At 39.6% G+C, this 61166-nt stretch overlaps 2 protein-coding genes and 2 long non-coding RNA genes across 4 annotated transcripts; 2 read left to right on the top strand and 2 right to left on the bottom strand.

Moving 5' to 3' along the window:
* Positions 1-3137: 3137 nt before the first annotated feature.
* LOC134225824 (peroxisomal N(1)-acetyl-spermine/spermidine oxidase-like) lies at positions 3138-20933 on the bottom strand. The gene is made up of 3 exons (XM_062706196.1): positions 20382-20933; positions 18838-20133; positions 3138-3362 (listed from the first exon to the last, which is right to left on the bottom strand). The coding sequence occupies exons 1-3, from the start codon at positions 20628-20630 to the stop codon at positions 3180-3182; spliced, it is 1728 nt and encodes a 575-aa protein (XP_062562180.1). The 5' UTR covers positions 20631-20933; the 3' UTR covers positions 3138-3179.
* Positions 20934-22813: 1880 nt separating this feature from the next.
* LOC134222076 (uncharacterized) lies at positions 22814-23860 on the top strand. The gene is made up of 3 exons (XR_009982397.1): positions 22814-23216; positions 23300-23546; positions 23614-23860. It is a non-coding gene; the product is annotated as an uncharacterized LOC134222076 (long non-coding RNA).
* A 13055-nt stretch (positions 23861-36915) lies between these two features.
* On the bottom strand, positions 36916-38394 carry LOC134220790 (uncharacterized). The gene is made up of 3 exons (XR_009982056.1): positions 38070-38394; positions 37897-38005; positions 36916-37833 (listed from the first exon to the last, which is right to left on the bottom strand). It is a non-coding gene; the product is annotated as an uncharacterized LOC134220790 (long non-coding RNA).
* Positions 38395-39188: 794 nt separating this feature from the next.
* LOC134226027 (protein TAPT1 homolog) lies at positions 39189-42110 on the top strand. The gene is made up of 2 exons (XM_062706537.1): positions 39189-39626; positions 40094-42110. Exons 1-2 carry the CDS (start codon positions 39404-39406, stop codon positions 41839-41841), a joined length of 1971 nt encoding a protein of 656 aa, XP_062562521.1. The 5' UTR covers positions 39189-39403; the 3' UTR covers positions 41842-42110.
* The last annotated feature ends 19056 nt before the right edge of the window (positions 42111-61166 follow it).

Below are 61166 nucleotides of genomic sequence, written 5' to 3'. Positions count from 1 at the left end.
GTGTCAATGTTTAGGGCTCTGCTTACCTGACGGACTACTGGTACGTGTTGATCCCGCGCCCGCGAAATCGCCTCCTCGATGGAAAGTAGTTGCCGGTCAATATCCTCAAGCTGTTGCCCCAGGCTCGATGCATTGCATTAATATCGCCGGCGATGATATACCGTCCATGCCGTCGGGTTAGTTTGATGATGTCTTGCTTCAGGGCCACAGCCGATCCACCCCGCATGTTTGCTTGTCTCGGGTAGTACGCCGCGATTATGGTGATGGGGCGGTGTTGGTTACCTCAACCCCTATGGCATCAATTATTTCAAGCTGAAAACTTGGCAGCAATCGGCAATCGATGTTTCGTCGTAAGGCGATGGCCACTCGAAAGTCGGGAATGTAGACGTTCACTTCAGGCTTCAGGTGTGTCTCGGAAATGGTTGCAATGCCGATGTCTCGTTGGTTGAGGAAATCGGTCAGCTCAGCTCAGGAGTTTTTGTTCTGAATACAACAAGCGTTCCAGTTAAGGATTTTGATGGAATCTTCAGGGCCCATATTTAGTCAGAAAATTCATGATTACCGAGGTAGCAGCTTTGATTTCCTGTTCCTTCGTTCGGCAGCTTCGCAGCCGGCGGAACAGATTCAGCGAGCTCTGTGATTTCCTCCGACAGTAGAGGTTTTCAGACTGCTGTTCAGTAGGAGAATCAAGTCCCACATTCCCCGGGGGCGGGAGCGGATTTCGCAACGGCGGAGAAATGGCGTCTGCTGCGAGGCGTTGCTGTACAGATGAGGCCGGTGCACGGCTTGTCCTCTGCTGGTTTGTCTGGAGTAGTGGAAGGTTCGGCACGTTGTATCGCAGAGGCTGTTGAGTGAAGTTTGATGTTTTGTGAAACTGGCAACACTGGTTATTGAATGTATGCACATACTTCCATACAGAGGCAATATGATTAAATTAGAATAGTTTAGAGTGGCGACGGAGAATGTAGCTCGTGGATTGAACTGAAACTAGTTTGTAAATTATTTCATATAGATAATGAGTTCATGATTACATAATAAATTTCAGCTTTGGGGCTGTGTGAAATGGACACTGCTGCCAAACTGTTTCTTTCGAGCCAGAAAAAATCCGTCGCAACAGAGGCGGGAACTGCTTGTCGTTCAACGACGGTCTCGTCGTCTTCCTGGCTGGTTCTTGCTTGAGGTTTTTTTGCGGATGGCGATAAACTCCGCACGCTTAGGGCAGGCTCGATTGCTGCCCTCGTGATTCGCACCGCAATTGGCGCACTTGACTTCGGCAGCTTCCTCCATCGGTTGACACGAAGATGTTTGGTGCGCTCCAGCGCACTTGCCACAGCGGGGCTTCATGTGGCAGTTTCTTGTTCCGTGGCCGAACGCGAGACAGTTCCCACACTGCGTCACGTCGCGTTTCTCCACAATTATGTGGAAGAAAGCCCTTACCTTCCGAAGTTCCGCCATTGTGACGGAGTCCTTCTCAAAATGCGCCAGATACATAGCATCTCGGTGGTTGTTTCCATCGGCTCGCTTGATGGGGAACACCTTGATTGGCTTCAGCTTGTTGGCTTGCAATTCTTTGATGATTGCTTCCGGGGTGTATTCCGGAAGCCCACGAATAACAACCTTCAGAGGCTTCGTTCCGGGAACATCGTGCGAGTAAAACTCACACTTTTGGGGCAACAAGTGCTTACCGACATCCTGATAGTCGGCTGCAGTGGTACAGATAATCTTCGTGCCGACGCAGCACAGCTTGAACAGAGGGTGAATCTGTTTTTTTGGCAAGCTCAGTGCGAAGTAAGGCGACGTATCCTTCGAAGAGGTGACGAGGAGTGGAATCTCCACTTTGGTAGTTACTTGCTGGTCCGACAATTGTAACAATCGACAATCTTAAGACAGCATACATATTGTTTGCTAGCAGTCTAGGGAACGGTTTAAGATAGACGAAGATTACAGGTAAATAATCAATTGATTCCTTCTAGGGTGTAATTTCGGCATAAATCATTTTTAGGCTGCACACACTACTTTATGCTTTCGACTTTACGTGTTATTTTCAAATTTATTACTTTTAGCAAAATACTTTTGTTGCCTGATAAGGACTTTTTCTTATTCCCAATCGTTTTTTTTTGCAAACTATTTTAGCGTCGAACCAACTATGTATTCAAATCGTTCCAATAGTGTCTTATTTTTCTGCTATCAAGAATCAATATGAACGTTCTTCGAGCATAAAAAGAAATTCTCGGATTTGAACACCAAACTTGTCTATCGAAAACAATCCATATCCAAACATACTATTTTCCTATTTCAACTCTCCTTTGCTGATATAATGCTTATTGTGAATGCATTTGTGGCTCATTATTCACATTGTGTGTGTAAATGTGGGGCGAGTGTGTTTGTGGGAATTTCATTGGTACCTACATATTGAAAGCTTCGCGCTTATCATAGAGTACAACTGATCGTTAGTCAGTACACAACTTGCATTTTGGGCTGCCGTAATAAAAAGCGTCTATTTTATTTGGTATCGCTATACAAATGCAGAATAACAGTTTTCATTGTTTAACAACATAGACAGGTAAAACTAGATAACTTAGTCAAAGTATATTGGTTGGGATTTTGCAGGTTTAGGTACAGTTTCGATAATGTAGTGGACTAGACTGAGCAAATAAAAATCTGCAGGAATACATGACAGTACATAATTTATATTCTGAATATTATAATGTGACAGATAATTATATTCAGAAATTACGTCTTTAATATTGCAAATAGCACTACTAACATCATGTATGGTGTGTTGATAAGGGAGAACAATCTGGGTTCTTTGAATTATTACGATTAATCTTGTGTACTGCAGATATTGTCGATGGAATTTAAACAAACTGTAGGAGTTGTGCGCTACCAACATTGATAATCAAAATGCCTATAATATGAAATATGCTGATGCAATCTTCAAGACTACTTAAAACATCAGTCTAGTACATAATTCCGCTTAAAAAAATTGAGTGCTGAAATTTGAAAACAAAACCAAAAACTAGATGATTGGTGTCGTGCACAGAACTTGTATAGTACGAAACAAAGAATACAACATAAATGACCGCGCCAATAATGGAAGTATAAAGGCAAACTGCAAATGCTAAAACTACAATAAATTACAGAGAAATCACTGGGAGCTTTCGTCGTCATCCATTTTATTACTCTAAAGCGATGCCTTGGATCCAGGAGCTAAGATCGCTGGTATCCGATTCCATCACTATTTCCTGCGGTGAGTCAGGCGTTAGGAGGATCTGCGCGGCTGTTCGGCCACTAAGGTAAGCACCGTGCACCGTTGAGTAGAAGTTGGAGTGAGTATGCTCTCCGGCAAATAGCACCGACGGCTGGAAAGTTGAAGATAAAAAGAAATACATATTAATCGAAGAAAAAACGAGCAAAGGGTAATGTTTTAAAAATAGCCTCGAGGAGACGTACATTTGGACATTTGCCCTCTCTTTAAGAAAGGGCAAAGACTGGAGCGCGAATAACCGAGGAATAACCCTTCTTAATTCGGGGTACAAAATGATGTCCCGTATTCTGTTCAACAGATTGAGACCGCTTGAAGAGTCCTTCGTCGGCGAATACCAAGCAGGTTTTCGTGAGGGCCGATCAACGACGGATCAAATGTTTACCCTGAGACAAATCCTTGATAAATTCCGGGAGTACAACTTGCAGACACATCATCTGTTTATTGATTTCAAGGCGGCGTACGATTCAGTGAAACGGAATGAATTATGGCAAATTATGCTTGAACATGGTTTTCCGGCTAAACTGATACGGCTGATTCGTATAACGTTGGACGGATCGAAATCAAGTGTAAGGGTTGCGGATGAAATATCGACGTCATTTGTTACCTTAGATGGATTAAAGCAGGGTGATGCACTCTCGAATCTACTGCTCAATATAGCGCTCGAGGGAGCGATTAGGAGAGCTGGTGTGCAAAGAAGCGGTACCATTATCACAAAATCGCATATGCTCCTGGGATTTGCGGACGATATCGATATTATCGGAATTGATCGCCATGCCGTGGAAGAGGCTTTTGTGTGTTTTAAGAGGGAGACAGCGAGGATTGGACTCACGATCAATACCAGCAAAACGAAGTACATGGTCGCTGGCAATCAACGTGGGTTCATTAGTGATGGTGGTAGCGAAATGGTGCTGGATGGTGAAAATGGTTGGTTGAAGTGGTAGAAGAATTTGTGTATCTAGTGACGTGCGATAATGATGTTACCCGCGAGGTGAAAAGGCGTATTGCAGCTGCAAATAGGGCTTATTACGGACTTCGTAACCAGCTTAAGTCCCGTAGTCTGCAAACGAAAACAAAACTCGCGCTGTATCCAGTATTTTGCGTTCCATAATGGCGGCGTGAGTTCCATCAATATTGACATTCAAGAGGTAGAAAACATTGGAACTCATCTAAGTATGCTGCGGCTCAATGCAAAATAAATAGTAAACAAATTAATGTCATCTGTTTGCTTTCGATTTATTTCATTATTTTCTGATCATAATTTAAAATAATTAAAATTCTCTACATTTTAGGTTGAAGATATTACACATTCAATTCTTCCTGGTGAACCATCATTCATTCATTTCATTTATTAGGTTTACATCTAAACAGATAACACTGAATCAACAATTTGACGCCACAATACACGGTTCGAGGCCGCATCTCTCCATCCTCGGATACGCCCCACGTTCGCCAAGTCGTTTTGCACCTGGTCTGCCCATTTCGCTCGCTGCGCTCCACGCCGTCTCGTACCTGCCGGATCGGAAGCGAACACCATCTTTGCAGGGTTGCTGTCCGGCATTCTTGCAACATGTCCCGCCCATCGTACCCTTCCGGCTTTAGCTACCTTCTGGATACTGGGTTCGCCGTAGAGTTGGGCGAGCTCATGGTTCATTCTTCGCCGCCATACACCGTCTTCTTGCACACCGCCAAAGATGGCCCTAAGCACCTGTTCCGGACGCCAGTGACTATGTGGATGGTGACCCTACACGATCTTTAAACTCGTAATATTTTCTATGGGTCGTCTAAATCAGACAGAAACGTAGTTGATACCTATACCTAAACAGTTAGTAACAGAACACGAAACCTTCAGGTGTAATTGAAATAATAACTAAATAAATGCTAATGTTAAAATTCTGTTGGACGGTGGATAAAAACATTAAAACGGACTTTAAATGTAAGTTGCAAATATTGTTCACTAAAATCTAAACTTATGCTAATGAAATATTTACTAAACCAATGAATTACAGCTCAAAGCAAGCTCTACTGGAAGGATTGAGTTTCGCTGGGGGAATCCGAAAATCTACCACCCATCCAACAATCTTTGAGATTTAAATCGCGGATTTATTTGGATCTCATCGAATTAGCTAATTCGAACTGGCATAATGTCGCAATCCAGACGAGACATGGCCAAATCGTTGGAGAATAAATGCCCATGTGGTTTGCCAGATGTGGGCAAGATGGTGGAGTGCGAGCGATGTCTTATTTATCATCACTATAAATGTGCTGGTGTGAATGACAGTATAGCGGCCGACGATCGTCATTTCGTCTGCAGAATATGTACACAGCTCACGATTGCTTCACACGGCAGCAGATCGGGCAAATCATCAACTGCCAGTGCTCGAGCAGCTAGAAATGCTCTAGAGCTACAACGTTTAGAGGAAGAAAAACAATTACATGCGCAGCAGCTTGCTGATGAAGAGCAAAGGGCAAAGTCACAGAGGGAGAAGGCTTTCCAATTGGAACAACAATTTCTAGCAAAAAAATATAATTTGTTGTTCTCGCAGTTGGATGAACAAGAAGAGGGAGGAAGTGTAAGAAGTCAACGATCGAGCCGCGACGCACGGAGAATATCAGATTGGGTACAATGTCAATCAGTTACGACTACAACAGCTAGTACAGGTGTCAAGTTCATCACTACTGGCCAGCAGTCTCGAACTGGTACCATACCAAAATCGTTCATCCCAGTGTCAACAAGTGGCAACAATCGCTTCACAGGAATGTGTTCTTCAACGGCAGATGCATCAACGATACCTGTACTAGTTCCCCTTCCGGAGACGGTTTCAACGGAACAAGCTAGAATCGTAGTTTCACCGACACCATCAGCAGACGATCTGACGCAAGAATTCACGGAGCTTCAAGAGAGAATGGAACATCTCCAACTACAGCTGAGAAGATCATCGGGTCGAGCAGACTCACGTGATGTAACCATACGACCGCAGGCCAATATACCGAACTATCTACAGGATCCATTAGCTTCGCATCCGGTCTCCGAAACATTGGTGTCCCACCATCCCCAAGCACCATCATGGTGCCAGCCAGCATGTAGCCAACCGGCTACTACGTGGACTCCAACAATGTCAACAATGCTTCCAGAGAGTAGGTTTATACCCCTAACAAGTGCGGTAAGTCAGGCATGTTTTGATATTGTCAGAACTGAACAAGGAAACGATACGGGTTTGTCTACTTTCAATGCGTCCCCAAATACACAAACACATAGTGTACCGCAACCCATACCTCCGACCGAACCATGTACAACCCCTCCACGCCCACCAGTTCAATCGAGTGAATTCCTACCTCCGAGTGTGAGCACCCCTTTATTTCCTCTCAACGCGAGTCGCTCCGCCGTGCAAACAGTGTCCAGTTTCCGTTCGCCAGTCGTTTCTCCAATTGTTCAATCGTCGGTGCCAGTTCAACGACAGCTGTTCAACACGCCCAGTTCTCAACAGCTAGCAGCTAGACACGTCGTCCCCAAGGAGCTCCCTATATTTTCGGGCGACCCTGTCGAGTGGCCGCTATTTTTGAGCAGCTATAGGAATTCTACGGAAATGTGTGGCTATTCGGACGGAGAAAATCTGTTGCGTTTACAGCGCTGTTTAAGAGGAAGTGCTTTGGAAGCTGTTAGGAGTTTCTTGTTAAATCCATCATCAGTGCCATCTGTTATGGATACACTGCGAATCTTGTACGGTAGACCGGAGCTGATCATCAATTCGCTGTTACACAAAGTTCGTGGTATGCCTGCACCTAAAGCCGATAAGCTGGAGACCTTAATTCATTTCGGATTAGCTTGTCAAAACTTGTGTGCACACTTGCAGGCAGCGGGTCAACTTTCTCACCTTGCTAACCCATCCCTCCTTCAAGAACTTATTGAAAAGCTTCCTTCTAATTTGAGATTGGAGTGGGCAATTTATAAACGCAGGTTTACAGTTGCTGATTTAACAACGTTTGGTAGCTACATAGCAAATCTCGTATCGGCTGCCAGTGATGTTACCTATTCGCATGTGACAGAAAGTGTATCAAAGCACGATAAGAAGCAGCAAAGAGAGAAACTTTTCGTGAGTACCCATACGATGGATGGTTCGGAACACAAAAAGGAACAGTTCCGGGATGCAAAGCCAACTGAACAAAGAGACTCAACTGTAAAGCCATGCACAGTATGCCAGAAGACGGACGGGTCACAAATCTAGGGATTGTTACACGTTTCGTGGAATGAGCTTACCTGAGCGATGGAAGTGTGTGGAGGAACGTCGTCTTTGTCGCAGATGTCTCATGAGTCATGGTAAATTTCCCTGCAAGGGATCTTTGTGTGGAGCGAATGGTTGCGAAGAAAAACATCACAAGCTTTTACATCCTGGGAAACCAAAAGCAACATCTACAGACGATAATGGGATGAAAACGTCAATAGCCGCTCATTTTCAGTCGGGCCACACAGTTTTATTTCGAATAGTTCCTGTTACACTTTTCGGCAAAGGAAAATCTCTGCACACTTACGCCTTTCTTGACGACGGTTCATCATCAACTCTAATGGACATGGACGTAGCCAGAGAATTGGGATTAGATGGAGATGTGCATCCTTTATGTCTACAGTGGACAAGTGACATCGAAAGAGTAGAACAGAATTCTCGTATCGTCAGCCTGAATATCGCTGGTGCTGGAACATCGAAACAATTCGCTTTGAAAGAAGTACATACAGTTAAAAACCTCAGTCTCCCAGTTCAATCCCTGTCATTCGAGGACATTAGTGCAAAGTACGTGCATCTCCGTGGTCTGCCAATTAGAAGCTATGTAAATGTGCGTCCACGGATACTTATCGGCTAGGACAACAGTTTTTTGAAGGCCGTGCTAAAACTACGAGAAGGCGGAAAAGAGGCTCCAATTGCAACCAAAACGAGACTTGGATGGACAGTTTACGGGAAGATTCATGGCCCAACCGGTGCATTTCATCGTCAGTTACACATCTGCGCTCGTACCCCAGACCAACAACTTCATGACTTAGTGAATCAGTTTTTTTCGTTAGAAAGTGTTGGTGCTTCTGTAGTGCCACTTTTGGAATGCGATGAAGATAAGCGGGCACGCAATATTCTGGAACAGATTCGTACACCATCGGGACGCTTTCAATCTGGGCTACTATGGAAATACGATTGTATCGAGTTCAGCAACAGCCGTCCAATGGCTGAAAGAAGATTGCAGTGTCTCGAACGTCGATTACAATCTAATCCCGAATTATACGCAGCAGTTAAAAAAATGCTGAATGAATACCTGTCTAAAGGGTACGCCCATAAAGCGTCTGCTGAAGAACTCCGGAACGCTGACCCCAAGCGGGTATGGTATTTACCACTGGGCGTCGTAGTTAATCCTCGCAAACCAGGGAAGGTACGATTAATTTGGGATGCAGCCGCTAAAGTTGGGAATCAATCGTTTAATTCCATGCTTTTATCCGGTCCTGATCTTCTGACATCGCTTCCCGCTGTATTGTGCCGATTTAGGCAACGACAAGTGGCAGTTAGTGCCGACATCCGGGAAATGTTCCATCAGGTGGAGATTCGCCCTGCGGATCGGCAAGCCCAACGATTTCTTTGGAGAGATGATGCTAGCAAGCCACCAGAGATCTTCATCATGGACGTGGCCACCTTCGGGTCAACGTGTTCGCCGTGCACATCACAATTTGTGAAAAACAAAAATGCTGTCGAGTATGCAGATCAGTATCCACAGGCTGTGGAAGCAATCATCGAGGACACATACGTAGACGATGTATTGTTTAGTGTGGATACCGTAGAGCAGGCGGCCGCGTTAGCTGAGCAGGTCCGGTTCATCAACTCGAAGGCCGGATTCGATACCAGAAACTGGTTGTCAAACTACAGTGACGTTCTGGAACGGGTCGGAGGCAAAAGCGAAGAAAAGGTAAAGAGCTTGACGGAGAAATTAGATAACTACGAACGTGTGCTTGGCATGATCTGGGTTCCGAATAAGGATATTATCGTTTTCGATGGGCTCTTCAAGCAGACAGTGCAGCTATTGCTAGATGGTGACGCAATTCCAACAAAAAGGGAACTACTTCGTGTTGTCATGAGTGTATTTGATCCACTTGGGTTAGTTTCAGTGATTGTCATTCACGGCAAAATACTAATACAAAATGTATGGCGCTCAGGCACATCATGGGATCAACCGATCTCAACCGAACTGCGGGACCAATGGATTCGGTGGACGGGGCTACTGAAACAACTTGAATATGTTCGTATACCTAGATGCCACTTTCCGGGGTACGACCCCGAAAGCTTCAATCATTTGGAGCTTCACCTATTTGTAGACGCCAGTGAAGAAGCTTACGCGTGTGCAGCATATTTTCGGATCATTGACCGTGGAGTTATTCGATGTTCTCTCGTTTCGGCCAGGACCAAAGTCGCTCCATTGAAACCCTTGTCAATTCCTAAGTTGGAGCTACAGGCGGCAGTTATTGGAGCCAGGTTATCGAGTACTATACTGAAGAATCACACGCTCAATATTACCCGGAGAATTATGTGGAGTGACTCCACCACTGTGCTTTCTTGGCTGCGATCGGATGTGAGAAAATACAGACAATTCGTGGCACACAGGGTTTCAGAAATTCTGGATATGACCTCCGTCGAGGAATGGCGCTGGGTTCCCAGCCGACTGAATGTTGCCGATGATGCAACGAAATGGAAAGCACTTCACCTCGATGAAAGCAGTCGTTGGTTTAAGGCACCAGATTTCTTGTACGGTCATCCAGATTCCTGGCCTCAACAAAAGTTGCCTTCTGCAGACACGCCGGAAGAAATACGTCAGATTCATGTTCATCGTACAGTGACCAAGCGAGAATTGGTAGCATTAGACAGGTTTTCCAAATGGGAAAGATTGCTACGAACAATTGCATACGTTCATAGATTCATCAATATACTAAATTATCGAGTAAGAGGTGAGTCGTCGGTGTTGCCCACATGTTTGAACCAGAACGAACTGGAGAAAGCGGAGAGAACAATTTGGAAGCAAATCCAATTCGATGAGTACGCTACGGAGATAAGCAGGATGAACAGGAGCCACGAACTTCCACCAAATCAACGTGTTCAGTTAGATCGTGATAGCAAACTTCGCCATGTATCACCGTTTTTAGATGAGAATGGAGTAATCAGAATGGAATCACGAATAGCAAATGCAGACAACTTTGCTCAAGACTTCATATTTCCAGTTATTCTTCCCAAAGATCACTATGGTACGCTGCTAATAATGGACTGGTATCATCGGCAATATCACCACCACAGTAGCGAAACGGTTGTCAACGAGATGAAGCAAAAGTATCACGTGTCAAGATTGCGAGAGGCGTTGAAGAAAACCAGGAAAAAATGTATGTGGTGCAAAGTTTATAACGCGAAACCGAACAACCCGAGGATGGCACCATTACCGATTGCAAGAACCACGCCAAATATTCGAGCTTTCACTTATACTGGGCTCGATTACTTCGGACCACTACTCATCAAACAAGGGCGAAGTGAAGTGAAACGATGGGTAGCACTCTTTACCTGCCTGACAATTCGGGCGGTGCACCTGGAGCCTGTGACAAGTTTGTCTACTGAATCTTGCAAGATGGCCATACGAAGGTTCATAGCAAGACGGGGCTCTCCAAAAGAAATCTATAGTGACCAAGGAACGAACTTCGTCGGCGCGAGTCGTGAATTAGACCAGCAGTGTCGAGAGATAAATGAAAGTCTGGCAGAAACCTTCACCAATACGGTTACGCAGTGGCGTTTTAACCCTCCATCAACGCCACATATGGGGGGTGCGTGGGAGCGAATGGTTCGCTCTGTGAAATGTGCACTAGCTTCGCTGTCAACGATTCGCAAACCAAACGATGAAGTATTCCTCACTCTACTGGCTGAAGCGGAGTCGATGGTGAATTCGAGGCCTTTGACATACATGCCGGTGGATTCAGAAGATCAAACCGCTCTTACACCAAACTGTTTTCTGATGTTAAGTACCAGCGGAGTGAACCAACCTGCAAAGTCCATGAGTAATAAGGGTCTATCATGTACATCAAGCTGGAACCTTCTGCAGAGCATACTGGACCAATTCTGGCGACGTTGGGTCCGGGAGTACCTTCCTGTAATATCAAAGAGGACCAAGTGGTTCGTCGATTGCAAGCCTATAGAAGTTTGTGATTTGGTTATATTGTAGATGGAACAACGAAACGGATGGACTAGGGGAAAAGTGCTTCAAGTTTGCCCAGGACGTGATGGACGAATCAGGAGTGCCATAGTGAGAACGGCGACAACAGTTCTAAGACGCCCAGTAGTTAAACTGGCAGTCCTGGAAGTTAAGGGTACAGCTGAAGAGAACTCCGAGCAATACGGGTCGGGGAGTGTTCCGGACGCCAGTGACTATGTGGATGGTGACCCTACACGATCTTTAAACTCGTAATATTTTCTATGGGTCGTCTAAATCAGACAGAAACGTAGTTGATACCTATACCTTAGTTGGCAGCATAAGTACAATTAAAAATCACATCACCACGATGTTTGATATAGCGATGAAGGCTGCTAAGGAAAATATGGAAGCAACTATGAAATCGATGTCAGCAGTTTTATCAACTGACCTGCGCAACATAAATAATGATATAAATCAGCTCAATCAGCTGTCCATTGACACAGCAGCAAGTTTCACAATGAACTCCAATCCAATGCTGGGACTGGATATACTTGATGAATTAAAGTCTTCAGCAGAGAACATTATTTCTAACCAACATGCCGCAACAGAATCAATAACTAGTGCAATTAGTTCATTGGACAGCCGTTTAAGTGATGTTCCTATTTCATCAGAGCCACCGTCGGATCCTAGCTCAAATTCTGAGCCATTAATTAACATTGAGAACCTTAAACCACCGTCCGATCCCAACACTGATTCAGAAGCAGTGAATCATAACTCAACCTTAACCTGCCGTATGTTAGGATCAAAAAAAGTTTGGCGAGCGGATTGGACGGAGTACGATCTACGCGAATATCGCCGCACTCAGCAAATAAAAGCGAGAGACAAAGCTATTAAGCGGAAAAAGCAACTGAAAAACAGTGCAACAGATACAATATTCAAAATAACCGACGAGTCGAAAAATGCCATGAAGTGAAATCCAACAACAACATCTATCCGTTCCCGAGAAATTCGACGGAGCGCAATGTGTTCATTAACCAGGGAGATATTTATGACAAGAGGAATCATACAGCGAGCCTCCCTTTGGACAGAGAGTTATTAGCTGCAGCCAAACTTCAATTTTCGGGACCACCGCTATCAACGAATGGATCGTATGGACCTCATGGGCCATACATTAATTTTCAGAGAGGTGAAGTATTGAACCCCTACCCTACTGATGAACGGCCAACATATTTAAACCGAACAAATGCAACTGAAAGACGCCGATCCTGCCAGTGTTTTTGCCGGAACTGACGCACTCCATAGAGGAAGCAGATAGGACTAATTCTATATGTGATTGTATTATTATTAATGACGATGGCGAAAATCACACTAATAATTTAATAAATGAAAACAGTGCTACAAATAGCAATATTCAGGAGATATCGGTATATTGTCAAAATTTCAATAGGATGAGAAGCGCTGCTAAAATGACTGAAATCCAAAATAATGTTTTAAGTACATCTTTCAAAGTGATTTTAGCGACTGAAACAAGTTGGGACGATAGTGTTAAAAATGAAGAAGTTTTTGGTAATAGTTACAACGTTTACAGAGATGACCGAGACTACGAACGGTCTGGAAAAAGGAGGAGGTGTTTTGGTTGCAGTATCCACAATTTTCAATTCAGAAATAATTAAAACGGATAAAATCAATGATTTTGAACAAGTGTGGGCCAAGGTACAAATTTCAGGTGAAACTCATGTTTTTGCTTCAGTTTATATTCCTCCAAATAATGCTCGCAGAGATATTTATGATAAATTTTTGGTATCGCCGAGAATGTTTTATCTGGCTTGCCTCCTGAAGTAAAAGTGCTTATATATGGTGATTTTAACCAAAGAAATGTAGATTTCATACCGGACTGTGACAATGAGAGCATTTTACTTCCAGTCAAAATGAGCTATTGCATTTTGTATTCGATAAAATTGCTAACTTAGGATTAAATCAAATCAATCATGTGAAGAATATCCAAAAGTGTTATCTAGATCTACTGCTGACTAACTGTTATGAAGATTTTTGTGTAAATGAATCACTAGCTCCTCTTTGGCGAAATGAAGTATTCCACACAGCAATTGAATTCTCTTTGTTTGTACACGTTAATGATATACCAATCGAATGTGAGTTTGAAGAAATCTTCGATTATCAATCAGCCAACTACGGAAATATAAAGCATAAACTGAAGAATATAGATTGGCAAACTGCTATAAGGAACGAACAAAATGTTGATAAAGCGACAGAAAAGTTTTATAACACATTGCACAATATAATAACGGAAGAAGTGCCGGTTAAAAGACGGAGAAGTCATGCTGTATCGATAAATCCAATTTGGTTTACAAGAGATATTAGAAATCTTAAAAATCGCAAGCAGAAAGCACATAAAAACTACAAGAAGCATAATCTTCAACATTATTTAGAGGAGTATCTTAATATTTGTGATCAACTGAACTGTGCTATAAATATCGCATACAATGAATATAATTTAAAAACTGAACGTGAAATCAAGACAAGTCCAAAACATTTTTTCAGTTATGTGAACACTAAATTAAAATCAGCCAATTTTCCATCGAAACTTTATTTAGATGGTAGAACAGGTAATGGTCCAGAGGAAATATGTAATTTGTTTGCCGATTTCTTTAAAGAAGTATACACTACCCACTCAGAAGATGATCGAGATCGCGACTTTTTCGATTTTTATCCTGAGTTTTCAAATGACGTTTGCGTCAACCATCTGAATGTACACGAAATTTGTGATGCCCTGAAACATCTAGATGGGCCTAAGAGCTCCGGACCCGATGGAATACCTCCAGTGTTTATTAAGACTCTAGCAATTGAACTTACTGCTCCATTATTCTGGATTTTCAACATGTCACTGGAATCAGGATGTTTTCCGTTAATATGGAAAAAATCATTTTTAGTTCCAATTTTTAAATCTGGTATAAAATCCAATGTTCGTAACTATCGTGGTATTGCTCTTATATCTTGCATACCGAAATTGTTCGAAGCAATTGTTAATGAAAAAAATATTGTTCAAATTAAAAATCGAATCACATCTAAGCAACACGGTTTCTTTAAAGGTCGTTCGACAGCCACAAATCTAACAGAATTCGTTAATTATTCTTTGGATGCAATGGATAGTGGTCACCATGTAGAAGCCTTGTACACAGATTTTAGCAAAGCTTTTGATCGCGTTGATTTGCCCATGCTTTTGTTCAAACTGCAGAAGATGGGAATTCAACCAAAACTTCTTCATTGGCTTGAATCGTATCTAACAAGTCGGGTTCAAATTGTAAGATTCAAAGGAAAATTATCAACCCCAATACAAGCCTCTTCTGGAGTTCCTCAAGGATCTCATTTAGGTCCGTTACTTTTTATTTTATTTGTAAATGACCTCCCTCTTGTGCTTCATAAATTGAATGTCTTAATGTATGCAGATGACATGAAACTTTTCCTAAAAATCAAAACTGTCGAGGATATCGATACATTCAAAGATGAAATATTGGTATTCCATACATGGTGTAAAAAAAGTCTTCTACAGTTGAATATAAAAAAATGCAACTCAATAACCTTCAGCAGAAAACGAAACATACTCAGAGCAAATATTAGTTTTGATGATCAGAACGTAGTAAGAAGCAATAGAGTAAGAGATTTGGGAGTAATATTGGATTCAAAACTAACTTTCATCGATCATTATAACTTAATTGTAAGCAAATCCAACAACATGTTAGGTTTTATAAAACGATTCTGTTACAATTTCCAGGACCCATACACTATATACAGCTTATGTAAGGCCAATCTTAGAATATTGCAGCATAGTTTGGTCCCCATTTTCAGCTATTCATGCCAACAGAATTGAGTCAGTTCAAAAACAATTTTTATTATATGCACTACGAAAGTTAGGGTGGACCGAATTTCCATTGCCACCATATGTAGCTCGTTGTAAGCTCATCAATATTCATTCACTGAAAGTGCGTCGAGATTTAGCAATGGTAACTTTTATAAACAATATTGTTTCAAACAGAATTGACTCAACGGAGCTATTATGAAAACTTAATTTTTATGTTCCATTACGATCTTTACGACATCGTCAAATATTCTCCGTAAATTATCATCGAACAAACTATGCAAAAAATGGCCCAATGAATCAAATGATGATCACTTATAATAAACATTATGACACTATTGACTTATCGATGTCCAAAACACAGCTGAAACAGATCTTCTCTTGTATTATAAGCTAATGACACTTTACAATAAGTTTAAACAGTATCAACATTATTTAATGTTATTTAGAATAGTTAAGAATACAAATGTAAATAGGTCTACAATTATGATTGACGACAATAAATAAATAAATAAATACCAAACAGTTAGTAACAGAACACGAAACCTTCAGGTGTAATTGAAATAATAACTAAATAAATGCTAATGTTAAAATTCTGTTGGACGGTGGATAAAAACATTAAAACGGACTTTAAATGTAAGTTGCAAATATTGTTCACTAAAATCTAAACTTATGCTAATGAAATATTTACTAAACCAATGAATTACAGCTCAAAGCAAGCTCTACTGGAAGGATTGAGTTTCGCTGGGGGAATCCGAAAATCTACCACCCATCCAACAGCACCCGTCTCTCGAATACTCCGAGTGCTTGCAAGTCCTCCTCGAGCATTGTCCATGTTTCATGTCCGTAGAGGACAACCGGTCTTATAAGCGTCTTGTACATGACACATTTGGTGCGGTGGCGAATCTTTTTCGACCGCAGTTTCTTCTGGAGCCCGTAGTAGGCCCGACTTCCACAGATGATGCGCCTTCGTATTTCACGACTAACGTTGTTGTCAGCCGTTGGCAAGGATCCGAGGTAGACGAATTCCTCGACCACCTCGAAGGTATCCCCGTCTATCGTAACACTGCTTCCCAGGCGGGCCCTGTCGCGCTCGGTTCCGTCCACAAGCATGTACTTTGTCTTTGACGCATTCACCACCAGTCCAACTTTTGTTGCTTTACGTTTCAGGCGGGTGTACAGTTCTGCCACCTTTGCAAATGTTCGGCCGACAATGTCCATGTCATCCGCGAAACAAATAAATTGACTGGATCTGTTGAAAATCGTACCCCGGCTGTTACACCCGGCTCTCCGCGCAATGTTGTCACCTTCTAGCGCAATGTTGAACAACAGGCACGAAAGTCCATCACCTTGTCTTAGTCCCCGGCGCGATTCGAACGAACTGGAGTGTTCGCCCGAAATCTTCACACAGTTTTGCACACCATCCACCGTTGCTTTGATCAGTCTGGTAAGCTTCCCAGGAAAGCTGTTCTCGTCCATAATTTTCCATAGCTCTTCTACGCGGTCTATACTGTCGTATGCCGCCTTGAAATCAACGAACAGATGGTGCGTTGGGACCTGGTATTCACGGCATTTTTGAAGGATTTGCCGTACAGTAAAGATCTGGTCCGTTGTCGAACGGCCGTCAACTGGTGAACCATCAATTGAACTGTAAAACGTGCTCGTACATAAGTAATGCAATGCGGCGTAGGAGCACAATTAATATATGAATAAATATTTCAAGAGCATATTTCAATCCCTCAGTTTTGCAGTTCAAAAGAAGACAATTTTCAATATCATTTATCGAAATCCAAAAATGTTAAATAGATACTTAAACTCAATTATTGTACCGAAACAGTATATGTTTGAGAAATGAGTTTACGTGATTCGTTCAATTGCTTTAACAGTTTTTCATCCAATTCATTAAGTAGAAGATCGATTGAACAGTTATCAGCTACTATTATACTCTTTTAATTTAAACTTTTCCTCTGTTTATATTTATTTACTTACATACACACCGGAAAGCATTTTGGCTTGGTATCCAGTTTTCCGCGAGCGGTAATGGCCGCCAGCTTGCCTGCAGGTTAGTCTCTGATTTGAAATTTCTGGAGGTCAACTGCACCCACCGCTCCGAGCATTCTGACCTAGTCTAAAGGCTATTTGGCATAAAGACCATTTGGCATAACGACCATTTGGTATAATTTGTTGGGTACCTCGAGGCCATTTGGCATAACGACCATTTGGCATAATGACCATTTGGCATAATCCTCGAAAAATGTATTAAATACAACGGGCAGTTTAGCAAAACTACCATTTGGCACAAAACAGGTTAATCGTAGGAATATATCGACATTTTTGTTTCATAAGAGCGAAGGTCGCAAACGTAAACATTGACTTCTTCTGCTGATTTCAGAAAAATTAAAGACTTCTGGCGATATTTTCCACTTCCTTTTGATAGAAGGCGCGGAGCGCCAACAGTTCCAAGTGGTTGTTAGCTGGGAGCGGTTCCAGTTGTTGAGAAATTTGCAGGAAAAGGCATTGTTTACGTTTGCGAGTATGCATTTGTCCGGGATAAAGCAAAAAAGAAGATGACTCCTTCTTTAAAAGTACGCATTTGCCCGGGATGAAGCAAAAGAGTAGATGACTTCTTCTTTAAAAGTACGTATTTACCCGGAATAAGGCAAAAGAAATATGACTTTAAGAATTGTCACACACACACTTCCACTCCAACATTGCTCACAACATACCGTAGGAACAAAAAAAAACTGCGACGCGCTTTGTAAATTTTTCAAGCGAACAAAGATCATGGGTACGCCTCGAGCGATCGAAAATTTCAAACGTGAAAATAAAACTAACCTAGTGATTCGTTTATCCGGAGTGAAAAAAAAAATCGATACTCCGGATAATCGAGTCCGACATGTACTGGTAACATTAGTAAATTCAATTCTGCGAAATGGTAATTCACCGTCAAATAATACAAACCGCAATGGAACACAAGCCCGGGCCCGTATTCTGGATTCATCGACCCCATCTCCTTACTGAGGATAACGTTACCGAGTTCCAATATGAGTGGCAATACTTGACTTGTTATCGCAGAAACTGCGGGACATGGATGGATAAGTGGTTGTCGTATGCCTAAAAACAAATGTCGGTGCGGCAATGGGACCTTTTTTCAATGCACGTCTTTGTACTGTATCTCCATCCACTGATGACATCAGCGTCGTCTTCAGTACACAGACACATATACGTGATGTGATGCGTGAAATATTCAGCCGTTTTGGTGATGTTGACGGCGCAAAATTGAATTTACGCAAAACCGTTTCAATTAATGTTGTTTATTGCGAAGGAAATAATTGATATTCAATGGCTTCTAGGTATCACCATCGCGAATTCGATACGATTGATGGCGAGGTTGAATCTGAATCTCATTAGATTATGATAAGAGCTGTGTACATACTCAAAAATAAATGGTTCATTGGTATCTTAAACATATATGATCTGAATTATTGCCATCTATACATACCTTTGACTGATGCGGACTAGAATAGAGTGGCTGTGCGATATTGTCTATATCGTCCTGAGAGGCACCAACTGCAATGGCGGTGTAAGATCCGCAACTGTAAGGCTGCTTGCTCCAACTGGTGCACACGCACCGCTTTGGCTTAGGAATGAACGGGTCCTTGAGGAACTTTCGAAGGATTTCCGTGCACTTTTCCGCAACCACTTCGTGCGAAATGCGTTCCATGTATTCCGCTTCCCGGCCAGAGATCCATCCCAGCAGCAGGGTGTCCGATACTTTGGAGAATGAGTAAATTTTTTTGTACCAGTTCGATTTCAGGTACTCTTCCTCATCAACGTTAGGTTCTGGGTCGATGTGCTCCCACAGGAACATTATTTCGCTAACCTTAGCGTTGAGAAAAGGCCGATCATATTCTAGGAAGATTTTATCTACAGTTCCGTACAATAGAGAATCAATCGATTCGAGTTTGTATTGCGGTAAGCTCGGTACAAACATTGTTTGTCCATGCTTTTTAAGCACACCAAGCGGGATAGAGCAGATTACATGATCTGCTTCGAAAATAGTACCGTTTTCGCATTCTATTTGAACGTTCGACGTGCAATGCTTAAAGCTATCATCAACGTTATCACTAGTGGTGGGATTGTCGCCGATCGGCACTTCCGTCACTGTTTTGTCGGAATCATCCGAGTCGATGTCATCTTCATCCTCCTCTAGGATGGTGTCTGAACTGTTATTGCCTGAAGAAACCCGGCCTTTTCGTTTCCAGTGGATTGTTCGTACTGGACACGAAAGGATTATGTTTTCTTTGGGAAGTGTATCACATAGCGGCTTCAGAATAGAGCTATACCCAGAAGGCAACACAATGTTTCCTCCTTGTAGCTCGGTATAACTTCCCAATTCCAGTAAGTCAATTTCATCCATACTGTGACAGCCGGTGATGCACGTTTCTCGCTTTAGCAAGCATTCAAATATCAATTTCTTAAGATGTTTATCTTTGTAGTCGTCAACATTATTTAAATACAATTCTGCTTCCAAATTAATATGCTCCCCAACACTGTGAATATCCGGGGGAGGAAGATACTGACAAAGGAAATATTCCTCACATCGTCGCAGAAAGCAAACGTAGGCTTCGTAGATTTCTTGTAGGACCTGAAAAGGCACTTGTTTGCCGTCCTCAGTAGCTGCGACCACTTTGTGCGGTTTCGGAATATTGATGATACTGATAAGACCGTGCTGCATTGCAAGTTCAAACATAGGATTGCCAAGAACGCCATGAATCCAATTTGCACCCAGCTCCACCTGCAAATAAAATTTTAAAACGATTATAATTCTGAGTCACCGATACTTTTGCAATATGTGTGTTTTGCCAATTTTAATCTTATCAACAGCCTAAAACAATTCTACAAGATAATCGATACCGTTCCATGCAATAAGTTCTCTCCTTACATAAGGCACCGAAATTATTGCAAAAAATGTCTCGTCACAACACAATCTCCCTCTACGTGCATCACTCCTCTAGCATCGAGATCCACTATGTCGATATTTACCTTCTGTGACCCCATATCAATGCCGATGATCCTTCCGCCAACCCGGCCTCGCGCTTCCAAAATAGCAAAATCTGAACATCCATTCTTAATCAAATGATTCGCCGAGGATAATCCAGCCATACCAGCACCGATTATGATAACTTTGTATTTTCTCTTCTTCCCTGTTGCTGCCGCTGCTGCAGCAGGATCCGACGAAGATGACGATGATGCACTCGTCGCCGTAGATTTTCCATTTTCATCACTACTCATGCCGAGTTGGGTGCTGGCTTCTTTAGTTCCGCCTGCACTGTCGGACCACAAACATTAGGCGATGTAACCAATCTCGATCAGACACAACCGATTTCCAAAAGGTCTTCCAGCCGGGTCAAATGAACGTAAACTGAAACTGCAATTTTTCAATTTTCACCACTTTTCTTCGCACTGCCAATGCCAAGGAAAACGGGAAAAACTCCTCGGTGTTGAGTTGCTTGAGCACGGATTGAAAATAATAAAAATTGACGTTTTGACGATTTTGCAATGATGCCGTGTTTCACTTGCTGTTTACTGTTCGGTTCCAAGTTTTGTCCTGAAACACAATAAGCCATTTTATAGAAAGCTCAAATGACAGGAGACCAAATACTAATATTTACATTTTACAAGGAACATTTGCGAAAATGAAATGAAATGATGATGATGATGACGAAATGATGATGGTTTACATGCAAATTTACCAAAACAAAGATCGAGCCGTCCACTCAAAATTTCGATCAGCTGTTCGAATCTGTCTCATAAAATGGCTTAAGCCATTTTATAGAAAGCTCAAATGATACACCGAGAAAAATTCCATGGTAACGGTTACTATTTTGTAGACTACGCCATGTTTTTAAAACAACCACAAATTTTCAGTTAAATTAACCACGCATTCGTACAAATTCACCACTGATTCAGTTCATGCAACAACATTCCACCAGGACCACAGTTGATTTTTACTGCGCGCATGGTAAAATCAAACGGGTTTGTTGTCTGCTGAAAATCGTCGGTGCGTATTCTTAAATTAACCCTCGGAATGGTAGTTTCGACCGCAACATTTTTTTGTGTGTAGGAGACCAAATACTAATAGACTAAAGAGCTGAGCAGAATGGATACGTTTGCGTGCGTTTTGACAGTTTTGCCATGAGAAAACTGTCAAAACGCACGCAAACGTATCCATTCTGCTCCGCTCTTAACGCAAAATGAACTCCCCCAAGAAATTATGACGTTTGAGCGGGTCGCATAATGAACGCAAAATGAACTTTTGTTCGAGAAGACGACCCGCTCAAATGTCAAAATCCATCGGGTGAGTGAATTTCATGAACTCCTGCACAGGCTGATATTTACATTTTACAAGGAACATTTGCGAAAATGAAATGAAATGATGATGATGATGACGAAATGATGATGGTTTACATGCAAATTTACCAAAACAAAGACCGAGCCGTCCACTCAAAATTTCGATCAGCTGTTCGAATCTGTCTCATAAAATGGCTTAAGCCATTTTATAGAAAGCTCAAATGACAGGAGACCAAATACTAATAGACTAACGCAAAATGAACTCCCCCAAGAAATTATGACGTTTGAGCGGGTCGCATAATGAACGCAAAATGAACTTTTGTTCGAGAAGACGACCCGCTCAAATGTCAAAATCCATCGGGTGAGTGAATTTCATGAACTCCTGCACAGGCTGATATTTACATTTTACAAGGAACATTTGCGAAAATGAAATGAAATGATGATGATGATGACGAAATGATGATGGTTTACATGCAAATTTACCAAAACAAAGACCGAGCCGTCCACTCAAAATTTCGATCAGCTGTTCGAATCTGTCTCATAAAATGGCTTATAGACGATGCATGGACTTAGAGCATCATTATCGGTCGCGAGCATTTTAATCACCCGCGCAGCGCTTTCATTTTATGTCGTTTTCGGTTATTGCTGGGTCGAACCTAGTTCTGCACCGGATCCGCTCTAACAGCTGTCAAAACGTTCGGTTATTCGTTCAGGTTGGATCGCGATCCGCACCAGATCCGACCCAAAATGAATGAGGTTCGCTCTGCCGATTTCTCGAGATCCAACCTAGGTTCACCAATACAGTGAACGTTCGCTAATTGGGGTTTTTCTAGTTGGGGCGCTTTTTAGTTGGGGGTTCGCTAATTGGGGCGAAACCCAATTAAAAAGCAGCTAAACGTCAGAATGTGATGTCAAAAACGCGTTGACGTTTTGTTTCCGTGTTTGGCGGGATCGATATTTTCTGGCGCGTAAAATTTTCTTTTGTTCAATGCAAAAAGTAAACAACATTGACGCTTGTCAAACCGCCCCAATTAGCGAACGGCATTCGCTAGTTGGGGTGAGGTCGTGCCCCAACCCTCTCAAAGTCGCCCTCGATGATCAAGCCAGGGGCGAAATGAAGCTTCTTCTTCTTTATCGAAAAACAGTTTGACGTTTACTTTTTGCAGAAGGAGTAAAAGAAACAAAGCAACATTATTTCAAAACAAGCTTATTCGAAATTTTTCATCTCGCTCTAGCTCATTGGCTTTATTTCGAAAACTTCGACAAGTCGATGCGAGTTCGGTCGGTTCGGTCGTGAAACAAAAAAAACGCGAAAATCGGAAAATTACAAATGGTGCTTCCGTCGTGATAGCTTCAAGTTTATTGCGTGCTAATAACACCGATCGTCGTTGCTTATATCCTGAGCTTGGCATCAATACAAGCCCTTGAAAAGACCAGCGCCACGGGATGCCCGCGTAAAAAATATTGGTCCGGAGAGTATGTTCTGGGCACCGACTATTGCTATAGTCTGATCCTGCCTTGATACAGGTATGTACCTTTGAATGGCTGATCCCGTGTTCCTATGCTGTTCATCAAAGAGCCATTTCAAACCATCAATTTTACGATTTCAGCTCGCACCAGGTAATGAGAAGATCTGCGCTAATAACTTCGAGCTCAAGAAATGCGTTGCTTTAAGGATGACATTGAAGGCGGAACTGGGCACTTTCACACGTCAGGTTAAAGTTGGTGGTGCTTTCTTTCGGAAAGGACAGTTCACTCAGCGAGATGGAAGTTGCTCAGATTTGCAGGAGTCGGGAAAGTGGATTGAAAACGAGATCGACATGTACCCAAGCATGCACCAGTTAAGACGTTTCCGGGGTAAATTTATTGATTATTTGTATTCCTAATGAGAAATAGTCAATGATGAGATTTGGTTTTTTTTCAGATCTGCATGGTGGAAGAACATTATTCTGTTCCCATAGGTCATTCCAGCTGGCTGCTTCTGCTTATTTAGGATTATGGCGGCATGGAACTTTCACTACACTGCCTCGTTAACTGCTATGATTCCACTGGATTCCATTGATTGATCTGATCGATTTTATTGGATTATATGATAGCTTTGAATAGATTGGTCTGATTGGTTGAATTGCTTGTGTTGAATGAGTTGAATGTGTTGGTTTGGAAAATTAGATTGCTTCGATCAAATTAAATTATTGGATTATTTTGCTTGATTGGACTATATATATATATATATATATATATATATATATATGTATTAATTGAATGGATTGATTTGATTTTTCTGCTTGAATGGATTGTTACGATAGAATGGATTGCATTGATTGAAGAGATTACTCCAATTGATTGGATCGCTTCGATTGAATGAACTGCTTTGATTGAATGAAATGTTTTCATTAGAATGGATTGTCTTGATTGATTGGATTGAGTTGGTCGAAAGGATTGTTTTGTTTTTACTGCATGAATGAATTGATCTGATTACTTGAGATTTTAATTTAATTTTAATTTAATTTTAATTTAATTTTAATTTAATTTTAATTTAATTTTAATTTAATTTTAATTTAATTTTAATTTAATTTTAATTTAATTTTAATTTAATTTTAATTTAATTTTAATTTAATTTTAATTTAATTTTAATTTAATTTTAATTTAATTTTAATTTAATTTTAATTTAATTTTAATTTAATTTTAATTTAATTTAATTTTAATTTAATTTTAATTTAATTTTAATTTAATTTTAATTTAATTTTAATTTAATTTTAATTTAATTTTAATTTAATTTAATTTTAATTTAATTTTAATTTAATTTTAATTTAATTTTAATTTAATTTTAATTTAATTTTAATTTAATTTTAATTTAATTTTAATTTATTTTAATTTAATTTAATTTTAATTTAATTTTAATTTAATTTTAATTTAATTTTAATTTAATTTTAATTTAATTTTAATTTAATTTTAATTTAATTTTAATTTAATTTTAATTTAATTTTAATTTAATTTTAATTTAATTTTAATTTAATTTTAATTTAATTTTAATTTAATTTTAATTTAATTTTAATTTAATTTTAATTTAATTTAATTTAATTTTAATTTAATTTTAATTTAATTTTAATTTAATTTTAATTTAATTTTAATTTAATTTTAATTTAATTTTAATTTAATTTTAATTTAATTTAATTTAATTTTAATTTAATTTTAATTTAATTTTAATTTAATTTTAATTTAATTTTAATTTAATTTTAATTTAATTTTAATTTAATTTTAATTTAATTTAATTTAATTTTAATTTAATTTTAATTTAATTTTAATTTAATTTTAATTTAATTTTAATTTAATTTTAATTTAATTTTAATTTAATTTTAATTTAATTTTAATTTAATTTTAATTTAATTTTAATTTAATTTTAATTTAATTTTAATTTAATTTTAATTTAATTTTAATTTAATTTTAATTTAATTTTAATTTAATTTTAATTTAATTTTAATTTAATTTTAATTTAATTTTAATTTAATTTTAATTTAATTTTAATTTAATTTTAATTTAATTTTAATTTAATTTTAATTTAATTTTAATTTAATTTTAATTTAATTTTAATTTAATTTTAATTTAATTTTAATTTTAATTTTAATTTAATTTTAATTTAATTTTAATTTAATTTTAATTTAATTTTAATTTAATTTTAATTTAATTTTAATTTAATTTTAATTTAATTTTAATTTAATTTTAATTTAATTTTAATTTAATTTTAATTTAATTTTAATTTAATTTTAATTTAATTTTAATTTAATTTTAATTTAATTTTAATTTAATTTTAATTTAATTTTAATTTAATTTTAATTTAATTTTAATTTAATTTTAATTTAATTTTAATTTAATTTTAATTTAATTTTAATTTAATTTTAATTTAATTTTAATTTAATTTTAATTTAATTTTAATTTAATTTTAATTTAATTTTAATTTAATTTTAATTTAATTTTAATTTAATTTAATTTAATTTTAATTTAATTTTAATTTAGATTTAATTTAATTTTAATTTAATTTTAATTTAATTTTAATTTAATTTTAATTTAATTTTAATTTAATTTTAATTTAATTTTAATTTAATTTTAATTTAATTTTAATTTAATTTTAATTTAATTTTAATTTAATTTTAATTTAATTTTAATTTAATTTTAATTTAATTTTAATTTAATTTTAATTTAATTTTAATTTAATTTTAATTTAATTTTAATTTAATTTTAATTTAATTTTAATTTAATTTTAATTTAATTTAATTTTAATTTAATTTTAATTTAATTTTAATTTAATTTTAATTTAATTTTAATTTAATTTTAATTTAATTTTAATTTAATTTTAATTTAATTTTAATTTAATTTTAATTTAATTTTAATTTAATTTTAATTTAATTTTAATTTAATTTTAATTTAATTTTAATTTAATTTTAATTTAATTTTAATTTAATTTTAATTTAATTTTAATTTAATTTTAATTTAATTTTAATTTAATTTTAATTTAATTTTAATTTAATTTTAATTTAATTTTAATTTAATTTTAATTTAATTTTAATTTAATTTTAATTTAATTTTAATTTAATTTTAATTTAATTTAATTTTAATTTAATTTTAATTTAATTTTAATTTAATTTTAATTTAATTTTAATTTAATTTTAATTTAATTTTAATTTAATTTTAATTTAATTTTAATTTAATTTTAATTTAATTTTAATTTAATTTAATTTAATTTTAATTTAATTTTAATTTAATTTTAATTTAATTTTAATTTAATTTTAATTTAATTTTAATTTAATTTTAATTTAATTTTAATTTAATTTTAATTTAATTTTAATTTAATTTTAATTTAATTTTAATTTAATTTTAATTTAATTTTAATTTAATTTTAATTTAATTTTAATTTAATTTTAATTTAATTTTAATTTAATTTTAATTTAATTTTAATTTAATTTTAATTTAATTTTAATTTAATTTTAATTTAATTTTAATTTAATTTTAATTTAATTTTAATTTAATTTTAATTTAATTTTAATTTATTTCTAATTTAATTTTAATTACCGAACGAATTTATTGTCAAATACCCAGAAAAGTCTTCGAATGAATTCCCGGAGAAATTTCCGAAGGAATTTCCTGAGAAATGCCCGAAGAAGTACCTGAAGAAATTTCCGAATAAATTACCGGAGGAATTATCGAAGGATTTTTCTAGAGAATTCCATTATAGAATTTCCGGAAGGAAGTCTAAACCCGGAATGATTTCCCCGTAAGAATTTCAGGAGAAATTCCGAAGGATTTTCCAGCGGTATTCCCGGAGGAGTTCTTGAAGGAATATTTGGTGGAATTCCCAAACGAATTTATTGTCATATACCTGGAGGAATCTTCGAATAAATTCCCAAAGGAAGTCCATAAGGAATTCACTGAGAAATGCCCGAAGAAGTACCTGAAGAAATTTCCGAATAGATTACCGTAGGAATTATCGAAGGATTTTTGTAGAGAAATTCCGAAGGATTTCCCAGCGGTATTCCCGGAGGAGTTCTTGAAGGAATTTTTGGTGGAATTCCCAAACGAATTTATTGTCATATACCTGGAGGAATCTTCGAATAAATTCCCAGAGAAATTCCCAAAGGAAGTCCATAAAGAATTCACTGAGAAATGCCCGAAGAAGTACCTGAAGAAATTTCCGAATAGATTACCGTAGGAATTATCGAAGGATTTTTGTAGAGAAATTCCGAAGGATTTCCCAGCGGTATTCCCGGAGGAGTTCTTGAAGGAATTTTTGGTGGAATTCCCAAACGAATTTATTGTCATGTACCTGGAGGAATCTTCGAAAAAAATCCCAGAGAAATTCCCAAAGGAAGTCCATAAGGAATTCACTGAGAAATGCCCGAAGAAGTACCTGAAGAAATTTCCGAATAAATTACCGTAGGAATTATCGAAGGATTTTTGTAGAGAATTCCATAATAGAATTTCCGGAAGGAAGTCTAAAACCGGAGTGATTCCCGTGAGAAATTCAGGAGAAATTCTTAACGAAATACCCGGAGAAATTCGTTCGGTAAATCCAATTTTTTTTTAATATTCCTACGAGAATCTTTCTAAGATTCTTGAAGAAGTCGTAATGGGATTCCGAAGACAATCGTTTTGGAATTCCGCAGAGAATCCTTCTTATTGCAATTGAAATTATTCTAGAATTCCCCAAAATCTCAAAAAAAAAATAAATCCCTTCATAATCTCATAAGGATTTTCTTCCGGGAATTCTTTCGTTAATTTGTCCGGGAGTTCCTCCGGGGATTCCTTCGGCAGTACAACCGGGAATTCTTTCAGTTGTTTCTCCGGGAACTCTATCGAAAATCCTTCGGGGGTTATTAAGGAAATTCATTAGGGTATTCCTTCAGGAGCTCCTTTGGGAATTCCATCAAAAATTCCTCCGGGAATTCCTTCAGGAGTTCCTCCGAGAACTTCTTCCGGAATTCCTTCGAAAAATGCTTCGGGGATTTCTCAGGCAATTCTTTCGTTAATTTGTCCGGGAATTCCTCCGGAGATTCCTTTGGTAGTTCTTCCGGGAACTCATTTGGGAATTCCTTCGGAAATGAATTCCCGGACAAATAAACGAAAGAATTCCCGGAGAAATCCCCGAAGGAATAGCAAGAAGAATCACTTGAAGAATTCCCGGAGGGATCGCCGAAGCAATTCCCGGAGGAATCCTCGAAGGAATTTTTGAATGAATTGCCCGAGGAGTTTCCGAAGGAATGCTCGGAGGAACTCCTGAAAGAATTCCCGGGGGAATTTTCGATGGAATTCCCGGGAGAACTGACGAAGGAATCCTCGGAGGATTTTATTAACGAAAGAATTCCCGAAGGAATTCCCGGAGAAATTCTTCCCGAAGGAATACCCGGAGAAATTCTTCCCGAAGGAATTCCCGGAGCAATCCTTCCGGAAGGAATTCCTGGAGGAATCCTTTCCTAAGGAATTCCCGGAGGAATCCTTCCCGAAAGAATCCTCGGAGGAATCCTTCCCGAAGGAATTGCCGGAGGAATCCTTCCCGAAGGAATTACCGGAGGATTCGTTCCCGAAGGAATTCTCGGAGGTTTCCTTTCCGAAGTAATTCCCGGAGGTTTCTTTCCCAAAGGAATTCTTGTCCTTCCCAAGTCCTTCCCGGAGGAATCTTTCCCGAAGGAATTTCCGGAGGTTTCCTTCCCAAAAGAATTCTTGGAAGAGTCCTTCCCGAAGGAATTTCCGGAGGAATCCTTCCCGAAGGAATTCCCGGATGAATCCTTTCCTAAGGAATTCCCGGATGAATCCTTCCCGAAGAAATTCCCGGATGAATCCTTTCCGAAGGAATTCCCGGATGAATCCTTCCCGAAGGTATTCCCGGATCCTTCCCGAAGGAATTACCGGAAGAATTCTTCACGAAAGAGTTCCCGGAGGATTCCTTCCCAAATGAATTCCTGGAGGAATCCTTCCCGAAGGAATTCCCGGAGGAATCCTTCCTTCCCGGAGGAATCCTTTACTTCCCGGAGGAATCCTTCCCAAAAGAAGGAATTCCCGGATGAATCCTTTCCTAAGGAATTCCCGGATGAATCCTTCCCGAAGAAATTCCCGGATGAATCCTTTCCAAAGGAATTCCCCGATGAATCCTTCCCGAAGGTATTCCCAGATCCTTCCCGAAGGAATTCCTGGAAGAATTCCCGGAGGATTCCTTCCCAAATGAATTCCCGGAGGAATCCTTCCCGAAGGAATTCCCGGAGGAATCCTTCCCGAAGGAATTCCCGGAGGAATCCTTCCTTCCCGGAGGAATCCTTTACTTCCCGGAGGAATCCTTCCCAAAAGAATTCTCGGAGGAATCCTTCCCAAAGGAATTCCCGGAAGAATCCTTCCCGAAGGAATTCACGGAGGAATCCTTCCCGAAGGAATTCCCGGAGGAATCCTTACCGAAGGAATTCCCGGAGGAATTCTCGGAGGTGTCCTTCCCGAAGGAATTCTCGGAGGAATCTTTCCCCTTTTCGATGGAATTTTCGGAGGAATTCCTGAAGGAATACTCGAATGAATTTCTGGAGAACCCTCGGGGGAATTCTCAAAAGAATTTCCGAACGAACTCCCGGAGTAGTTTCCGAAGGATTTTTTCGTTAAGGTATCCGGGAAATCGTCCGGGGATTCCGTCGGCAGTTGCTCCGGGGATTCTTACGGAAATTCATTCGGGTATTCCTTCAGAATTTCCTCCAGGAACTCCATAGAAAATTCCCAGAGAAATTTCCGAAGGAATTCCTGGAGAAACTTCCGAAAGAATTCTTGTATAGTAATTCCCGAATAAATTTCCAAAGGAATTCCCGGATAAATTGTCGAAGGAATTCCTCCTAAAATTTCTTCGGGGATTCCTTCGTAAATTTGTCCGGGAAATCCTCCGCGAGTTCTTTCGGGAACTCCTTCAAGAATTCCCTTGGTGATTCCTCCTGAAATTCCTAAAGAATCCCAAACGGATTTCTTAGGGAGCCCCATAAGGATTTTCTTCCGAGTTATAAACGACTTCCTTTTGGAATCTCAAGTAGATGCTCTCTGGAATCCGAGAAGGTTTTCCTTCGCAATACTGAAAGGATTTGCATCTAAATCTGGACATGATTCTCTGCAAAAGAATTTCCTTAAAGTATTTCATTCTAAATTCAAGAAGGATTTCGTTTGGTGCCCCAAAAGGATTCTATTATGAATGTCAAAGGATTTCACAACCTCATATTTCTCTCTGGAATCCAAAAAAAATCCCTTCGGAACCCCAAAAGGATTCGCATCGAAATTCTATACGATCCGTTCGGAGTCACCAAAACAATATTTGGCAGGAGATTCTGAGAAAACTTCCGGACTTAAAAGTAATTCCCAGAGGAATGCTTCTTCGGCTATTTGATTCTAAGAAAACTTCCGGAATTGAAAGAAATTCTCGGAGGAATGCTGGAAAACTTTCAATTAGGTGTTGTTGATGGAATTCCACATCTTCGGCTGTTTGTGCTGGCGGCGTTCTTCCGGAACTCATCCTTAGGTAGCCACAACTGCAGTTGCCTCTCATCACTGCCGGAGCTTGAAGCTGATCCTAGGAGATAAGGTGATGCAGTGCAGACGCAGCGATTAACAACTTGGCTATATGGCCGTGAAATAATTTCAGGAAATAAATAAAATGTTTTCATTTCTATAACAAAAAATATAAACAAACGTCAATAATAAAATTGAGTTTGCTGACGTCTAATCACCTTTCTCTTTCTAGCGCGTAAGAAGGATATTATTTGTTTTCATCGAGAAACAATGAAAACAGATCATATCTTTCCTACGTGCTTGAAAGAGAAAGATGATTAAACGCCAGCAAGTTCAAAATGATGAAAAAAGAAAAAAAAGAAGAAGAACCCCAAATCAAGAGCTCGACGTCGCTTGACGATCCATAGCACGACATCGGACCCATATCAGGCTGAAACGTCAAAGCCATTTCGCATGTTCGAAGTCAGACGGGCTCGACGCAAACGGTGCAGAATCGCGAGATGTAAGGCGGATCCTCTTGCTCTGCTCACTCTCATATCAGGCTCTATCTCACTGATCGGGGCTTTGATGTCAAGCTCCTGTCGGACTCAGATTTCTCAGAGGGAATTAGCGAACGATCACTGTACATTCGAACACAAACTGTCAAACTGGTGTTTAAGGCTACCCCGAATAAAAAATACAGTAGAATAACAATACAATTTATTGTAACACTACTATTAATAACATTAAATTGGCAATAGATTATATTGTAAATGAAACCATAGAAATACATTAGAATGCATTGTTATGAACCATTTACTCAAATGTAAAGAAAGTTTTCGCAATAGAATGTACGGGTTGTTAAGTATCGTAACTATACAAAATCTGAGATTTTTCCATACATTTTTTTCGTCACACAATAGAGTGTATGGTTAATATATTGTTGAAATATCCGAACAAAACTGTTCAAAATACAAGTTGTGACAGCTTTACTGTTCAACAATGCAATTTAAAGGGAAAAAAATGCATATTTGCTGCTATGAAGCAAATATTGTTATATAGTTTATATGCAATGTAAAGAAACGTTTCAAAAGTTATCAATGTATGAAACTTATGTACGAAAACGTTTAAAAAACAATTGCAAGTATAGTTACATTAGAGAAATATGTTGATGTATTGTATCCTCAGTGTTGATACAATCTGTGCAACCATCAAAAAACAATGTATCCTATTGTATACCGTACGTTTTATGGTAATGCAATTGTTCACACTATTGAACCAATAGTACATTTTTATCCGGGACCTTACACCTCGGGAAAATTTTCCGCCGGATTTTGGTCCCCGTGCATTTTAAATGGGGCCGGGATTTTGATTTTCCATGCCCAAATCCCGAAAACATCGCATATGCAAAAATACATGGGGAAAAAATCCGCGAACCAAATTCCCGAGGTGTGAGGCTACCTTTATGTTTACGCAAAAGGAAAATGAAAACGTAAAAGGCACGGATGGGTATTTGATTTTGTTTGTTTCATTTGTTAAATTTATCAATTTTGTTGCTACGCAAAAATGGATTATTTTAATTTTGTGCTGTCTTCAAGTTTCTCTGATGGTGAATCGGATTCAGATATCGACATATTTTTCGCTGATTACGTCAGATGTTAGCTCCATTATAAACAAAATGAGGGTTGGAAATTTTGATGAAAATGTGATTTATAAAATGCAGTGACGAGAAGGTAGCTGCTATTTATTCACTATTACGTTGTGTATTCGAACATTTACTTTAGGTATAACAATTATTGCTCTATTAATGGGAAAATAGCGTGCCAGAGTCAGTGTTGTGCTTAATCATTATCAGACGATCATGATTGCAATTTTCATGTGAAAACTTCTCACGTGAAAACAGTAGGCGAGTTGTCGCCAGCGACAACTTCTCAAATTTTGTACTCAAACGATAATAAACACAGAATTTTCATTCAATCATTAATCTTCACTAATAATAGATAATTGCCAACAGTCCCGTTATATCTTCTATTTGGCGTTATAGCTTCATGCTAGTGAGGAAAAAGAGTTCAAAATGTAACGGTAAATGCATCAAATCAAGATACGATTTTCAAACGATTCTTAATCGCTGGCGAGTTTTAATCACTTGAAAATTTAAAAGTAAAATCGCGGGTGAGTTTGATCATTCTCGATTTTTCGAAAATTTGATTTTTCCCAACCCTGGCCAGAGTATTTGCCGTTCTGTGCATAATTTGTTCAAGGTTACGGATTTGAAGAATATAAACATAATGTATTAACCCTGGCTTTAACCATTTATAAGGCTATATTGCCATCAACAAATTTATTGTATTTATTTATAAATGATTATTCATAAATAAATTCAAATGTTTATTTAAGAACTGTTTTTATACGAATTGAGCATTTTTTGAGTGGAAGAAGGGTTTTAGTTGTAATTCATTAAAAAACCGACAAAAACATATTTTATCCCAGTGATATTTATTATGTTGAATCTCATGTTTAGATTATGTGTAGTGAAAAAATGATTTGCCTCTCTTGTATATTTGGTTTTTGTAGTTCTGACGAAATCGCAGAAATATGGCAAAAAAAAAATAGCAAAAAAATGCAAAGAGCAAAAAAGAATGCTGTTCAACTCTTGTGCGATTTGATTCTTTGTTTTAAAATAAAAGGCCCCAAATTTCAATTGCTTTCATATTTTCTTGTTCTGTTCCATTTCAATGATAATTGATAATTCAAATCTACTGTAACACAATCACTGTTACCCAATAAACCATATAGAATCAGCATAATAGTTTAACGGAAAACACGGATTGGCATAAATTCTTTCACGGCAATCCACATTGCCGTCGTCATTCATCACAAGCTCCTAATCACATTAATTTATTGATGAATTAATAGTCATTTTAGTCATTAAACAATTAACAGAAGAAACGTCTGATTTCCCCCATAATTCATAAAACAAGAAAAAAAAGAACACTAATAACAAAATTCAGTAGGGGAAATGACGGCTTTGGCAGGTTTTGTTCTATTATTGGCAGGGGGGCTTTTTATGACTGACTAGGCTCAAATGTAGCCTAAACATTCTTTGCATATCAAAGAATATTGTGGCCAAATTTCATAAAATTTGGTCGACAAAAACCCCCCTGCCAATAATAGAACAAAACCTGCCAAAGCCGTCTTTCCCCCTATTTAAAATATGTCTGTTTCTGCCAGCTGATAAAAGTGCGAATTGAAAACAAAACAGATGATAGGGATTAAGTTCTCACTAATACCATCATACTGACTCGATCCCGATTCGTTTTTCGTTCGGTTATTCAGAGTCGGGGTCGGACCTGACCCAGGTTTAAAACCGAAAACGACATTAGTTTCGTCACTCGTTTCCGTATCGGTCACTATTTTCGGCTCTCAATTTGGTTGCTGTATTCCGTACCGGTGACGTTTGACAGTTGACAGTTCATCAAATAGCAGCGCTCTTATCGCGCTACCAAATTTGGTCACCTGTCAGTATAGCGCTACTGTTATAGCAGCGCGTTTAGTAGCGACCGGTAAAGTGTCAAGTAATGATACTGCGCTGCCAAACGGCTTAAACTCACCACCGGTAATCTTGCTCTTAACAGATGGACAGCAGTACAAAGGGAACCGAAGCGACAATCTTTATCTAGTAACTAAAATATCTTTTACTTAACCACGAGCGTCTTCTTTTTCCACGATTCTTCTTCTTATCGGTCAGAAAAGTGACATCCGCTGCGGGCCGATGAATGGTCCAATGCACCGAGTTCATCATTGACGTTTGAGCGGTGTGCTGTTTACTAGGAATGAATACTTTTTTATTCATTGAGTTTATTCAAGTGTTAATTTTTAGTGAACAGCGCACCTAGAGATGTCGCAAATGAATCGATTACTTCGATTAATCGATTAATCGTTGTGATAATCGATTAATTTTGAATCGATTACTACACAACGATTAACCGATTCAATAATCGAGAGAAAATGAGAGTAATCGATTAGTTACTAATCGATTAATCAGGATTTTACGACATCATAAGGATGTCGCAAATTAATTGTTTACTTCGATTAATCGATTAATCGTTGTGATAATCGATTAATTTTGAATCGATTACTACACAACGATTAATCGATTCAATAATCGACAAGAATCGAGAGTAATCGATTGGTTACTAATCGATTAATCGGGATTTTACGACATCTCTAAGCGCACCGCTCAAACGTCATTGTGTTTATTCGGTGCATAGACTTATGCAGGGGTTCATCGAATTCACTCACCCGATGGGTTTTGACATTTGAGCGTTCATTTTGCGTTCATTATGCGACCCGCTCAAACGTCATAATTTCTTGGGGGAGTTCATTTTGCGTTAGTCTATTGGACCATATTTCAGTGAACTCGGAGCATTTAAATAAGTTCACCGGATGTTCATGTCGAGGTTCATTTTTTGTAAACATTGCCCGCATCGAATGTTTTCTTCAGGGTTCTTATATCAGGGTTCACTCTGTATGTCTGTATTCACCTTGGTTTTCTTCTTACCGAAAATCGTCGCGTGAAGATATATATAGAGCACTGCATGGAAAAATCTCTTTCTCTTTCGTTTAGAGATGTCGTAAAATTCCGATTAATCGATTAGTTACTAATCGATAACTCTTGATTTTTGTCGATTATTGAATCGATTAATCATTGTATAGTAATCGATTCAAAATTAATCGATTATCACAACGATGAATCGATTAATCGAAATAATCAATTAATTTTCGACATCCTTATGATTAATTGCATATTATTCGGCAACTCGGCCGTACGAAAACCATTTTTTTGTTAAATATCTTGGCTGTGCATATGCACAGCATATGTTTCGAAATGGACAAATTGATATGAAATTTGCGAAAAAGAATCCACGTGTCTTGGAGGGACTCGAACCCTCAACCTCCTACTCTCTGCGATTGGGCGTGATAAATACACAACAAGACCACTTAAAGGTCACGTTTGCGGAAAAGCCATCAGAGAGTACCAACCTCCACCGCGGTTAGCTTGGTACCAAATTGAATATCTTTCGGATGTTTGATTTCCGCAAACGTGACCTTTGCTTTACTGTTGTATATCACAGCCAAGAGAGTAGGAGGTTGTTTATTAAACGAGAGGATCCTCCAAGACACGTGGATTCTTTTTCGCAAATTTCATATCAATTTGTCCCTTTCGAAACATATGCTGTGCATATGCACAGCCAAGATATTTAACAAAAAAATGGTTTTCGTACGGCCGAGTTAATAATATGCATTTAATTGTAATCAAGTGTCGGTCTTTCACCGTCATTAGTCGTCTGAGTACACGCGACCGTTTACGTAAAGGCAATCAAACTCATCAAATGCTTTAGCCAAGCAAGCCTTTGGCACAGCAGAGTGCGATTGAATTCGCATTCTATACCGTCCCGCCCAGTCCGTTGCTGGGGGGCATGGAGTGCGATCCTCTCGTTTAATAAACAAGGTACGCTCGTTTGACTGTGGATATACAACAGTAAAGCACATGTGGAGATTGGCCAAATCAAACATCCGAAAAATATTCAATTTGCAAAAAACAGCTAATCGCGGTGGAGGTTGGTACTCGGATTCTGATGGCTTTTCCGCAAACATGACCTTTAAGTGATCTTGCTGTGTAGGGGTTATCACGCCTATCTAGAGAGTAGGAGGTTGAGGGTTCGAGTCCCTCCAAGACACGTGGATTCTTTTTCGCAAATTTCATATCAATTTGTCCATTTCGAAACATATGCTGTGCATATGCACAGCCAAGATATTTAACAAAAAAATCCTTATGATGTCGTAAAATTCTGATTAATCGATTAGTAACTAATCGATTACTCACGATTCATCTCGATTATTGAATCGATTAATCGTTGAGTAATAATCGATTCAAAATTAATCGATTATCACAACGATGAATCGATTAATCGAAGTAATCGATTAATTTGCGACATCTCTACTTTCGTTCTTCATAAATTTTGACGTTTACTGGCCTTGTTGTTTTCTAATTTCTTTGCAGCGAGAAAGAGACAAAGCAGTCCGTGCAGTGCCCTACACGCTTACTTCAGTTCACCCAAATATAGGTGAAAAGTACCTATAATCGCCAAAAAGTGCACATACGTATTTATGGGTAAAGTGACATTTACCTATATATGAGTAAACCGATTTCATCCCGAACTTCACCCATAAATAGGTACTTGAATGACAAGAGTTTATTAGTAAATTTCACCCAAATGTGGGTAATTTTTCCTTGTTTTGCTTTTGCTTGATACATTCAAAATATTGAAATTTTCTAAATAATTGTTTAAAAGTATTATTTTTTATTAAAATTATATTTCAAAAAGATGCAGTACATAATCCATGATTTTAAAACTTGCTGACTGGAACACCATATCGGAGCTACTGGTTACTGTTGGACAGGGGAAAGCAGGATCTATGCCTTATAGGTAGAGTAGCAGATTTCCGGTGGCTGTATTGGCGGAAATTGAAGTTTATGGAAGCCCATTCTCGTCTCGACGACGCTTGTGATCATATAGATGATAATGATCATTGTAATTATCGAAATTGTAATTGATCCTCCGTGCGAATCAGGAATCTATATCGTTTAGATTTCTCTCGGCCTCGGGCAATGTCGCGAATATTTCGCTCTCTTTCTCGGTAGCTATTACCTTGCGCACGATAATTATTACTTTCCGGTGCATCCATATCTGGTCAGCAGTACCAAGACACATCCAGCGACCACTGCCACTACGTCATTCTCTGCCTCCAAAGATGTTTCGTTCAGGGCATAGCAGCCCTCCTCCAAAGTTCAAGCTTCGTGCAGCAAATCCCATATTAAACTTTCTACTCTGAGACGAAAGGACAATGCCATCCTCTTTACATAATCAATCTTTAGGATCACTTAGGCATATATGTCCTTCCATTCGACCGCTTCCACTCAGCGGTTCCACCACCAGGTCGATTGCGTCCATAATTTCTAGTTGCATCATTTTCACCTCTGTTGTCATCGTCGTATGCAGTTTTACCCATAGTCAGACTCTTTGGATGGTACAGAAGTAGATAGAATAGAGCGACCGGCGAAGATCACTAGCCGTTTCCGTCCCTACAAGCAGTCGGAGATGAAGTGTCATTGTAAGGGTTAGAGTGCAGAATCATTTCAACTTACGTTTTGCCAAATGTTGATGGGTGTTGACCGCTACCTTGCAAATCAGGTGGACTAAATCTGTTGGAGTATCCGTGAGTTGGATGTCATCTCGTTCCGGCGGACGACCTATCTGCAAGATGGAAAAAGGAGTCTCTTTGTGGACATTGGAGGCATGGATAATAAATCAAACTTACCAGGTGTGTGGTGTGTGGCTTTCACAACAGGTGTAAGCTTCTCTGGTGGTGAAAAGGGAACAGAACACGTAGGATTTTAACGAAGGTGCTCCGGGCATTTGGAAGTTTCCAATGAATGAATCAATGTTGTTGCCTTCACCTCCTGATGTTCCAGTGATTGAAATTGGATGCACCCCTTGTACAAAACCTGCAGATGGAGGGATGAGACAGGAGGACTGCTGATTCGGTTCCGCATTTTCGTTGGTCGCGGATCTGCTGGGTTGGGGTCGAGGTTGGGGTCTGTTGTGGATGCTTCACCGTCGTATATGACACTGTAGCACCACTCGCGAGATTATATCATACCTAGAATTTATTGAATAATAATGTAAAACAGAAGATGTTATATTATATTTTAGGTATAAATAAAATATTTACTTACATTTATTGGTCCACAAACCATCGGAACAGAACAGTTTTCGGATTATGTTCGACAACAACTTGAAAACAAAAACAACAAAGTCAATTTTTTTTCACCCAAATATGAGTAAATTCATTCACTCATAAATTGGTAAAGTCACTTTATCAACAATATAAGTTAAATTTACCGATTTTCTCAGTATATTTTACTTATAATATGAGTGAAATGTGCAATACCCAAATATGGGTGAATCAAGTACTCATAAATAGGTAAACTGAGCTAAGCGTGTAGACTGACGCAAAATGAACTCCCCCAAGAAATTATGACGTTTGAGCGGGTCGCATAATGAACGCAAAATGAACTTTTGTTCGAGAAGACGACCCGCTCAAATGTCAAAATCCATCGGGTGAGTGAATTTCATGAACTCCTGCACAGGTCTATAGGGCACTGCACGGAAGAATCTCTTTCTCTTTCGTTCTTCATGAAATTTGACGTTTACTGGCCTTGTTGTTTTCAGATTTCTTTGCAGCGAAAAAGAGACAAAGCAAGGGCACTGCACGGACTACTTTGTCTCTTTCTCGCTGCAAAGAAATTTGAAAACAACAAGGCCAGTAAACGTCAAAATTTATGAGGAACGAAAGAGAAAGCGATGTTTTCGTGCAGTGCCCTATTGTTATTTTTACTACACGACCATGGCAAAAATTACTCCACACTGTTTCCACACTGCATGCAGCGAACTAGCCCGCGTCGCATCAGCTGTTGTCGCTTTTGTAATTCGAAACTGTCAAAATAAAAATTGTTTGTGTCTGGTCAGCAGTCTTCATCGCATTGTGAATTTTTGTGAAGAAAAAATTGTATAATATCGGAAGAGCATTAAATATTCCAACAATTTAGCTAGCGGAAAGTAGAATGTCACATTGCTAAACAGGTAACAATCATGGCCCAACGATTGCGTGAGGAAAGTTTTTCAACGCCCGGCCAGCAGAGGAAACTTCGCTTCCGCGGTGATCTGGCGTTGCAATATGGCTTTGCGGGAATGGAAGGAACGGCCCCAAATACTTCTGGCGCTGGCCTGAATCGAGTTGAAGATATCGTATTCCAGGATGAAGTTGATACCCGCCGGAATGCTACACGGAACGGAGAAATAGGTGACGGTAAAGGTAAGTTTTAGTTTTTCTTCGTAATTTTTTTGTGTGATCTGCAAGGAGTAGGATTCTGTAGATTTGTTATGGTTCGGCTGAGTGTGCAACGAAGGCAAGTAGGGGTGCTCAAAAACACGGAATATAATGTTTTTGCCTTAAAATATAATGACCATTCATCGTTTGATTTTTAGTAATAACATTTAATTGGTTTAGAAGAAATTATTCTTGTTTTTTTTTCATAATTTGATTGCCAGACTGGTACCAGTTCTTTGGATTCTTTTCTTAGTACGGCCACAATGGTTTTTAAATGTGACAATCTTTTAATACTCTAAAAGTAATGGGTCTGGGTAATGAGTGCATTTTATTACTTCGTACTAATTACTTAGATTAAAAATAATAGGCAACACATTTTATAAAAACTTATCTATTATTATACAGCAACAAAAAAAATCATCTAAAAGTGTTTTCAATATTTAAAATTGCAGATAATTCGAGCCACAACAGTTTGTATGATTTCATCCGGATTGAGTTGACCCGTGGCTACGTTCTGGAACACGATGAGGAACGCTACTCGGCCAGACGTGAGAAAATTTATTCGTTCATGAAGATTCCCCGAGAGCTGGAAAGTTTTATGGCCTATGGAGTGCTTCAATGCGCCGATTCGTTTCTGTACATGTACACTTTCCTTCCATTGAGGTTTGTCCTGGCCCTGTGGGCTTTGATGACCAGACCTGTGGCCAAGTGTTTGGGCTTGAGGCGCCCTAGTCAGCGATTGTTGGCTCCAGCGGAGATTTGTGACTTACTGAAGGGATTAATTTGGATTATTTGTAGTTGGGTGATGTTCTACGTAGACACAAATATGCTGTACCATCTGATAAAAAGCCAATCAATCATAAAACTGTACATATTCTATAATATGCTGGAGGTCGGTGATAGACTTTTGTCTGCTTTCGGACAGGATACAATCGACGCTTTATTTTGGACTGCCACAGAACCAAAGGACAGCAAGAAGCAGCATCTTGGAACGATACCGCACTTTCTGTTTGCTCTCATCTATGTTACGATTCACAGTGCCTTGGTGATGTTCCAGGCCACGTCGTTGAATGTGGCAATCAACTCGAACAACAAAGGACTGTTGACGATTATGATGTCTAATAACTTTGTGGAGTTAAAGGGCAGTGTGTTCAAGAAATTTGACAAAAACAACCTTTTCCAGTTAAGTTGCAGTGACGTTCGAGAGCGGTTTCATCTTACAATACTCATGCTGATTGTACTGATTCAAACCATGAAAGAGTTCAGTTGGAAATCGGAACAATTTTTTGTAATGATTCCAGACTGCATCTATGTGATGCTGACTGAAATTTTCGTCGACTGGATTAAGCACGCATTCATCACACGGTTCAACGAGATTCCGGTGGATGTTTATCGAGAGTACACGACAAGTTTGGCTTATGACATGACCCAAACTCGTCAGAAACATGCCTTTTCGGACCATTCGGATCTGGTTGCTCGGCGAATGGGCTTCATCCCTTTCCCATTGGGAGTAATCCTTGTGAAAGCCCTATACCACGCTCTCTCCTTCGAGAATGCGGCTTCTGTTGCCCTGTTCATCATAGCATATTTGGTTCTCCTTTCGTGCCGAGTATTGAACACAGTTTGCACCCTGGGCAAGGCATGCGATCTTATGCAAAAACACCAGGATGAAAAGAATCAAATTTCTCAAAACAGTAATGGCCATTCTACATCAACGCCTATTCAACAAGCCCGCAGTGCCAGTAAAATAACGACAGATATCGCTACCTCTCCAATCCATCATCCAAACCATCTGCTACAGCGATCACAAACCATGGAATCCGTGCCGCACTCAACACCTTTGATTAAAATTTCCGAACAACAATCAGACAGCGTAATTCGTGAAACTTCCTCTCTAGGTGCTACTGCGCTTTTTTCCAACAGTGACGTTGATTTGGACGACGTAAAACTAAACGACAAAGTTCTCAACCAGTGTTCGGATACGGAGGATCTGTCCCGCAAAGAGGACGAAAATCTTGCCCGGAGTGTCCCTGATCTGCAGCAGGAATCGTTGGCGGCCGGCTGTAGTCCGGCGGGCGATTGCTCATCTGGGGAAGGCGATAGTTTTTCGTCGTTCCAGGGAATGCACCATCGGACGCACAAACGATCCGAATCGGAACCGTCGATACAGCTGGACCCAGACCTCAGAGCGGGCACTTGAGACCGGCAGGTTCCCCGGGGATAGTCACAACCGTCTGATGGCACCAAAGCAAAGGCTGGCTTATAGACAAGCTTTACACCATTCTGCTGGATCTTAATATAGGGACTTATTGGAAATTTAACTATCGTGCTGTTTCAATTCTGCCTTGGTCAGTAGAATTATATTTGTTAGAAGCATTTAGCTTTAAGGAGTGGTTTTTATTTTGTTTTTGCAATATTTTGTAAATAACACATTTTTGAACGTTTCGCTTGCGGAATGCTATTAAGAAATTGACGTTTAAAATACGTAAAATATTCATTGTAGAGAAACCCCCTGGGAATGTCGAAGAAAATGGAACTCGTGAAACGAATGAGTTGCTGACGATGTGTTGTATGAAATTTGAGTTTATTGTAAAGTGGGGAGTAATGTGCAGTGAGATAACTTTTTTTTCGTTTATTTGAAGGCTCAAGCACTCAAAGGCATGAGGGAGCCGATAGTCAATTAAAATTTTATTACAATTTCATCCTTTGCTTCTTATGTTCGTATGTTAGTGTTGGGGAGCCGAAAAACTCACGGCTTGGTCGAGGTTAAGGAGTACATACAAAAAAAAAAAAAATAAAATAGCACAGAACAAACTGTAATGATACAAGCAAAACGTTTCTACCGTGCGGAGTGGGGGAAAACAAGTTGGACATGGCCCTACGAATGGGGGGAGAGGGATTTAAACAATGACGTTGATGCGCTTCAAAAAATTGTGAACAAGGGCCAAGGGCTAACAAAGGACATCTCTAATGTCCTTATTGTCTGGTTTCCCTCGGGCCCAGAGGGATGCATATAAATCGGACCTGGCAATACCGTATTCGGGACAGTTCCAGATAACGTGATTGATGTCCTGATGGCCTACCCCACAACCCCATCGATTGTTGTCTGCGACCCCTACTCGATAGGAATGCGCGTTTAGTGAGTAGTGGTTGGACATTAGCCGACACATTACCTTAATAAAGTCTCGGCTAAGGTCCAACCCCTTGAATCAAGGTCTTTTCGAAACCTGCGGGAGAATAGAGTGTAACCACATACCCAAATCTCCTTCATCCCATTTTCGTTGCCAACTGAGCAAGGCCTGCTGACGAGAAATTGAAAAAAATGTACCAGTAGTACAGTGTCATAAATTTTGATTGGAAGATTCGTTCGATAAGCTTGTAACCTGCACAAAAAAAAATACCTGCCTAGATTGCAGCATTTTCATTGCAGCGCATTGCAGCGCGTTCTGGAAACGGCTGAGAAGATTCACTGCAGCACTGATATCCGGGCGAGATGACAGCATAATATACGTGAAGCATCCCGTCAGCTCACGATAGTGACATTTATGAGGTTCCTGGTCGCTTCGAAGCTGCTCTAGTTTCCCATTTGGTTCCAGGGGCGTCGAAACTGATTTGCATGATTTCATTCCGAAGCGCTTCAAAAGATCAAGTACATATTTAGTTTGATTGATGCTCAACGTACCTTCTTTAATGTTGTTTTCTATCCGCAGGCCCAGAAAGTGCTTCACTTCTTGAAGAGCGGCCATTTCAAATTCAGCAGCCAACAACTTCTTGATGCGATTCAGCTCCTCCAAAGAATTAGACGCTAGTATAATATCGTTCACGTAGAGAACGACGTAAATCTTAAAGTTTCTCCCCGTGTGCGTGTAAAGGCAACTGTCGTACTTCGAGCGTTCGAATCCAATCGTCATCATGAAATTGTGAAACCGTTCATTCCAGCTCCTGGGTGCCTGCTTTAAACCGTACAGCGATCTGTTGAGTTTACATATCTTCTTTCTCCTCTCAAATCCTGGCGGTTGCTTCATGTATACCGTTTCTTGCAAACTTCCATTCAGGAATGCAGTTCGTACATCCATTTGATGCACATACAGTTTTTGCTGAACAGCAACGGATAACAATGTGCGAATAGTGGTCATCCGTACTACTGGAGCATATGTTTCTTGGTAGTCCATGCCGTAGCGTTGGGAGCACCCTTTGGCCACTAACCGCGCTTTGTATCTGCTTATAGAACCGTCGTCATGATGCTTAAGCTTGAACACCCATTTGCATGGGACTGTATGGCAGCCATCCGGAAGATCCACCAAGTCCCACGTACCATTTTTTTTGACGTAGAACTTACGTCTTTCTTTACTATACTGGGTGTCATTTAGATTTTTGGAAATAGAGAGCGTTACGCTGAAAGGGAAGATTTCGAACGTTGCTAGCGCCTTTATCTTTCGATGGATTTTAAAGATTTATATATCAATCAACTCGGACACTCTCCAGCAATTTGCCTATTTCATTAAAACTTAAGATTATTAACGATAAGCTATTGAAAATTTCAATTCTTGTCAAAGCCAGCAAAAATTTCATGTGTAACCAATCCCGTGCATCAGTGGCGTAACCACGAGGGTGGTTTTGGGCATAAACCCCCCCCCAGAGACAATTTTTCTAGAAGAAATTTTTTTTTTCAAAAAGAAATGTTCAGAAACCCCCCCCCCCCCCGACCAATTTTCTGGCAACGCTACTGCCGTGCATTCCTAACACGAACATCAGAATGCGGTATATCACGGGCCTTCGGGTCCACCGCAAGATTTTCTTTGTGTATAAAAGAAGCAGTGCCTGCCGTGTGCGAGTCATTACAATTTGTGACAGCAGCGCGTACTGACGTGCTTTTTGCTCGCGCATTTCTCGTTTCGTTCGTTTCTTCGCTGTGTTTACCTACACAGCATGCAGTCGCCAGCGGTAGAACTGCCGGTGGGTCTGCGAATATGCATGAAAGAAGTGGGCGCATTTTATTGTCAATCGTCCATCGCATCGCTCGGAGTTCACGGCTAGAGACCGATGATGGCTGAGGCAGCGAGGGCAGCGGTGGTGGATGAAGAAGAATAAAGTTTGAGAGATTTGGTCTGCCCATCCACGAAAAGTGATTGGTTTCATAATCTACATGATCCCGGGATGGATACGAGTCATGGCATACATATGACTGACCATATGTTAAGTTGTGCTTGGTACTAAACGACACGTACATTAAAACATGGTTATACTATAATAGTTCTGATTCCCCAGCAAAAAAAATCAACTACACTGATGAAAATAAAAAAAAAAAATAATTACTTTCATTTATTCGCAGAAGGCATTAGCAATTAAAGCTGCACAATCAGCAATAGTGATAATATCCATTTTAGATTAGAAAAATTCGCTGTATTACAAGTCCGCAAAAAATAATTTCCAGAAGAATATTTAAATAAACATTATCTTACTATTTGTTTTTCATTTTCTGAGAAATTATATTATTAAACTTGACGTAGATTCGGAGTTTGGAATCAAAACATTAAATCATTACCTCCTCTATTTTAGTAGGGTTACACTGCTCCTTGACTTGTTTTTTATTGTTGCGATTAATTTCAGCAGTAAGCACGCATGTTAGCAAAAAGAAGCAATGAAATTGGTGCTGTACTTCTTTGTTTGGAAAACGGGACAGTTCCCCTTATATAGCACATTTTGCCCATTTTGCACAGTCTGAAAATTTTATTAATAGAATGTTTAAACATCAAATACTATCATCGAAATCTATAAATGACCTACATTTGCTTGAGTAAATAAGGGCTTAATAGTTAGAAACAAAGCAATTCTAATTATGTATTTAATTATTAGTTTTATTTACAGAAATATCGCATAAACAAATTGCTAATAATTCTACACAGCATGGAAGTTGTCGTTTCCAATATCAATACCTATAATCTAACTCCATAGATCCAAAAGTTTGAATTTATATTTATATTTATATTTATATAAATAAGGCCGGAGTGGCCTGTGCTGCACATAAAAGACTTCTCCATTCAGCTCGGTTCATGGCTGCACTTCGCCAACCACGCAGTCTGCGGAGGGTCCGCAAGTCGTCCTCCACCTGATCGATCCACCTTGCCCGCTGTGCACCTCGCCTTCTTGGTCTTGTCGGATCGTTGTCGAGAACCATTTTCACCGGATTACTGTCCGACATTCTGGATACGTGCCCGGCCCACCGCAGTCTTCCGATTTTCGCGGTGTGAACGATGGATGGTTCTCCCAACAGCTGATGCAACTCGTGGTTCATTCGCCTCCTCCACGTACCGTCCGCCATCTGCAACCCACCATAGATGGTACGCAACACTTTCCTTTCGAAAACTCCCAGTGCGCGTTGGTCCTCCACGAGCATCGTCCAGGTCTCGTGTCCGTAGAGAACTACCGTTCTTATTGTAATATACTCGTGGGAGATTGGGTTCTTTAAACTAATTACTAACGAGACTGTGATACTGTAAGTGATACAGGTAAACGCGCGTCTGCTCGGGTGTGCAGTCAGTGATAAAACTGATCTTTTATTTGATCGATCGCTACTGCTGTACCAGACAGCCAGTGGTGTAGCTAGGGGCGGATACTACAGTTCTCCCCCTTTTAGTTTGAACATATTTACAATCGATTGCAGCAAAACTTCACTACTGCTTAAACATAAAACAATCGGCAAAACTCGACTGCCGTAAACATTTCAACAAGCGGCAAAACATAACTGCCGCTAAACAAACTCTGAACTCGGCAAAACATGACTACCGATAAACTAGTCCACTTTTGACCGCCTCTGTGGCAGTTAAACTTTTTTAAAACACACAATAGTTCAATAATATTTAAATTCGACATCTTTCTTGAGACGCTTTAGTCGCTCCGAACGTCGGACACTTTCCACACGGTTCTTCGATGGTGACGATCGGTTCTTCACTCGCTTCGATGGGCCAGCCTGCGGATCAACCTGCTCAGGCGGAAAACTCGACGACCATCGCTGATCATCGTCCACTGACGACTCACTTTGACGGCGCGAAACACCAAACCTCGCCTCAGGACCACGACCCGTGACCCCGTTGCGACCATCCCCGTCACCGTAGATGAAAGAATCCGAAGGAAAACCATAAAATTCGTCTTCGTTGTCGCTTAACCTAACGTCTTCGTCATCGTCCTCTCTAGCACGCTTTCTTCGCTGGACCCTCTCGCTCCTCCCCAAGAACAAACCTCGGCGCTTTGGGGTGCCCACCAGCTTCAGCTGATTTCGATGAGCGGAGTAAACTCTCCCTCCAACGGAAACCTGAAAAACACGTGAGGAGATACGTCTGAGAAATTTGGCTTCTAACCATCTACGAATATCCGTAGGTCTGAAATTCTTATAGTAAACAATATCTCCAGGACGCAACTTGTCAATCCAGTCATGTTTCTTGGGACTAGGACTATTTACAATACATTTATCCACTTCCTTTGGTTTCGTCGAATGATGCTTAAAACTATTCTTTGGATGGAGTAAATCCAACAGCGTCTTCGGCTTAAAACTAAACAACCTTTCGGAAGGAAACGTATATCCATCCTCCAAACAAGTATTCCGGTAGCCAAACAAGAAGTACGACACCATATCCTCAGTACTTAAACCAGCCAAATCCGGATCTAACAGAAATTTCTTCAAACCTTCCTTCACAACCCTGACCATACGTTCCGCTTGACCGTTGCTCGATGGATTATACGGTGGACTCTTCATCACCTTGACTCCATGCTTCTCGAAGAAATCAATCAACTCTTTCGAGCTAAACGGTGGTCCGCCATCCGTAACAACTACGTCAGGTAACCCAAACCTTGCGAAAACGTTCAAAAACTTGGTCTTGACTTTCCTGGCATCTGTTCCAAACTTCATGTATTCAACTTCAATCCATTTTGAAAAACTATCCACAATGACCAGGAATACCTTCTTGTCGAAGTAGAAGAAGTCTGCATGAATACGTGTAAACGGTTTTGTAGTAGGAATCCAACTAGAATTTGAAACTGGCTTTGTAACTGCATTCATCTGGCAACACACACTGCATGACTTGACGAAACTCTCGATGTCACTGTTCATGCCATACCAGTAAACTGTCCTCCTTGCCATTTGCTTAATCTTGGTGATTCCTGAATGATTCCTGTGCAACAACTTCAACATCTGCTTTTGTAAACTAGCAGGAATAAACACACGATCCTGGTACAATAAACAACCATCGACCAGTTCAAGATCTTGATGCTGAGCATAAACATCCAACAAACTACGCTCTAACTTCTTTGGCCAACCATGCTTCATGTAGGAAACGATTCTTTGAATAAACTCATCTTGCTCTGTTTCAGATGCAATCAAAACATGGTCCAAAGGAAACTCATCGTAAACGTTCAAACTCTTGATAAACTCCCGTTGCAACGAAACTGGCACTTCATCAGGCAAAGGAAACCTTGAGCAAAAATCTGCATTGCCCATTTTCGATGACGGTCTGTAAACAATGTCAAAGTCGTATATGTTTAGTTCCATTACATATCTTTGCAGACGCGTCACGAACAACGAATTCTTGCCTTCTTTACCAAATATGCCTATCAACGGTTTGTGGTCGGTATACACAGTGAATTTCTTTCCAAACAAAAACTTGTGGAACTTCTTTATGGTACTCACAACGGCCAACGCTTCCAAGTGCAATATTGGGTAGGATTTTGCGAGTTAGTTAAACTGAAAGAGGTAAAACTAATAGGCCTCTCCTCTCCTTTGATTTCGTGAGCAATCACACCACCTAACCCATAACTGCTAGCATCTGTCACAACAACGACAGGCTTTTGCGGATCAAAAAACTCCAGAAGTTTTGAAGACAACAACGACTGCTTACTTTCTTCAAACACACGACGACACTCATCAGTCCAGACAAACTTAACGTCTTTTTTGAGTAAACCATATAAGCAGCTTAAACGTGAGGATAAATTGGGTATAAACTTACCGTAGTAATTTATCAAACCCAAAAACGCCTTCAACTCGGTGACATTATTCGGAACCTTGGCTCTACGAATTGTCTCCACCTTTTCTGGACACGGCAACAAACCTTTATCAGTCAACACGTGACCCAGAAATGGCAAACTAGTCACAAACCATTTGCATTTTTGCAAGTTGACTTTAATGTTGAATTTAGAAAGTCTCTAAAACCAAATTAAGCTTTCTTAAATAGTCTTCAAAATCCTCACCAGCTAGCAAAACATCGTCTAAGTAGCAAAAAACTCCGTCAATGCCTTTCAAAATTTGATCCATGACTCGCAGAAATATAGCAGCACTTGGAGAAGTATCTTGTGGTAAACTATTATACAAAAACAAACCTTTAATTGTATTAATCACCATAATCTTTCTAGACTTTTCCGACAACAACGACTGTGTATTATTATATAATATGCTCCGGTCAGATCCAAGGAACAAAACACTTTAGCACCAGCTAGTGAAGCAAACATATCTTGTGCCAACGGCAGCGGATAGGTGTTTGGAATGATCACCTTGTTGATCGAAACCTTACAGTCGATCACCATCCTGATTCCGCCATCCTTCTTCACTACAACAATCACCGGTGATGCCCACTCACTTGCATCGATCGGTGTTATGACGCCATCTTTCTGTAAACTCTCTAAATGTTCGACTACTTTGTCTTTTAAACGTAATGGAACGTCATAGGCACGCTTGAAAATCGGTGCTGCTCCTTTTTTCAACACTAGATCTGCCTCAAAACCTTTGATGGGAGTAAACATAGACTTACAAAACACATTGGCAAACTTACTTTTGATATCTTTCAAGACACGTTCCTCTGAAGTCGGCAAAGACAGCTGGTTCAGGTTTGCACCACTGCCAAACGTTTTCCTCCATTCAGGGAAGAAGATATCCAACCAATCTCGTCCTAACAACGGTGTAAACGAGCTTCCACAGCGTAAAACAACCAGTTTAACGACCTTTCGTCGTCCGTTAAGCTCAACCGTTACCGGAATCTGTCCTTCAACAACCAAACGACTTCCATTGATCACTGCCAACTTCTTCGTACACTTTTGCAACGGAATATCGGCGAATTCCCCCTCGTACGTCTCTCTACTGACGACGGAAACTGCAGCTCCACAATCTATCTCCATATCTACTCGTACTCCTTCAACCAAAACTGTACGGAAACACGGTTCGTTGATTTTTCCGATGGAAGAGATCAACATACAATCCATCTCCTCATCATCCGAGATAGATCTGTTCAACCGACGACGCAAACTCTTCTGGTACTCTGTCAACTTCGGCTTTGCTGCTGGAGAATCCACAAACTTCACAGATTTCTTAACCTTATCCTTCAAGTCATAGCAGAAGCGACGTGTGACCATCTCTGCCACAGTAACTGCAGTGAAACTTCTGCGATCGGGATGAAGAACGATGTCCACGATCAAACGAACCAGAACGACTACGGCTCCTAAAACGCTTATTTGGTCCACGACTTCTACCACGGGATCTACTACGTGAAACAACACTCTCTTCTCGCTTACCAAGCCTGTTCAACACACTCACACGACCGGACTCTCGCGAAACCAGCTTTCGATTCACTCCAGCTAGCTCCCTGTTGATGATGATCTTCTCCGCCTTGGCTAGCGTCAGACCTTCCTCATCAAACAAACGTTGTTGAACATCCGGGTCGCGAATGCCACACACAAGCTTGTCGCGGATTGCGATGTCCTTAAATTCGCCAAACTCACACATCTCCGCTTGTAGCTTCACCGCGAGAATGAAATCCTCCGCACTTTCAGTAGAACCTTGCACTCGTTGATAAAACTTGTAACGCTGGATCATGTCGCTTTCAGTTTTGTCGTATCGCTTCTTCAACGCATCGGTGATCTCCTTAAACGACACCAATTTCAAATCCTTTCCAGGAAACAGAAGCTTCAACTCGCTATAAACGTCCTTTCCGCATGCCGCCAGAAACGATGCCTTCTGTTCATTCGCATCCGACATCTTGTTATCGATGAAAATCCAGTCCATCTGCTCCAGATACTGGCTAAACGGAATCGTACCGGGTATGTACGGCTCAACGTGATTCACTAACGGCATACTGACAGCGATGAAAACGACGAAAACTGTGAAAAACGATTAGTTAAATTATCACACAAAACAAAACTAAAAACTTTTTTCAGTGTAATAATCCAATAAACTTGATCGAAACAAACAGTTGACAAATTTAAAACAAAATTTTCAAAACTATTTTGTAAACCTTTTTGTTCAACTTTTTAAACGATTTGCTCCACAGTGCAAAACATAAACTGCTTTCTGTGTCAAACCAAACAAACTTCAACCGTTTCGGATCAATCGTATTCAACGACAAACTTTATCAACGAAACAAACCAAACGTGAAACACAAACAAACCAAAACGATGTTGTTGCTCAACACAAGCATAAACTGTAGTTGCTATTAAACATGAGCATAAACCAATACAACAGTATCAGCGTTGCGAAACAAGTTGCAAACAAACTGATATACACTGTGCGTTGCACTACACTGTTGATGAAACAAACTCTCGTACGTGACAAACTCTTCGGCTGTGACGAAACAAGTTCTAATTAGCTATTATTTATGTACACAAAGCCAGATCACTGTACGGAAACAAAATGAAACACAATTTCTTTGCTTGCTAGGCACAAGAAAATGGCTCATAAACTGATTTCAACACTTTAACGCATGCAAAGTAAAACACGATTTTCTCTGTTTATTTCCACTTTTCAATATTACTTTGCAGCAAACCTGTGTGAAACAGCAAAACAAACCAACTCCTGCAGTGTAGGTACTGCTACCGCGCAGCGCAAACTGTTGCTCCTCCGTAGGCAATAAACCAATCAATCGCCAAACGGATGAATGGCTCGCTCGCAGGTTCGTCCAAACAGCAGTGAAAAACACCAAAATTTCACTGGGAAACCGGACTACTTGCACTAATTAGCACTTCCCGGGACGCGAAAACAAAATCTCCACCTCGTCGCCACTGTAATATACTCGTGGGAGATTGGGTTCTTTAAACTAATTACTAACGAGACTGTGATACTGTAAGTGATACAGGTAAACGCGCGTCTGCTCGGGTGTGCAGTCAGTGATAAAACTGATCTTTTATTTGATCGATCGCTACTGCTGTACCAGACAGCCAGTGGTGTAGCTAGGGGCGGATACTACACTTATAATCGTTTTGTAGATTGTCAGTTTGGTACGGCGGCGAACTCTATTCGATCGGAGCGTCTTGCGGAGTCCAAAGTACGTACGATTTCCAGCCACTATGCGTCTCCGAATTTCTCGTTATCGGCGTTCACCAGTGAGTCCAAGTACACGAATTCTTCAACCACCTCGATTTCGTTACCACCGATAGAAACTCGTGGTGGGTGGCTCACATTGACCTCTCTTGAGCCTCTTCCTATCATGTACTTCGTCTTCGACGTGTTGATGACTAGTCCAATCCGTTTAGCTTCGCTTTTCAGTCTGATGTAGGCTTCCTCCATCCTCTCAAAGTTACGTGCCATGATATCAATGTCGTCGGCGAAACCAAATAACTGGACGGACTTCGTGAAAATCGTACCACTCGTGTCAATCCCTGCCCTTCGTATTACTCCCTCCAAAGCGATGTTGAATAGCATACACGAAAGACCATCACCTTGCCGTAACCCTCTACGGGTTTCGAAGGGACTCGAGAATGCCCCTGAAACTCGAACTACGCACATCACCCGATCCATCGTCGCCTTGATCAACCGTATCAGTTTATCCGGAAATCCGTTTTCGTGCATTAGCTGCCATAGCTGGTCCCGATCGATTGTATCATATGCGGCTTTGAAGTCGATAAATAGATGATGTGTGGGCACGTTGTATTCGCGGCATTTCTGCAATACCTGACGTATGGCGAACACCTGGTCTGTGGTAGAGCGTTCACCCATAAATCCCGCCTGGTACTGCCCCACGAACTCTCTTGCAATTGGTGTTAGTCGACGGCATAAAATTTGGGAGAGTACCTTGTAGGCGGCGTTCAGCAATGTGATTGCGCGGTAGTTGCTACAATCCAGCTTATCGCCCTTTTGTAGATGGGACACACGACACCTTCCATCCACTCCTGCGGCAGAACCTCATCCTCCCAAACCTTGGTAATCACCCAATGCAGCGCTCTAGCCAGTGCTTCACCACCGTGTTTAAACAGCTCTCCTGGTAGTTGGTCAACTCCAGGGGCTTTGTTGTTTTTCAGCCGGCCGATCTCCTCCTGGATTTCCTGGAGATTCGGAGCCGGAAGTCGCATGTCCTGCGCGCGTGCTCCTAGGTTCATTACCATACCGCCACCGTTGTCTGCCATATCGCCATTCAGGTGCTCTTCGTAGTGCTGCCGCCACCTTTGGATCACCTCACGCTCGTTCGTAAGAAGGTTCCCGTTTATGTCCTTACACATATCGGGCTGTGACACGTGGCCCTTACGTGAACGGTTCAACTTCTCATAGAACTTTCGTGCGTTATTAGCGCGGTACAGTTATTGATTTATTGATTTCAAGGCGGCGTACGATTCAGTGAAACGGAATGAATTATGGCAAATTATGCTTGAACATGGTTTTCCGGCGAAACTGATACGGCTGATTCGTATAACGTTGGACAGATCGAAATCAAGTGTAAGGGTTGCGGATGAAATATCGACGTCTTTTGTTACCTTAGATGGATTAAAGCAGGGTGATGCACTCTCGAATCTACTGTTCAATATAGCTCTCGAGGGAGCGATTAGGAGAGCTGGTGTGCAAAGAAGCGGTACCATTATCACAAGATCGCATATGCTCCTGGGAATTGCGGACGATATCGATATTATCGGGATTGATCACCGTGCCGTGGAAGTGGCTTTTGTGCCTTTTAAGAGGGAGACAGCGAGGATTGGACTCACGATCAATACCAGCAAAACGAAGTACATGGTCGCTGGTAATCAACGTGGGTTCATTAGTGATAGTAGTAGCGAAATGGTGCTGGATGGTGAAAAATTTGAAGTGGTGGAAGAATTTGTGTATCTTGGAACATTAGTGACGTGGGATAATGATGTTACCCGCGAGGTGAAAAGGCGTATTGCAGCTGCCAATAGGGCTTATTACGGACTTCGTAACCAGCTTAAGTCTCGTAGGCTGCATACGGAAACAAAACTCGCGCTGTATACTACTCTGATTTTTCCGGTGGCTTTATACGGCCATGAAACATGGACGTTAAAGGAGGCTGATCGGAGAGCTTTCGGAGTGTTTGAGCGTAAGGTGCTGCGGACAATACTCGGCCGTAAACAGGAGAACGGTATCTGGCGGCGTCGCACGAATCACGAATTGTACCAGGTGTATAAAGGGCTGGATATTATTAAGCTTATATAACACGGCAGACTACGGTGGGCTGGTCAAGTTGTTCGTATGCCGGGAAAACGTCAAGCGAAGATAATATTTAGTAGAGAACCCGAGAGGCCGCAGGCTTCGTGGAAGGCCGCGCACACGATGGCCTTTTGCAGTTGAAGAGGACCTGAGGGCGCTCAATGTTCAGGGCGACAGGAAGCGATTGGCCCAGGATCGAGTCAAGTGGAGAAGGATACTCCATTCGGCGTAGGTTCATCGAATAGCTGTAGACCATCGAGTATCAAGTAAGATCTGATAAAGGAATACCTCCGAGTACCCCCAAACTCATTGTATGAGTCGAGTTCATACAGCCTAACCCAATGCGGAGACAACGATATTGAATGCGTTCGAGCTTCAATATATGAATTTTCTTCGCAGCGGCTTGGAAACAAAAACTACCGTATAACTATCAATAACAGACAAAATCGTTGTACGATATAGCTTTATCAGACTTTCCGGGTGGGCTCCCCACCACTTACCGATAACTGTTCGCTTGAAGTTGATTCGTTGTTGACATTTGTGATACAGATGTCTAATGTACATTCTCCAGGTGCCTTTCGAGTCGTACCCGACCCCTAAGTATTTATGTGAAATGCCTTGATTGATTTTCTTACCCCTAAGATGAAGCTTTAATTTTGCTGGCGTATGCTTCCTAGAAAAGACAATCAGCTCAGTTTTCTCCGGAGATTTTTCGATACCCAGCTTCAAAGCCCAAGTAGACAAATTGTCCAGAGTATCTTGCAATGGTCCTCGCAGATCGCCCGCCCCTGTTCCTGTAAAGGAAACAACAGCGTCATCCGCAAGCTGTCTTAACGAGCAATTTTCCACAAGACATCCATCGATGTCTCTAACAACATAAAAAATGTAAAGAAGGGGACTTAAACATGAACCCAGGAGGAGTCCCATGTCATATTCTTAAAGTTGTTGAGTTTCCATGAGAAAAGCTCATAGGTTTCTCAGACAATAAGTTGTACAAATAGTTATTTAGTATTGGGGAAAACCCACACTCGTGGAGTTTGTCTGAATTCAATTCACAAAAGTACGTCTTTTCAAAGAAATTTGGTTTCTCTCCTCTGTAAAGCTGAATTTCAGCTCCTCACTTTGAGAATAAAGTTTGACTTTTGTAGAATAGCCCTTGTAGAATGCATGTGGGCTGTTGGATGTTATTTGGCACGTTCATTTGTTGTGAAAAACGGAATTTAATTCACAAAAAGACCAGCTCGGTGGTCTAGTGGCTACCGCTTCTGCCTTATAAGCAGGAGGTCGTGGGTTCAATTCCAGGCTTGTCCATTTCCTACTTGGTATTTCTATCTTAGTTTTTTCTGTGTTTCACGTTCTACCAAAAACGATTCCTACCCAACAAACAACGACAAGCTACAAATAAGCATCTAGGTTGAATTATTGTTTATTTGTGATCTTTGTAGCTGAATAAAATGGATGCTGAATAATTTGCTAGACAGATTTCATTTCAGTATTTAATCTAACTAATATTCGACATGGCCTATTTATTTGTTTACTACCTTTATTTGAAGTCGAACTTACGTTTTCGTTTTATCACATTTCAGCACATTGGGGAAGTTTAACAATGTACTGAACTAATGATTTTTAAAGTTCTCTGTTCGACTATGATGTGATGCTCTGAAAGGGTGGTCGAATTGAGTTTGAATAGTAAGTTTATAAGCAAGCATTAGACATCCTTCTTTACCTTTGTCCTTCTTAACCATTGGATTTCACATTTATCTGATCTATCGCACAGTGGGAAAAAACATGCTTTTTCAGTTTGAGAGAAAATCTGAATTCTAGATCTTTTAATTTATAGAAAAATAATGATTTATTTTCAAGACATGCTTTTTATTTTCGTGATTTATTAAACTGTCGGAGATTATAACGAACGAAACTGCTGGAGCAATAAAAAAAAATCATGCATTCATGCGAAACTAAATTTACTAAAAGCCGGACATAACGCCGTTGAATAACATCGGAAAATTATTGAATCTTTGATGTGTGGAATCCCAATATTATCGCATGGTTGTTGATCTTTATTGCTGCGAAATTGGAATAATCTTAGCATTTGACAATCAATTCGCAAACGATTATCAAGAGATTCTGAGGAAGGCCGAATATACAGTGAACGTTCGCTAATTGGGGTTTTTCTAGTTGGGGCGCTTTTTAGTTGGGGGTTCGCTAATTGGGGCGAAACCCAATTAAAAATCAGCTAAACGTCAGAATGTGATGTCAAAAACGCGTTGACGTTTTGTTTCCGTGTTTGGCAGGATCGATATTTTCTGGCGCGTTAAATTTTCTTTTGTTCAATGCCAAAAGTAAACAACATTGACGCTTGTCAAACCGCCTCAATTAGCGAACGGCATTCGCTAGTTGGGGTGAGGTCGTGCCCCAATTAGCGAACGATCACTGTACATTGATTTTATTTTCATAAATCCATAAATAGCATTAGGGACGGATTTTATTTTATCGTTTATCGACATTATTTTTACGTATTTTTCCTAGTGTGCGATGGTTATGACTGGCTGAACAATGGTTGAAATAAAAATCTTGTACAGTTATTAACAAACTGTAGTTTGACAGATCGACTTATTGAATAAGAGTCCAATTATGATTCATATTCAGCAATAAGATTATTTATGTTATGCACTGAGTGAGCCATATCTAACAAATCAAGGATGGCGCGGATGACAACGTTACCGGCGGATGATCAAATGACAGCAGTTCGAGACCCGATTTAGGAAAATTTTAAAATATGGGATACATATATGAAAATAGCAATTGCTTCAAAATACGTTCATTGGAGATCTTACTGATGTTACCTTCTATGCGTTATTATTTTCGAAGAATTCACATGCAGCTGAATTGAGGCTTAGTAAAATGCTTATTAAAGGTTTAACGAATCAGTTAATAAAGTTGTTTTTCAAAATGAGATGTTGTAGTTGTATAACTTCGCCAAAATTGTGTGAACAAAGCTTGAACAGAAGTTGTGATAAGAAATAGTACAGACATTATTCAACACAGCGCTGAATTAAATCATCACACTGATGTTAGTTCAACTAGTGAATGTTTGTTGGGTACTGTTATAACCTTCCACACTAAAAAACCTCACGTGGCACCTATGAGAGGTCGTAGAGTTCTCTGCATCTTTCTTAAGTAACTAACCATCCTTCCCCTTCCTCAGCATTCGCAAAAACGTGGCCAGGACAGATCTCGACTATTGGAGAGTGTATTGCTTCCATCTAAGAGGTAGTGATTAGTCCCAAATCATCATCTGTGGCAACTGATGAAGGTGATTCTACTCTCATACACTAGTCTTGGCTTGTACCACCTACGAATTTGTGCGAATTGCCCAATGCTAATGCTAAAGCTAAAACAAAATTTTATTCACAAAAGTACACATTTTCATAAAAATTTGGTTGTTCATCTGTAAAGCTGAATTTCAGCTCCTCACTTTGAGAATAAAGTTTGAATTTTGTAGAATGGGCCTTGTAGAAGGCATGTGAGTTGTTGGATTTTATTTGACACGTTCATTTGTTGTGAAAACGGAATTTATTTCACAAAAGTACGTATTTTTATATGGTTACTTTTCTTTGCAAAGCTACAAAGCATTCTACAAGGCTTATTCAAGAAAAAAATCAAACTTTATTCGTTAAGTGAGGAGCCGAAATTTAGCTTTACAGTGAAGAGAAACCAAATTTCTATGAAAAGGCGTACTTTTGTGAATTTAATTCCGTTTTTCACAACAAATGAACGTGCCGAAAAAAATCCAAAAACCTACATGTATTCTACAATGCCCATTCTAAAACGTTCAAGTTCTATTCTCAAAGCGATGAGCCAGAATTCAGCTCTATAGAACAGAGAAACCAAATTTACATGTGAATACGTAGTTTTGTGAATTAAAACACGTTTTTCCCAAAAACTGGACGTGTTACAAAAAATCTGAATACATGACTGAATTCATCGAAAAAAAATCTTTTAACTACACTGAAAATGGTTGAAGGGAGTGAAACACTGTTGACTAGTGTAATTTGTTGGATATTGAGGAGTATAAATGCTTTCTAGTGAATGCAGTTCGGTCTATTGTATCACGCAAGATGCGCCCTGAAAATGGTGATGCTGGGAGCAATCGGATACCTTTGGTCCTCTTCAAAACTTGTCCTTTACCTCTTTCTCGTAGTTAATCTAAAGAAATTAATAAATCTCCAACATCTTTTACCTCCCATTAGGTAAAGGTGGTTACAGCAACAACGACATAGAAACCCGTAATGTTTGTAAAGAAAACACTCGAAATTTCTCTCTCGGCCACACTGGACCAACAAAACGGGCTTCTGTATAATCTCTGCGGTCCAACCATGCCACCAACAAACTGTTTTCATAAAAATTGTACAAGCACAACAAGTAGGTATAACTTCCTACTTGATTTTTTCACCTCCGCCACCTATCCGCTTTCTTTGCCAATCATTCAAGCATACAGAGCTATCAACTACCAGATTGATTCGTCTTTTGATTCGGCGGTGACCTATTCTTTGCCTCCCCGGTCGCCGGCATGTGTTATTCTGGAATTCCACTGAATCACCGAACGAATAATAAGGCCTCGCATATCGTTCCTTTTGAGCGGCATGCTGATAAATAAAAAAATATTTCAATCGTCTCATCTGATAGACAGCTAGGCTCCATCTATCGTGCCCCAAGCCCTTGAAACTGTCGAACAGATCCGATGCTGATATACGCGATACGGATATTTGGGGGAGCATCCATAAGTTGGGTAGTGATTTGAGTGAATGAGCTGCGTTTTGGACTTTGATAGTAGGTAGATGATATGAGCAGTAGGGAGTGTAATAGGAGCAAAGGTGCTACGTCATCGTTGGACAGCTCTTCATGATGCAATTCAACTTAGGGTTGGAATACGGTAGGTCTCTGATGGCTTGTGGATATTACAGAGCGTAAACAAATATTGAATAAATAACCATCAGTAAAGAATGGCAATCGGAGCTATTTCTGAACAGTTGCTGGATGCCGCAAACTGTAAAGGAGGCATTGAAACTATAAAAAAAAAATCTAGGATAGACATGAAAGAATTTAGGAAAACAATTTGCACAAAATACATCAATTAGAAAAATTGGTTTATCCAAATCCATTATAGCACTCATTTGGGCGTCACCATGAGAACAGTAGTTACATGACTATATTTTACTGGATTAGCCTTAGTGAGTGCTCAAATAGTATATTATCTGCGCCCTAAATTAAATAATTTGTTGGACATGACATCAAAATTATCCAAAAACAAGTTCATCTATCGCTTCATGGCTTGTCGAGCTATACAATTTGGTACGATAACATTGCACCTGATTGTTCTCTGCAGCAACTCATTTTTTTATGGCAAGAATGATCATGTGGATTAAATTAGACTGAACAATTTGGGTACAGTTTTATCATATTACAGCCTTTTTTGTCATTGCAAAATATAGCGTGTGCAACTCGCTGCAAAACTCGTTTTTTAGCACTCGAAGTATTTATCCAAGCCTCGTTGGATAAACGTACAATTCGTGCTATAAAAAACAACTTTTTGCAACATCATCAACATTTGCTCTGAGATGCACGCCTGCAAGCCCTCTGGGAGACCTCAATCCTCTCGTCACAGTCGAGCCCTTCCTGCCAGCGACCAGCAATCATCCCGGTCCTGTGTTCGAGTTCGGAAAGGGGGTCTCCCAAACTGTCCTCGCAGGCAAGTACATAAACAATAAGAACAATTCCCTTCCGGTAAAGTCTACTACATCCAACAGCAAATTCCCGAACCCAGCATCGACCGTGTCTTGTTCGAGCTCATCACAGCGATCACAGCACGTCGTGAACACTCATATTGATTTCGCCATCAGCCCATCATCATCAAACAAGCTTACCTCAGTACACTAAACGTTATCGGTGTCGTAGCCAAGCAAATCCGTCTTCCGATTTGCCTTTTACCAACGAAAACAAGCGCGGAACACCGAAGGATAATTCGCATGTTCACGCCTCAAAAACATAACACTGAATGATCGTTTATTTTCGCCGTTCGAATCCTCTAGAATTCCTGTCAGCCTACTGAGATTGAATTTCAAATTTCTTCTCATTAGCTTCTTAGTATGCTGGCATTTCAAATGCCAACTACGATTGAATTTCAAATTCGTTATCAATGTAATTTTTAAATATTTTAGTTTATTTCATTATTTTTATCATGAAATAAGAAATACGTTCCACTTTATTCATCAATGTAACTAACAAATGCAAATGCATTTTTCAGACTTACACAATATTCACCGTCTCTACTCTTTCTTTTTTTTCGGTTGGGAAATTTTTTTTTGGAGCTGTTAATACGAAAACATGAATTTAATTGTATTCTTTATTTCATACCGGCGCAGTTGCTTATATATCAATAACAGCTGTGAATTTATTTTCTGTGGCTCTAAAGCATTGACGCTGTCCTTAAACTGCTCAGATAATTCTGTTTAAACTATTGATTTACCAATCTAACGCAAATCCAATCCACATTCTACACAAATCCAATCCAATCAAAGTTCCATGCAAATCCAATCCAATCAAAATCTTATGCAAATCCAATCAACATCCAATCCAAATCTAATCCGAATCCAATCCAAATCCAATCTAAATCCAATCCAAATCCAAATCCAATCCAAATCCAATCCAAATCCAATCCAAATCCAATCCAAATCCAATCCAAATCCAATCCAAATCCAATCCAAATCCAATCCAAATCCAATCCAAATCCAATCCAAATCCAATCCAAACCCAATCCAAACCCAATCCAAATCAAATCAAATCTAATCCAAATCCAATCCAAATCCAATCCAACTCCAATCCAAATCCAATCCAAATCCAATCCAAATCCAATCCAAATCCAATCCAATCCAAATCCAATCCAAATCCAATCCAAATCCAATCCAAATCCAATCCAAATCCAATCCAAATCCAATCCAAATCCAATCCAATCCAAATCCAATCCAAATCCAATCCAAATCCAATCCAAATTCAATCCAAATCCAATCGAAATCCAATCCAAATCCAATCCAATCCAAATCCAATCCAAATCAAAT

The sequence above is a fragment of the Armigeres subalbatus genome, chromosome 3 (genome assembly GCF_024139115.2).
Source record: "Armigeres subalbatus isolate Guangzhou_Male chromosome 3, GZ_Asu_2, whole genome shotgun sequence".
Taxonomy (NCBI): Eukaryota; Metazoa; Arthropoda; class Insecta; order Diptera; family Culicidae; genus Armigeres; species Armigeres subalbatus.
Note: the sequence above shows the minus strand (reverse complement) of the source record. Positions and strands in the feature narration are given on the sequence as shown.

What these genes read in the sequence shown, in the direction of transcription:
- LOC134225824 (XM_062706196.1), bottom strand. Translation starts at nt 20,630, where the DNA reads ATGAGTAGTGATGAAAATGGAAAATCTACGGCGACGAGTGCATCATCG. An exon ending in TTGATATGGGGTCACAGAAG is followed by an intron (nt 20,134 to 20,381) that starts GTAAATATCGAC and finishes TTTTATTTGCAG; the next exon opens with GTGGAGCTGGGTGCAAATTG. An exon ending in CTAGTCCGCATCAGTCAAAG is followed by an intron (nt 3,363 to 18,837) that starts GTATGTATAGAT and finishes TCAACTTTCCAG; the next exon opens with CCGTCGGTGCTATTTGCCGG.
- LOC134226027 (XM_062706537.1), top strand. Translation starts at nt 39,404, where the DNA reads ATGGCCCAACGATTGCGTGAGGAAAGTTTTTCAACGCCCGGCCAGCAG. An exon ending in AGAAATAGGTGACGGTAAAG is followed by an intron (nt 39,627 to 40,093) that starts GTAAGTTTTAGT and finishes TTAAAATTGCAG; the next exon opens with ATAATTCGAGCCACAACAGT.